At 43.9% G+C, this 72089-nt stretch overlaps 1 protein-coding gene, 1 long non-coding RNA gene and 1 other non-coding gene across 3 annotated transcripts; 1 reads left to right on the forward strand and 2 right to left on the reverse strand.

Moving 5' to 3' along the window:
* Positions 1–28091: 28091 nt before the first annotated feature.
* LOC123395803 lies at positions 28092–29515 on the reverse strand. Its single transcript, XR_006609832.1, has 2 exons — positions 29005–29515; positions 28092–28903 (listed from the first exon to the last, which is right to left on the reverse strand). It is a non-coding gene; the product is annotated as an uncharacterized LOC123395803 (long non-coding RNA).
* A 16862-nt stretch (positions 29516–46377) lies between these two features.
* Positions 46378–52359, forward strand: LOC123395717 (ubiquitin-activating enzyme E1 2). The gene is made up of 7 exons (XM_045090746.1): positions 46378–46486; positions 46567–46927; positions 47690–47907; positions 48786–49580; positions 49665–50533; positions 50810–51245; positions 51478–52359. Exons 2-7 carry the CDS (start codon positions 46687–46689, stop codon positions 52072–52074), a joined length of 3156 nt encoding a protein of 1051 aa, XP_044946681.1. The 5' UTR covers positions 46378–46486; positions 46567–46686; the 3' UTR covers positions 52075–52359.
* Positions 52360–52963: 604 nt separating this feature from the next.
* On the reverse strand, positions 52964–53035 carry TRNAP-CGG. The gene has a single exon. It is a non-coding gene; the product is annotated as a tRNA-Pro (tRNA).
* Positions 53036–72089: the final 19054 nt, after the last annotated feature.

Raw genomic sequence — 72089 nt, forward strand, 5'->3', positions numbered from 1 at the left:
TCTCTTGCGATTCGAGAAGGTTTTGTCATGAGGACTTGATCAACCCCATTGATGGATTTCTTTCGATGACCATGAAACGGATGAATCAAAGAGTCACATACCTCTGTTTTAAGCTTTCATTTTCTTTTGCTTAGAAGAGAAACGATAGAATTAGTTTAGTTTTTCCTTTTTTCTGTTTTAGCGTCCCGGAGAAAAATACCTCGAAAATAAAAGTTCTCCGATGGTCCTGAAAATTTAGTATGATTTTTTCTGGAATTTTTGAAAATTACTGGGCCTGAGAGCTGGCCTGGGGGCCAAACCAGTGGGCCACAAGCCGTGCCACCGCCACCCCCCTGGTGGCGGAGGGCAAGCTTGTGGGGCCCACAAGGACCCCCTCCACTCATTCCAGCTCCCAGCCTCTTCTTCCACCTCCAGAAAAATTGTTTCGCAGCTCAAATCCGTGTTCTTGCTCATTTGGCTGTGATTTTCGATCTCCTTGCTCAAAGCACCATTCTCCAAACCGTTTTGGGGAAATTACTCCTTGGTAAGTGACTCCTCCATTGGTCCAATTAGTTTTTGCTCTAGTGCTTTATCCTTCGCGTATTCTTGCTACCTTGGTGACCCTGTTCTTGAGCTTGAAAGGTTGATTTTAGCTGGTCCCAAGTAGTTTTAGCGCGTGATACGGTCTCTAGGCACTAGTAGGAGTAGTTGCTACAAGGTATAGATGGTTTTCATTCACTTTTCTCTTGAACTTCAAAAATTTCAGCAAAAGGAAATTATGTTCAGGAGGAAGTTTCATGGTGGTTCCTCAAGTAAGAAGGGTCCTCGTCTCTCTTTTCGGGAGCCCGAACCTTTTCAACTAAGTGACGCACCGGTACAACCATGTGAATTGCCTTCCGATGAGTTCATGATCGAAGCAGGTTTCAAGGATGAGTTTGATACACTTGTCCGCAATGCCGGGTTAGAAGAATTCCTCTCAGATAAATGTGAACAGTATGCTATGCTCAGTGCCTCTTTCGTGCGTAGATTTAAATTTTCAGTTGGCCGTGACTCATCCATACTGTTTGATCTGTACGATAAATCCTATACCGTGGATTTGGAGGATTTAAATAGGATTTGCAAGATACTCGATGGGGGTAGTATTAATGATCCTTCTAAGTCTTCGGTCAGAGACTTTGTCTCCAGTATAACTGTTGGAGAAACCAAAGATATCACGCAAGCCACCATAGGAAGCATCCATTTCCCTGCCTTGCACTACCTTGCCCTCTTCATAGGTAGGTGCATTAACGGCAAGGGTGCACATTGTCACCTATGCGCTTCCGACCTTAGTATCCTTAAGAGCGCAGTAACAGGTGACAGGAGCTTCAATATGGAGCTATAATAGCAAGGAGGCTGAATAAAAATGCCAGTGAGGGGGATTTCTTTGGTGGAGTTTATGCTACACGCTTAGCAAATTTTCTTGGAGTATCCATCCGTCCAGAAGACCCTCCTCTCCGTACAGCCTACCTTGACCGTGTCGCTCTAACACGCTACCAGTTCCTTGAGAGAGATCATGGATCCCTCCTATACCGCTTGATATTTAACCGGCAGCGTGTTTTCGATATTACCCTTCCTGCTCCTGCTTTCTTTGACTTTCAGGTAAAACGAAGATACTACATAACCATAGGAGAGGCAGAGGAGTATGAGAGGGAGGCGACTGCTGCTCGACTTCGTGAGGCAGCTATTCAGGCAGTGGCTGCAGCACTCCCGTATAACACCCATTATGACTTTGGGTTTCGCCACGATCACCCATGGGAGTAGACCAAGCTAGGCCAAAAGCCTAAGCTTGGGGGAGTACGTGTTCTCACCTACTTTACATTCATGCTTATGCTTTCACTTTGTTAGCCGGTGTTCACACTTTGCCACTCTATTATCCATGCTAGTTTATTTTCGTTTTCTTGTTTTCTTGTTTTGTGTCCTTTTGAGAAAACCCAAAAAGATTTTTCTTTCTTCTTTTGCTTGTTGGGAGCTTTCCTGTGTAAATAGTTTTCTTTTTCTTTGGGTCAAGGTAGAAGATATTGGTTACAATGTTTAGAGGTTCTTGCATGCTTACCTGTTTAGCTTTCAAAGATCCATATTACTTTGTATTTTCCTTTGTGTTTGCCTGCAGATTCAGCTTAGTCCAATGCGCTTATCATTGTTCACATCGTTCGATCGTGCAAATGAAAGGCAATAATGATGATATATGATGAAGTGAGTGAGACTGAAAAGCTGATATGAACTCTGTCTATTTTGTTTTTGTAAATATGACTAGCTTATCGACCTAGATTTAGCTTTGTTGTGAGAGAACCATGTTTGCAATGACAACTTAGAGATCATAGTTTCTGATACCATGCTTATTTAGCTGAGAGCTTATAATGGTTTGTCTTGAATGCCAACATAGATTTTGAGATGACTATGATGTAGTATGATAGGATGGTATTCTCCTTTGAATGTTTCAAGTGGCTTGACTTGGCGCATGTTCATGCATGTAGTTGAAACAAAATCAACATAGCCTCTATGATGTTCGTGTTCATTGTGATTTATATCCTGTTCATGCTTGCATTCAATGTTAGCCAAACTCATTGCATCTTGATGACTGTTGTCGCTCTCTAGTTGGTCGCTTCCTAGTGTTTTGCTAGCCTTCACTTGTACTAAGCGGAATACTGCTTGTGCATCCACTTCCATTAAACCCAAAAGTTTTTCCATGAGAGTCCACCATACCTACCTATTTGCGGTATCTACCTGTCGTTCCAAGTAAATTTGCATGTGCCACTCTCTAAACCTTCAAGAAATAATCTGTTTTGCATACCCGAATCGCTCATGTGGTGACAGGGGGCTATTGGTATCTTCCATGCTAGGAGTGTTATCCTCTACATGTGTTTATTCACTGTCATTCACGAGAAAGGGGCCGGTAATTGGAATGCCCAGTTCCACGCTTAAATCGAAAACATAACTGTAAAACAAGACTCCCCCCGGATTGATGTTAGTATGGACGGTACCCGAGGATTCGGCTAGCCGTGGAGTGTGATTGATTGGTGGTGGGGGAGTTAAAACTTTACTTTTCTGTTTGGGAACCGCCTATAGAATGAGTAGCATGGAAGATATTGAGAACTCTTGGTCATTGCATTGACAATGAAAGCATGCCACCCAAAATTATTATCTTTGTTTTCAAAGCTTGATCTCTGGCACCTGTGCAAATCAATGCTTCCTCTGCGAAGGGCCTGTCTATTCATTTTCTTGTTGAGTCATCCTCCTCTTATATAAGCACCAATTAGAGAGCACCCCTGTCATTTTTATGCTTTGCTTTTGATTGATATTGAGTATGACTATGACTGGATCTTCGTTGCTATGAATTACAATGTTTAGTCAGCCCTTGATCTTTGAAAGTGCTCTCCATTTATGTTTTGCGGTCCCAGAAAGAGCTAGCGAGATACCACCTATTCATATTGCTTCATGCTTGTTTTGATTGAAGTGTTGGTATTTGAAACTCATTATTATTTGCTCGTTAGCTGATTATGCCATTGATATTAGTTTACCGTGAGACCTTTGTGTCATTTGCTTATGTGGTTAACTTGAGATCTTGCTGAAATTCTGGTTATGAGTTAGACATAGTTGCGACAACAAGATCAAACAAAGTTTGTCAAAGTTTTTCTTTCTCTCTCAGTTTTCAACTGAGTTGCTTGAGGACAAGCAAGGTTTTAAGCTTGGGGGAGTTGATACGTCTCCATCGTATCTACTTTTCCAAACTCTTTTGCCCTTGTTTTGGACTCTAATTTGCATGATTTGAATGGAACTAACCTGGACTGACGTTGTTTTCAGCAGAATTGCCTTGGTGTTATTTTTGTGCAGAAATCAGAGTTCTGCTAACATCCTGAAAATTTACGAAGATCATTTTTGGAAAATATGAAAAATATCTGCGCCAAGTTCCACCTGAGGGGGTGGGCCAGTAGGCCAGAAGCCCTGGCTCCGCCACCACCTCACCTGGTGGCGGTGGGCAGGCTTGTGGGGCCCGCATGGCTCTACCGCCCCCAATTCTAGCTCTATAAGTTCCCTTTCATCCCAGAAAAAAATAAAAAGAGAAGATTTCGTCGCGTTTGCGATACGGAGGCACCGCCACAACCTGTTCTTCATCTCGATGGCAGATCTGGAGTCCGTTTTGGGCTCCGGAGAGGCGAAATCTTCGCCATCGTCATCATCAACCTTCTTCCCTCTCCAATTCCATGAAGCTCTTCGTCGTTCGTGAGTAATCTATCCGTAGGCTCGCTGGGCGGTGATGAGTAGGATGAGATCTGTCATGTAATCGAGTTAGTTTTGATGGGGATTGATCCCTAGTATCCACTATGTTCTGAGATTGATGTTGCTACTACTTTGCCATGCTTAATGCTTGTCACTAGGGCCCGAGTGCCATGATTTCAGATCTGAAATTATTATGTTGTCACCAATATATGTGTGTTTTAGATCCGATCTTGCAAGTTGTAGTTACCTACTATGTGTTATGATCCGGCAACCCCGGAGTGACAATAACCGGAACCACTCCCGGTGATGACCATAGTTTGAGGAGTTCATGTGTTCACCAAGTGCTAATGCATTGATCCGGTTCTTTATTAAAAGGAGAACCTTAATATCCCGTAGTTTCCTTTTGGACCCCTCTGCCGCGGGAGGGATGGACAATAGATGTCATGCAAGTTCTTTTCCCTAAGCACGTATGACGACACACGGAATGCATGCCTACATCACATTGACGAACGGGAGTTAGCCACATATCTCTCTGTGTTATAACTGTTGCATAATGAATACAAACCAAACAAATCACCGACCCATTGCCTACGAGTTTGTCCTACTGCTGCTGTTACTTGTCTTGCTCTGCTGCTGTTACTACTGTTGCTGCTGTTGTTACTTGTCTTGCTCTCCTGTTACTACTGTTGCTGCTGTTGTTACTTGTCTTGCTCTCCTGTTACTACTGTTGCTACTGCTGTTACTTGTCTTGCTCTGCTGCTATTATTTGTCTTGCTATGTTGCTACTGTTGCTACTACTGTCGTTTGCTACTGTTGCTACTTGCTACTGCTGTCACTACTGCTATTCCTCGCCACTTCCGTTACTCGCTACTTTGTTGTTACTACTTTGCTTGCAGGTACTAATCTTTCAGGTGTGGTTGAATCTGATAAATTCAACTGCTAATACTCGAGAGTGTTCTCTCACCTCCTGTTTTGGCGATCAACAAATTTGGGTCGAATACACTACCCTCGAAAACTGCTACGATCCCACGCGCTGGTGGGCCGTCAACAACATTCTTCTAGTTTCGATTGCCAGAGAGTGCTAGCAGCATTCATCTCGTGCCGTTGCAAGGGGAAGAACAGTTGACATCATGAGCCAACTTGTTGGTTATAGTTAGTGAGATTATTCATGCGCATCAACGACAACGCTCCCTTAGGTCGTATTTGGTTGAGCTACACATTTTGTAAAAGCTGATGTGAGCCGTGAGTTGTGAAAAAGTTGTTGTGAACTTTTAGCTGTGGAAAAGCTAGAAGCTGTTTGGCTGAAATAGGAGTGAAACTGTAGATTTGTCTGTGAATTATGTGTAACGACCCCGTGCAATGATTCAATACTTTTATGTGCAACTTGACCGTAAAATAGTGTCAAGAACATTGGTACGCAATAGAATAACCGTTTTGCAAAGGAAAATTATGACAATTTAGACGATTAAGAGCTAACACATATGAAATCACAAACATATCTATCTATTCTATTATTTCTTTCTATCTATTCTACTCTACACTTCTTCTTCGGTACAACCCCCCCCCCCAAGCACAAGGACGGCTGAGATTAAACGATACCCCTTCATAAGAAAGGCCAGGATGGTCTTGTCCCCCCGTCCTGACGTACGCGCGTCAGCCCGACGGGCGCCAGCTGACGAACTAGCGCCGTACCGGAGCCCGAATACGCGTCGTACCCGCATCCACCCGGCGTGACGTGGCGTCTTCACGTCGGCCTGACCGCGGTCAATCCGTCGGTTCCTGAGGCCGCTCCATTAATCGTGCGTTGCGTCGCCAGTTTGTCGTGTCGGTTCCCAAAGCCGCCGCCATTGACCACCGCGTCAACGCCCCGTCGCCAGTTTATCGCGTCGGTTTCCAAAGCCCCCGCCATTAATCGCCGCATCAGCGCCCCATTGCCAGATCGTCGCATCACTTTCCGATGCCGTCGATAGCCCGTTGGTTCGCCGGCTCCCGAGGCGCCATTAATGGCGGCCGCGTCGTCAGAGCCCCGTTGCACCGGTTTCTGACGCTGTCGCCGCTGGCCCGCTGGTTGGACGGCTCCTGAGGCGACGCACATTCACTCCCGGGGAGTAACGCCGGCCAACTACCCCGTTGCCCCCCCTTCTGTCACTGTGCTATATATACCCGGCGTCCCGCGGCACGTCGGCACACCCGTCGCTCTCTCCTTCTCTCCCCTGCTCTCCGTCATCTCGCCGCTGCTCCCGACGTTCTCTCCCCCTCTCCCCTGCTCTCCGTCGTCCGGCCGTTCCTCCCGACGATGGCTCACGCCGGCGGCAGCACCTTCGGCTGTTGCGGCGCATCGGAGAGCAACTGGTCCCAAAGCCTCGAGAAGCCGTTGACGGAGAGCTCCACGCCTACGGCCTCATCGTCCCGCCGGGGTGCTGCCTCGCGAAACCGTGGAGGATTTGCAAGGACGGCTACCCGACGCTGGACGACCCCGCGACGCCGGAGCAGCTCCGGATCCATCCCGGCGTCCGCCACAACATCCGCACCCGCCACACGTATTGGGATGGAAAAAGTTACTACGACGTCAACAACCGTCACCGGCAGGCGGCGGCGACGGCGGGCAACACTGGCGGCATCCAGCGTCGCCGTCGGGCGGCAATCCCCCACCCACCGTTGGCGTTCCCGACGATGGCCCCGACGGTGGCCCCGACGGAGTACGAAGTGCCGCCGGAACAGTTCGTCCTCCGCGAGGACGGCGACCCCGGCGACTCGCCGGGGCTACTCGTCGTCATGCGGGCGGCTGGTAGAGCATATATCTCCATATGTGGTTTTGGTAATTGATGATAATTCCTATGGACTAATGGTTGCCTTAAGTTACATTTATAGGATTTGTCCATAGGCACTTCTTGAAGTCCATCTGTTGGGTTCAAGGAGTTTATATGATGACCAAGATGGTATTCAAGGTATTATCCAAAGAATGGTCATAGAGACACATGGTTGATCAAGATCTCAGACAAAGAGTAAATCAAGATGATCAACACACAAAGCGTACAAGATGTACCGAGAGGGATCAAGTGATCCCATGGTATGGTAAGCATTGTCTATTACGTATTTGTGTACTAACTCATGGTCTTCGTGAGAGTTCTTTGTGGGGGTTAGGTGTGTTTCCATGGGCTTGCGTCAAAGGGAAGATCTCATACAACCCATGAGCAAATCAAGATGATCAACACACAAAGCGTACAAGATGTACCGAGAGGGATCAAGTGATCCCATGGTATGGTAAGCATTGTCCATTACGTATTTGTGTACTAACCCATGGTCTTCGTGAGAGTTCTATGTGGGGGTTAGGTGTGTTTCCATGGGCTTGCGTCAAAGGGAAGATCTCATATAACCCATAAAGTATGACGTCAAGTTGTGATCGTCATCAAGATTGCGATGTGCAAGTTCAAGTGGATCAGCACGAAGATATCATGCTTGAAGCTTGTCGTCCATTGTGGTGGCAATGGACTTGTGAAGATATGCTGAAGAGTGGCTCACCCATAGTGAGTATGGGGGAGCAATCAACTAGTCTTCATCAAGCCAACACAATCAAGAAAGGTGGTCCATCTTGAGGAAGCCAAGATCATCATCATCTAGCTCAAGAGGAGGAGGTGCAAGGTATAGGTTTGCCCTTGATAGGTTTTCTGTTTAGGATAGATTGCTGTACTATCAAGGGGGATCTCAAGTGAGTAGCTTGATCGTATCATTCGTTGAGAGCTCAAACCATTTGCATCCTTGCATCATACTTCTTGGTTCTTGTTTGGTGTTTCTCTTTGTGAGTTTTAGAGCTTATGGTCCTCTTCATGACAAGTTCGAGTTCATCGAAAGCGGAGTCCATATGCAACTACTATGATGTTTTCGATGTTGGAGTTTTTGCCGGATCTTCATTCATAGAGGTCTCACATCTCTAGATCATTGGCATTTTCATATCAGCATGGTCTTAAGGTCGCTGTTTGGATTGCTCTTGTCGTCCTGAATCCAACAAGCTTGGGTTTGCTCGATTCGGAGCTCGTATGCGAAAGTTATGGCTGTTTCAGTGGCGAGCGGTAGTACCGCTGGACCTAGCGGTAGTACCGCTGGACCTAGCGGTAGTACCGCTCGAGTTCGCGGTAGTACCACTAGCCCTAGCAGTAGTACCGCTGGCTGGCGGTACTACCGCCCCTGGTCAGCGGTAGTACCGCTCCAGGAGCTTAGTACCGCCTGCCTAGCGGTTGTTCGTGGACGGACCTTTTTGCGAAGACTTTCTTGGCGGTGGTAGTGCCGTTGCACTACCAGGGGCCCAGCGGTAGTACCGCTGGAGTGCCAGCGGTAGTACCGCTGCAGCCAGCGGTAGTACCGCTGGAGCTCGGGCAGAAAGTGGGGGTAACGGTCTGATTCCTTCCCCCACTATATAAAGGGGGTCTTCTTCCCCCTTGGTCTTATCTATCCGTTGAGCTCTTGTTCTACCTCCATTGTTGACATTCTTAGAGCTTGCTTACTCTCAATCCCTCCAATGATTCTTGCTTGTTCTTGAGGGAAAAGAGAGAGGAGATCTAGATCCACATCTCCACCAATCACTTTCTCCTCTATGTGAGGGGAACCCCTTGGATCTTGATCTTGGAGTTCTTTGTGAGCTCCTTGTTCTTCCTCTCATATTTCTCCATAGCTTTTATTGTTGTGGAGGGATTTGAGTGTGAGGGACTTGACCACTTCGTGTGTTCTTGCCATTGCATTTGTTGCATCGGTTTGAGTTCTCCACGGTGATACGTGGAAGTGAAGTTTGAGAAGCTTATTACCTTTGGTACTTAGTACCCTAGATATTGTTCTTCGTGGATGCTTTGGCGTCCTAGAAGCTTGGTGGTGTCTCGGAGCTCAATCATTGTGGTGTGAAGCTCCGGGCAAGCGTCGGGGTCTCCAATTAGGTTGTGGAGATTGCCCCGAGCAATTTGTACGGGTACCGGTAACCGCCCCCAAGGGTTGCCACGTGTACGGGTTCGGTGACCGCCCCCAAGGGTTGCCATTTGTACGGGTTCGGTGACCGCCCTCAAGGGTCCCTTAGTGGAATCACGACATCTTGCATTGTGCGAGGGCGTGAGGAGATTACAGTGGCCTTAGTGGCATCTTGGGGAGCATTGTGCCTCCACACCGCTCTAACGGAGATTAGCATCCGCAAGGGTGTGAACTTCGGGATACATCATCGTCTCCCCGTGCCTCGGTTATCTCTCACCCGAACCCTTTACTTATGCACTTTACTTTGTGATAGAGATATTGTTTATTGTAATATATCTTGCTATCACTTAGTTGTTTATCTTGCTTAGCATAAGTTGTTGGTGCATATAGGTGAGCCTAGTTGTTTGTAGGTTTTGTGCTTGACATATTAAACGTTAGTTTTATTCCGCATTTGTTCAAGCCTAAACCTTAATTATTTTAAAGCGCCTATTCACCCCCCTCTAGGCGACATCCACGTCCTTTTCAGCGTCTCAGGCGACGGCGGTAGCGGCGGCGGCGACGGCGAGGGAAGAGTTAGAGATCGCGGCGGCGATCCAGGCGGCGTCGGCATTGGCGGCCAACCTGGCACCCGTCGGCGATGACGACGACGAAGTCGACTCGGATGGCCTCGCCAACAGCTCCGACGACGACGACGGCGCGGTGGACGGGCCCGCCGTCATCTACGTGGACTTCGATTAGATTATGGTTTAATTAGAATTTAGTAATGTTTATTTAAATTTTATTTTTAGTTTTTTAATTATGTTTGAATGTAATCGGTAATGAACTATGAAATTTTATCTAAGTTTATTATGAATCTAAATTTAGTGTTATTGTTATTATTTATTCAAAATATTTAAATTGTTTACATAAGTTATATATATATATATAAAGTTTACAAAAATAAAAAAAATAAAAAAATAACATATAATTTTTCTTAAACGATATAAACATTCTATAAAAACGCAAAACATTTACATTGCGTTCATGAAATTTATCCAACTTTTGCCGGCATCTGAGAATACACATGCAATGATGGCACGAAAAAGTTCGACCAAATCGGAGACCAAACGCAAGTTGCGTCACGTCCGGCGTGTATTTTTGCCTGTTCTTGAATGGAAATTAAAAAAACACGGATTGTCAGAAAATTCTAAAATTTGACGTGCAGCCTTCTGACGTTCATTATGAAGCGCGAAAAAAATGATTTTTTTCATGAAGGAGACTTGCAAGATCGCGTTGTAACACCCCTTCCGTCCATACCGACACTGATGGGTTACACATGAAGTACATGGATGTATTCATAAAATTTACCCAACTTTTGCCGACACCTGAGAATGCACATGCAATAATGCCAGGCAAAAGTTCGACGAAATCGGAGACCAAACGCACGTTGCGTCACGTCCGGCATGTGTTTTTGTCTGTTTTTGAATGGAAATTAGAAAAACACGAATTGTCAGAAAATTCTAGAATTTGACTTGCCGCCTTGTTACGTTCATTATGAAGCGTGGAAAAAACTGAAATTTTTTCATGAAGGAGACTTGCAAGATCGCGTTGTAACACCCCTTCCGTTCATACCGACACTGACGGGTTGCACATTAAGCACATGGATGCATTCATGAAATTTACCCTACATTTGCCGGCACCTGAGAATGCATATGCAATGATGCCACGCAAAAGTTCGACGAAATCGAAGACCAAACGCACGTTGTGTCACGTCCGGCATGTGTTTTTGCCTGTTTTTGAATGGAAATTCAAAAAAAACACGGATTGTTAGAAAATTATAGAATTTGACGTGCCGCCTTGTTACGTTCATTATGAAGCATGGAAAAAATGAAATTTTTTCATGAAGGAGACTTGCAAGATCGCGTTGTAACACCCTTTCCGTCCGTACCGACACCGATGGGTTGCACATGAAGTACATGGATACATTAATGAAATTTACCCAACTTTTGCCGGCACCTGAGAATGCACATTCAATGATGTCATGCAAAATTTCGACGAAATCGGAGACCAAACGCACGTTGCGTCATGTCCGACATGTGTTTTTGCGTGTTTTTGAATGGAAATTCAAAAAAAAACACGGATTGTCAAAAAATTCTAAAATTTGACGTGCCGCCTTGTTACGTTCATTATGAAGCGTGGAAAAAATGAATTTTTTTCAAGAAGGAGACGTGCAAGATCGCGTTGTAACATCCTTTCCGTCCATACCGACACCGATGGGTTGCACATGAAGTGCATGGATACATTCATGAAATTTACCCAACTTTTGTCGGCACCTGAGAATGCACATGCAATGATGCCACACAAAAGTTCGACGAAATCGGAGACCAAACGCACGTTGCGTCACGTCCGGCATGTGTTTTTGAATGGAAATTAAAAAAAACGGATTCTCAGAAAATTCTAAAATTTGACGTGCCGCCTTGTTACGTTCATTATGGAGCGTGGAAAAAAAGAAATTTTGTCATGAAGGAGACTTGCAAGATCGCGTTGTAACACCCCTTCCGTCCATACCGACAATGATGGGTTGCACATGAAGTACATGGATGCATTCATGAAATTTACCCAACTTTTGCTCGCACCTGAGAATGCACAAGCAATGATGCCACGCAAAAGTTCGACGAAATCAGAGACCAAATGCACGTTGCGTCACTTCCGGCATGTGTTTTTGCCTGTTTTTGAATGGAAATTAAAAAAACATGGATTGTCAGAAAATTCTAAAATTTGACGTGCCGCCTTGTTACGTTCATTATGAAGCGTGAAAAAAATGAAATTTTTTCATGAAGGAGACTTGCAAGATCGCGTTGTAACACCCCTTCCGTCCATACCGACACCGATGGGTTGCACATCAAGTACATGGATGCATTCATGAAATTTACCCAACTTTTGCCGGCACCTGAGAATGCACATGCAATGATGCCAGACAAAAGTTCAACGAAATCGGAGACCAAACGCACGTTGCGTCACGTCACGTCTGACATGTGTTTTTGCTTGTTTTTGAATGGAAATTCAAAAAAAACACGGATTCTCAGAAAATTCGAAAATATGACATGCCGCCTTGTTACGTTCATTATGAAGCGTGGAAAAAATGAAAAAAAAATTCATGAAGGAGTCTTGTAAGATCGCGTTGTAACACCCCTTCCGTCCATATCAACAACGATGGGTTGCACATGAAGTATATGGATGGATTCATGAAATTTACCCAACTTTTGCCGGCACCTGAGAATGCACATGCAATGAGGGCACGCAAAAGTTCGACGAAATCGGAGACTAAACGCACGTTGCGTCACGTCCGGCATGTGTTTTTGCCTGTTTTTGAATGGAAATAAAAAAAACACGGTTTGTCAGAAAATTCTAAAATTTGACGTGCCGCCTTGTTACGTTCATTATGAAGCGTGAAAAAATGAATTTTTTTCATGAAAGAGACTTGCAAGATCGCGTTGTAACACCCCTTCCGTCCATACCGACACCGATGGGTTGCACATGAAGTACATCGATGCATTTATGAAGTTTACTCAACTTTTGCCGGCACGTGAGAATGCACATGCAACGATGCCACGCAAAAATTCAACGAAATCGGAGACCAAATGCACGTTGCGTCACGTCCGGCATGTGTTTTTGCCTGTTTTTGAATGGAAATTAAAAAACTCGGATTGTGAGAAAATTCTAAAATTTGACGTGCCGCCTTGTGACGTTCATTATGAAGCGTGAAAAAAATGAAATTTTTTCATGAAGGAGACTTGCAAGATCGCGTTGTAACACCCCTTCCGTCCGTACCGACACCGATGGGTTGCACGTGAAGTACATTGATGGATTCATGAAATTTACCCAACTATTGTCGACACGTGAGAATGCACATGCAATGATGCCACGCAAAAGTTAGACGAAATCGGAGACCAAACGCACGTGGCGTCACGTCCGGCATGTGTTTTTGCCTGTTTTTGAATGGAAATTCAAAAAAACACGGATTGTCAGAAAATTCAAAAATTTGACGTGCCGCCTTGTTACGTTCATTATGAAGCGTGGAAAAAAATGAAATTTTTTCATGAAGCAGACTTGCAAGATCGCGTTGTGACACCCCTTCCGTCCATACCTACACTGATGGGTTGCACATGAAGTACATGGATGCATTCATGAAATTTACCCTACTTTTGCCGGCACCTGAGAATGCATATGCAATGATGCCACGCAAAATTTCGACGAAATCGAAGACCAAACGCACGTTGTGTCACGTCCGACATGTGTTTTTGCCTGTTTTTGAATGGAAATTCAAAAAAAGACGGATTTTTAGAAAATTATAGAATTTGACGTGCCGCCTTGTTACGTTCATTATGAAGCATGGAAAAAATGAAATTTTTTCATGAAGGAGACTTGCAAGATCGCGTTGTAACACCCTTTCCGTCCATATCGACACCGATGGGTTGCACATGAAGTACATGGATACATTCATGAAATTTACCCAACTTTTGTCGGCACCTGAGAATGCACATGCAATGATGCCATGCAAAATTTCGATGAAATCGGAGACCAAACGCACGTTGCGTCATGTTCGGCATGTGTTTTGCGTGTTTTTGAATGGAAATTCAAAAAAAACACGGATTGTCAAAAAATTCTAAAATTTGACGTGCCGCCTTGTTACCTTCATTATGAAGCATGGAAAAAATAAAAAAAATTCAAGAAGGAGACGTGCAAGATCGCGTTGTAACATCCTTTCCGTCCGTACCGACACATGAAGTGCATGGATACATTCATGAAATTTACTCAACTTTTTTCGGCACCTGAGAATGCACATGCAATGATGCCACGCAAAAGTTTGATGAAATCGGAGACCAAACGCACATTGCGTCACGTCCGGCATGTGTTTTTGAATGGAAATTAAAAAAACGGATTCTCAGAAAATTCTAAAATTTGACGTGCCACCTTGTTACGTTCATTATGGAGCGTGGAAAAAAAATGAAATTTTTTCAGGAAGGAGACTTGCAAGATCGCGTTGTAACACCCCCTCCGTCCATACCGACAACGATGGGTTGCACATGAAGTACATGGATGCATTCATGAAATTACCCAACTTTTGCTGGCACCTGAGAATGCACAAGCAATGATGCCACGCAAAAGCTCGACGAAATCGGAGACCAAATGCACGTTGCGTCACTTCCGGCATGTGTTTTTGCCTGTTTTTGAATGGAAATTAAAAAAACATGGATTGTCAGAAAATTCTAAAATTTGACGTGCCGCCTTGTTACGTTCATTATGAAGCGTGAAAAAATGAATTTTTTTCATGAAGGAGACTTGCAAGATCGCGTTGTAACACCTCTTCCATCCATACCGACACCGATGGGTTGCACATCAAGTACATGGAAGCATTCATGAAATTTACCCAACTTTTGCCGACACCTGACAATGCACATGCAATGATGCCACACAAAAGTTCAACGAAATCGGAGACCAAACGCACGTTGCGTCACGTCTGACATGTGTTTTTGCCTGTTTTTGAATGGAAATTCAAAAAAAACATGGATTCTCAGAAAATTCGAAAATATGACGTGCCGCCTTGTTACCTTCATTATGAAGCATGGAAAAAATGAATTTTTTTCATGAAGGAATCTTGTAAGATCGCGTTGTAACACCCCTTCCGTCCATATCAACAATGATGGGTTGCACATGAAGTACATGGATACATTCATGAAATTTACCCAACTTTTGCCGGTACCTGAGAATGCACATGCAATGATGTCACACAAAAGTTCGACGAAATCGGAGACTAAACGCACGTTACGTCACGTCCGGCATGTGTTTTAGCCTCTTTTTGAATGGAAATAAAAAAACACGGTTTGTCAGAAAATTCTAAAATTTCACGTGCCGCCTTGTTATGTTCATTATGAAGCGTGAAGAAAATGAAATTTTTTCATGAAGAAGAATTGCAAGATCGCGTTGTAACACCCCTTCCGTCCATACCAACACCCATGGTTTCACATGAAGTACATCGATGCATTTATGAAGTTTACTCAACTTTTGTCGGCACGTGAGAATGCACATGCAATGATGCCACGCAAAAATTCAACGAAATCGGAGACCAAACGCACGTTGCGTCACGTCCGGCATGTGATTTTGCCTGTTTTTGAATGGAAATTCAAAAAAACTCGGATTGTCAGAAAATTCTAAAATTTGACGTGTCGCCTTGTTACGTTCATTATGAAGCGTGGAAAATAATGAAAAAATTTCATGAAGGAGACTTGCAAGATCGCGTTGTAACACCCCTTCCGTCCATGCCGACACCGATGGGCTGCACATGAAGTACATTGATGGATTCATGAAATTTACCCAACTTTTGTCGACACGTGAGAATGCACATGCAATGATGCCATGCAAAAGTTCGACGAAATCGGAGACCAGACGCACGTTGCCTCACGCCCGGCATGTGTTTTTGCCTGTTTTTGAAGGGAAATTAAAAAAACACGGATTGTCAGAAAATTCTAAAATTTGATGTGACGCCTTGTTACGTTCATTATGAAACGTGGAAAAAATGAAAAAAATTCATGAAGGAGACTTGCAAGATCGCGTTGGAAAACCCCTTCCGTCCATACCGACACCGATGGGTTGCACATGAAGTACATGAATGCATTCATGAAATTTACCCAACTTTTGCCGGCACCTGAGAATGCACATGCAATGATGCCACGTAAAAGTTCAACGAAATCGGAGACCAAATGCACGTTGCATCACGTCCGGCATGTGTTTTTGCTTGTTTTTTGAATGGAAATTAAAAAAAACACGGATTGTTAGAAAATTCTAAAATTTGACGTACCGCCTTCTTACGTTCATTATGAAGTGTGGAAAAAAATAAAAATAAAAATCATGAAAGAGACTTGCAAGATCGCGTTGTAACAGCCCTTCCGTCTATACCGACATCGATGGGTTGCACATGAAGTACATGGATGCATTCCTGAAATTCATCCAACTTTCGCCGGCACCTGAGAATGCACATGCAATGATGCCACGCAAAAGTTTGACGAAATCGGAGACCAAACGCACGTTACGTCACGTCTCGCATGTGTTTTTGCCTGTTTTTGAATGGAAATTCAAAAAAAACACGGATTGTCAGAAAATTCTAAAATTTGACATGTCGCCTTCTTGCGTTCATTATGAAGCGTGGAAAAAAATGAAAAAATTTCATGAAGGAGACTTGCAAATTGATATGGAAAGATTTGTTTTCCCACACACACAGATTTTGTTTTTAATATGAAAAAAATACAGCCGACGTCGTCTTATTGTTTTCCCACGACGGCGGGATTAGCGATGTTGCATACCCTAGCCCTACATCGACGTGATCTCACCGTCGCCGCGCCCCCGACGCCTCGCTCTACACCCCCTCCCCCGACGCCTAGCCCTACACCGACGTGATCTCGCCGCCGTCCAGCCCCGCCGCCCTCCATCCATCCCGATGCCGCGCCCATCACAACTTCGACACCGCGACCGTCACCGTCCGCCTGCGCATCATCGCGACCGTCACCGTCACCGTCCGTCCGCCGTCGGCCTTCACCGTACGTCAGTGCATCGCCGCGGCCTTCACCGTCCGTCCGCCGTCGGCCTTCACCGTCCATCCTTCCGTCCTTCATCGGCATTCTAATTGGGTAACTATGTTTATAATGTTTTCATGTTATTATTGAAATATCAAATAAGTTGCATCGTACGTGACAAATTGTTTACATTATGAAGGATGGATATCGACGGTGTGATTCCATGTTCTCTTGATAAGTGGGTTAGTCTTGTTGATAAACTTTCAGCAAGTCAAAAATTTACGCTTTATGAACCGGATTTGCAAGGCATGTTACCAATGTCGTCCGTTAAGATGCGTGGATTTTTACTTCACTTTTTGATCCAAGGCTACAATCGCCATAACAAAAAATTCATGGTTCAAGAGTCAGCTTGTAGTAAAGGCCTTATTTCAATAGGGCATGATGATGTGTTATCTATTTTTGGGTTGAAAAATCAAGGAGTTGATGTAGTTGGTTTTCTTAGAACAGAAGGACAAAAAAATATGAAAAGAATACCAACTAATTTTGTGGACACAAAAAGGGTAAGATCATGATTGATGATCTTATCAATAAAATTGTGAAGAATGAAAACACGGATGATGACTTTGTCCGGATGACGTTTCTAGTTTTGTCGGAAACAGTCATCGCACCAGTCTTCCATGAATATATTCCGAAGGAATATTATGCCTTAGTTAAGGACAAAAGGATGATAAGTAAGTTCAACTGAAACGATTTTACTTTGAAGTTCTTTCTTTTGGAGATTGGAAAGGTTCTAGAGGATGGCCGTGTTAGGGAATGGCCACATGGAAACCTTGCCCTTTTGCAGGTATGTATTATTCGAATTATTACTCACGTATTGTTAATCAAATATATATTATTTAAATTTATTTGGTGTATTTCAGTATGCATATTGGGAGAAAGTACAACCAATTATATGTCCAAAATATGATCCGTTGTCACTTATGAGCCCCTTGATGAGGAACTAGATGGAACCTCTCGCGGAGAAAAGAGACAAATACGACTATGATTATGGTCGTGGTGTTGGAATGGTAATCCATATTCTCTAAATTTAGTTTTTAATGTTACATTTCCATGGTTTGACTTATTGTCTAAATTTGATGTATAATTATCGCTCTCTAATTATTGTTTTTGTAGATTGATGACAATATTACATATGAGTATAGGGTGAAAAAAATTGCTCAAGAACAAGCTGAAAAAATAAAAAAACAAGTACTAAAAAATCTAGTGTTAGTGGAAAGAAGAAAGAGAGCAACACATCATAGGCTTTCGCGAGCAATGTTATGGGCCGCATTTGGCAAGAGCTGAAGGAACTAAGCAAGGAAATGCGTCGCTTGCCAGAGTTATGCGCACGGGTAACGACGCAACACATTTTTACTATCGTGCATAATTTATTTCATTGACTTACATAACTCTTGTTAATAAAAAATTTAAAGCATGATTGAGAAAATGAACAAAACCGGTGTGTTCTATAGAACCGGTAACATCGAGGAAGAAGAAGAGAATCTATATGGTGACATTAATGAATTTACAAATGATGGTGCATTTGGTCATAAGGAGTTTGTTTATCAGTCTTATAAGGACTACTATCACACACCTTCTCAAGGTAAAATTAATAAGCAAAAGGACGATGACGAAGGTAAGGTACCTTATTATTGCACTTCAAAATATCTGAATAGTTTCAAGGGTGATTGGGGTGATCCTATCAAAGTACCTGAGGTATCAGGTGAGAGGGCGGTCACGTCTTTAGATACAAACGGAATTTCATCACACGGCTCGGGTCATTATAATGGAGTAGATGAGCAAGTGGAAAAGGGGATTGGCAAACGTAAATGTACTGCATCAAGAGCCATAAAGTCTCCTTTTGTTGTTGTTAAACCCATCAAGCGTACAAAACGTTCTGCCAAAGCGAGTAAGATTGTTATGAATCAATATTATTTTCATAAAACAAAGTTTATTGTAGAGTTATGCTTACTAATTTTAATTTGTGATTTGCAGAATTGTTTAATAAAGTAGATGGTAAGAAAACTAGTGCCGACGTTGATATGATAAAAGCGAGTGTTATGTTCTTACGCGCATGTGAGCGCTCAAAGAAACATAAAGCTACATAAATTTTCAATATGGTGTGACCGACGCTTTGACTGCAATGAGAGCTTGTCAGATTCTGAACCGCCAATGGATAAGCGGCGATGTAAGTTATTTATATTTTTAACATTATATTTGACAACAAAGTACAATCATTACATTTCTTATATTATTTTCAGGTTATGAATGCGTACTCATCTTTTTTGTTGGGGGAAGCTAAAGACGAACGTTACATAATACCTACTTGGAGGGTGAAGTGGCTGCTTGAATATAGAAAGGATAAGAATTTAAACGGTAATGAGTATGAAAAAGTGTCAAATTCTATTGAACCCGTAAATAGGTGTCTCAACGAATATTTCAAAGCATTTAAGGTATGTTCTTGTGGTTGTAATATATACAAATAATGCACTAGTATAACAAATGTTGCATTGATCTAGTTAATATTTTATTTTTTTTCTTTATGCAGGCTTATATGGATCTCAACAAGGATAACAATCATTGGGTTACGGTCGTCATGCATAAGGAAAAGGAAGAGTTCCAGGTTCTAGACTCGTTGATGGGAAAAGAACTTGACAGTACAACTAGAAAACTCGTTGAGGACTTGGTAAGTTTTAATACATATTTGCATTGCGGAACCATCGTGTGTTTACATTATTTATTGAAAGTTTCTTGCGTTTTATTGCTATTTTTAGAGAAGAGAAATTGAAGCAGATATTGCAGAAGCAAATGCAACCGGATCTGTGCAGTATCCAGATGTATCCACATGGCCTATTAAAACCTACGACATGCCTCAACAAGAAGATGGGTGAGTATGTAGTTGAATATAACGTTGATGTATTATATGTGTGTGATGCATAATTATTTATTGTTAATTACATGTATCACGAACTCATGTGGATTATTTGTTCTTCATTGCTTTAAAAATTGAAATGACGATACATGGGATCGATCTTTTTCACAGGTACAAAACTAATATTAGTACTCTTTACTATGAACACTTATAGTGGACTAAAATGATTTGAGTGTTGTTTTGCAAAGATCAATTGATAATGCGAGCGTGCTAATGATAGTGCAAATAATTTTTTCTTTGAAGAACATACTTGGGGAAATTAAAGAGAAGGTTATTAGGATTGCAAGGAGAAAGAAATAGATGACATCATATGAGATTCATGCGTGTTTAAGTTTACTACGGGACTAGATTATTTTATCATATTTTGTGTTTAAAGATTTTATACGTAATAGTAATTATGTAGTTTTAGTAATATATAAATATTACGTTGTTGTTGAAAATTCTATCAACTTTAATGTGTTGTCGGCGCATGGGCGCGACGTCGGCGCATGCTGTCGGCGCGACGTTTTTTGAACGAACGAACGGAAGGGGTCAACTGCGTCCGCGTGGCGTCGGGACATGCAGTCGGCGCGACGTATTTTGCACGAAAAAAAAACGTCGGAGGTCAACTGCGTCCATGTGGCGTCGGGGCATGCAATCGGCGCGACATTTTTTGCACAAAAAAACCGGCGGGGCATCTGCGTTCGCGTGGCTTCGGGGGATGCAGTCGGCACGACGTTTTTTGCCCAGAAAACGACGGGGTCAACTGCTCCCGCGTGACGTCGGCGCATGCAGTCGATGCGACGGGATTTTACCCCGAACACACAGCGCCGTCATGGTGTCGGTACATGCATTTTGCATTAAAAAATAGCACAATCGATGTCGGCTGAAGTTCACATAGTATTGTCTTATATACAATGAACAACATATAACATGAAAAACATATACATATTGTCTTAAATAACATGAAAAACATATACATATTGTCTTATGTAACACAATATTATTGCACATATAAAAATCTCAAGATTACAATAACACCGTTTCTGTCTTCAACCCCAGTTACTGCATGAAATAAATTATAGGTTACAAGAAAATAATTACCGAAACGAAACAACATAAGTAAAATAACAAAACAACATACGTACTCTGGATTTTGGTTGCAAGTGGCCTAGTTATGACCTGGAAGTCTGCATAGTCTACATAGACGTCCGCTTTTCTCATCAAATGCTTTTGATCTTCCATTTTTTGTCACCTCAGGACCATTCTTATCCTGACCTCTAATATTGTGTTTAGGTGCCCCTTTGGTGGACACCTTCACTGGATCACGAATAAGAATATGATTCTGCTTAGGCTGAAATTCATCATTACTCACAAAGCTTTGCTGACTGGGTTCTTCATTATTGAAGATGTCCTTATTCGCTATAATTTCTTCCATTGCTGCCAGCATCTTGTCCAATAAGAATGGGTTATGACATGCGATATGAGAAGCTTCTGCAGATACACTGCTCAACTTACTATATCTAGCTCTGGCCTCCGTACCCGTCCAACCCCATGAAAACAGATCGCTGGTGCGTTTCACGGGCAATCCAGATCTTGCTTTCTTCGTGAACCGTCGCAGGATACAACACTTAGGTATTGCAGGTAAGTTGAGTGCATTCAAAACATGAAGAATATGCTTGCAAGGAAGGCCTTTGCGAGTCATACTTCGACAACTACACTTTATAGTTTCTGCAGAGTTACCTGGTGCGTAGTCCACATTAAACCTATGATCCTTGTTATTTTTCCAAGCAACCACGAATCTGTGATTGTCTACTCCTCTTAATCTATCAATTACCTCAAGCTGATGTACCTTTTTTAAATCTTCCTGCAAGATGTAAAAGTTTACCTTCGTGAATGCTTTGGCAGCAAACACCTCAATGGTCTTACACTCAGTCACTGCTACTGGTAGAGTCCGTGAGGCCACGCAATCGTCATGCGATTCATTCTCGTGCACACGCATGATGCAATTCTCATAGTGTACAATCATATCAACAATTTTCATACCGTAGTCCAGATGTAGGTGCAGCCATGAGTTCAGGTTCTCGCTCCTCTGATTACTACGCATACCAAGAAATAACCCACCAGACAAATATGATGCAGCCCAAAGCTTCTTCTTCCTGTACATCCTATGGAGCCATGTTTTTGTTTTCTTCGTTTGCCATTTCTGAACAAACACGGCCCATCTCTCCTCGAAAATTGTATGTGTGGTGGCCTAGTACGAGAGTGACCTGAATTCCTTCAATGACTTGTGGTGGAGGTGTTTCTCCATGTCTTTTTTCAATATGCCATGAACATAGACGATGCCACACGTCAGGAAGCACCTTCCTGATAGCCCTTATCACCGCTGCATCTCCATCAGTAATTACAGACCAGGGCTTCTTCTGACAGTGAGCTTTCAAAAACGTCTCTAGCAGCCAAACATACGTACCTTCAGTCTGATCTGAAACAATGGCGCATGCAAAAACCGTAGTGCAACGGTGATTGTTGAGACCAACATAAGGGATAAATGGCATTCCATACATATTCATCTTGTACGTACTGTCGAACACAGTGACATCACCATAGTCAAGATAATCCCGACGTGATTGCGAATCACACCAGAATAGGTTGTTCAACCTAGCTTCAGCGTCAACAGTATGCTCAAAGAAGAAATCCGGATCCCTGTCCTTTGTAGCCAACATGATTCCTATAGCAGTGTCAGCATCACCTTGGACAAGCAGTTTCATCTTCTCCCTGTAGCACATATTATACGATTTCCTCCTTCCAAACCCTGTCTTAGCGTACGAACCGTACCTGCTGACAAAGTTATCAAAAATGATATGCTTTCTTATCCCAGCTCCTGCCATAGCTAAAATCTCTGCCTTTTGGAAATCTTTGATCACATTGTGAGACCGGAGGAAAGGGACTTCGTCCGGTTTTGCAAGAACATGGATGTGATCATCGAAGAAACTGCTGACATACCAAAGTCCACTCTTTCTATCAAGCTTCACTTTCAAATGGGCTTCACAGAAACATCGACTCTCCGGTCTCAGTCTACGGGTCCGGCCTTCCATGGTTAAAAATTTTGCCTGTCGTTTTCCTGCCCTGGAATAGAGATACCTCCTCATGCGTAAAACTTTTTGGGAACCTTTTCCAAATCTTTTCAAGTCCCTCCTGATACTGAATCAACGATCTTTCGCGTACTGGTTATAGAACATGTACGCCTCTCCTTCTGACCTGAATGTCTTGGCCATGACTTCACAATGCCTATCCAATGTCTCTTGCTGATATTCATCATAGCCGATGTCAAGGTCAAAATAAAGATCGCCAACATGCTCATCGTTCCCATTAGAACCATCAACACCCCCTGCAAAATAAGACATATCACCATGTTCGTCATTCTTTTGATTTGTTTTCAGTTTTCATGAGTAATTTGAACATGTAACGTAACTTACTTCGCTCATATTTCCTTCATTAGATGCATTGTCATCATCCTCATCATTATCATCATCCTCATCATTATCAATATCCTCATCATTATCACCATCCTCATCATTGTTATCATCCTCATTATTGTCATCATCCTCATCATTGTCATCATGTAAGGTTCTCGCCTCAGTGTCACCATCAGTATTTATCTGTGCAGATTCAAAAGTGTAAGTGGTAATACAATTTGTATGTTAGTAATAATACAACTACATATTTGTAACATACATGGGTTCCACTTTCAGCATAAGATTGATCATCTATATCATAATTGTCATTGTCATCATTGGCATGCACCTATTTAAATTCAATAGCAATTGTAAGTGTTAATGTAATAGCTTATATTTTCATTATTTATAGTCAACGTACACAACACTTACATTACCACTATATGATTCATCCTGACTCATATAATTGTGTCCGAGTGATTTATTTGCATTCAATGACGAAGATTTATCCTCACTACTAGAGTCATCGCCAGCATATCCGGTGCTGTCTTGCTCTATTAATAAACCTTTCAATATGTGTTGTATCAATGTCACAATAAACACTCATACAATGAAATCATGAAAAATTGTATGGATTAAATGAAAAAACTTACTGTCCGTCGTCGAAGGGTTGATCGACATCGTTCGACGTCGATACCACGTCGGTCACTGCAACCGCCGGCGTCGAAGCGGAGGGAGAGGGTCACGTCGCCGGTGGAGACGTGTGCGGTGGCGTACCGGCGGCGTCGGAGAAGACGTCGCGTGATGGACTCGCGGCGGCGGAGACGAGACGGTGGGGGGAGTCCTGTCGGCGGTGGAGGCGACGCGTGCTGGACTCGCAGCGTCGGTGGAGACGTGCGGGTGGTGGAGCCACGTCGGCGCCGGAGACGGCGATGGAGACGTCGCGTGGTGGAGTCGCGGCGGCGGAGGCGGGTGTGATGAAGATAGGTTTTTTTTTCAACCAAACCGCCGACGCGTGGGCTGACGGGGCATACGTACGACGGGCGGGCGGACGGGGCGACGGATACTGTACAGAACGTGCAATGACCATACTGCACTTATACGTTTAGTGAGGGGGTTGTACCGAAGTGCTTCTCTCTATTCTATTATATACTACTAGAAAAAAGCCCGTGCGTTGCAACGGAAGAGAAAATAACACACGCTTTGAACGTAATATATTTTCACACGCATCACATTTGTGTTGTCGACGATGGCCTCAGTGCTCACACAACGAAAACGCGTTTGAATGTACAATCACTCGAAATAAGATAAGAAATATATTGTTTCTCCCCACGAGATTTTCCAAAGGTGTGCATGTGTGGTTAACGATGTTTTCTTTCCGCTCAATTTGGTTTTAATTTAATGGATATTTATTGCAATTCGTATGGTCGTTTGAAAGAGAGAAAAAAAAAGACCGTGCGCTACAGATTAAGTTTGCACAAAAAATAATATTTAAGAAGTATTCAACAGCTAAAAATAACATCTTATTTAGATTTTAAACATTTTTTCAATCAAATTTCATATATAACATGTTAAAATCGGAGTTACGGTTTAAGAGATATGGATAATTTTGTTTTAGATAAAATATGGATTGATTAACTAAAAAGTCAGGTTTTTTTTATTAAAAGAAACGTTTGGCTGACTTAAATAGGGACGGCGGGTTGATTACCTGAAACATCAGGGAGTTTTCTGTAAAATGCAAAAAAGGTTCGGTTCTGACTAAAAGATGGACCGCGGGTTGATTATCTAAAACTGTGAGGACTTTTCTGTAAAACGACAGAAAACGGTTCGTTCTGACCAACAACGGACGACAACGCGCTTTATTATTAGGGAAGTAAAGGAAAATAAAGAGGAAAATAGAGAGATTTGTTAGAAAATCCCACGTTAATCAGAAAATATCAGCCCTTCATCTGATGGACTATTATATATTGAAGTTTGATCTTTGTAACGTGTAAAGTTAAAGGAAAATTACCAACCTCTGCCATCAAGCGTGAAACACATCGGACATATGGGTCGGTCTTCTCGGGTCAAGGGCTCTAAACCTGACAGAGGTAGCGAACCCACCCGCGGACGGGCGGAGGGCAAAAAGAGCACCAATACCTACGTGCCTAGATCTGTGGGAAACAAACTTGAGGAGGCCCTCAGCCAATGCTAATCGAATCAGCTATCGTCCAAAGTAAGCCTCATGTATGCTAATGGATTCTGCTCTTATGCAAAGCTAGCTAGCTGAATGATCGGCTGGCCGCCAAACGTAATGGATTCTGTTCTGATGCAAAGCTAGCTAGCTGTCGGCCAAACGTACAACACACACGCGGCACGTGAGAAACGATCGGGAATTTAGTAGGCAGCCGAGGTTGTCGTACATGTACGTGCATGTTCAGGTCAGTGCAGCTAGCTATATGTGATATAGGGTCGATCAGGAGGTTGGCTACGTGCATGTTGTTGCTGTACAATGTATCCACAAGTAGCAATCCACCATTGGAAATCCATTTTGATTCATCACTTGATCAACAATATGGACGGGGCCGGTGTACACGCTTGCTATTTTTACTGTTATTGAATACATATTAGAATGGTACACAATGCTACGCCCTTGCTACTCATCACTTGGTCAGCAATATGAACATATACGTTTGAAGTTCTTTTTTTCTTTTGAGGGGATACGTTTGTAGTTCTATCCCTCACAATTAGAAGTACTTTTTTAGGTTTCTGTTATTTTTGGGACTCGGGAAAATAAAGAGCACAACTAAGGTTCAATTCCCAACAATACTCTTAGTTATCTTTACCTAATAATAAAGAGGCTATCGCTTCCGTCGAAAAACCCATTGAGGTGATTTTACAAAAAAAACCTTACTGTTTATGACATTAAACTCGTAGTATATATTAAATGTTTTTGAAAATACTCATATCTTTTAAACCGTAACTCCAAATTTAACATATTATATATGGAATTTGATTAGAAAAATATGCAGAATTTAAATATGATATTATTTTATGTGTTAAACGTTTAATAAAAATACTATCTAGGGTGCAATCTTAATAAATAAGTCATTATTCGTCTTTCTTTCATACCCGTACTCATCCGGGTTGGGGATGAACACGTCAACGAAATCAGGATTAGAGATGAAACTGAAGGTCACTTGACTGATTCTTTATACGTATTAAATCTACATGCAAGCCGTGTTAAAATAGAAGACCTGTGAAATTTTGAACTGCATTTTTGTAGGATAAGACCATCTTTATTTGTGTCGTAACTACAAATTCTCAGATTATAGACCATTTTTTATAAATTAAGAGCGTGTGGTATTTCTTTCTCCCGTTGCAACGCATGGGCCCTTTTGCTAGTTGTTTAAAATATATTTTCATATACATGTCAATATTGAAGCTTTAATTAGAAAATACTGCCCCTTGATCCCGTGTATCGATCTATTAAAACTATTAATCTGTAACCATACAATACACGTAACATAACAAATGTATTTTACAAGACCCCCACCACCAATAGGTAACAAATGCAACATATCGACAGAGTAATACGATGTAACTTTGGACATGGGGCAGGTGTAAAAAACAATTATTTGAGAAAGTAAAAGAGGAATTACACAACTAACTATAAATTTGCGGGTGAATGATTATAGGATTCAACATTCAACTTATTTTATTGGTCAAAATCAAATTCTTGGATAGTCCAGATTGGCGGGGTCGAACGAACTCATATTTTTTTGTTAGTTTAGGAAGGAGTTGCTAAACAAGCTTTAAGAATTCTATATTATTCTTGATAGTATATACTTCCTCCGTCTCAAAATAAGTGTCTTAAGCTTAGTATAACTTTGTACTAGAGCTAGTACAAAGTTGAGACATTTATTTTAAGACGGAGAGGAGTAGTAAATATTTTATCATATCAAGATATAATTTATACTTTATACAGTAGATTCAAGATCCTGCCCGCACATTGGTGCATGCCACTATGTTTAGTTTTTTTGGTTTATAAACCATAGGCACTTTTTCTATATATCACGATAAATCTCAAACAAATTTATTTTTGGGATTAATACCTTTTGAATTGTATTTTTTTGGAAAAAATGACCATGGTTCATGCGTCCGCGCCTCTTCTACAACATCATGAACTACACAATTTCTTTGCAAAGGTGTACTATTTAAGATTTGCTTTAAGTAAATCTTTGTTGATCATATTAATCATGCAATTGTAAGTATACATGTTGTACCAGAAGGCCGTAAGCAGTGTTGATGACCGACTATGGAGCATATATTCATGATGCCATATTGATTTGAAAATATTACGAGGGTGAAGCCACAATGTAAAATCAGCAATGGGTTAAAATCAGCAATGACTCTACCATCCCAAGCCAATATAGGCACGTTACATCGGGGAAAAACATCCTATCGAGAGTTGGACGACTAAATTTTAAAAGTAGGAAATAACTAGGACAAAGCGAGTGAAAATAGATTTAAGAAATGTGGCATCCATTTCAACAATAAATAAGCATATCCCTGAAACTATTCTAAAGAAAGAAATATCATTTATTTTGTTCAAGGAATACCCTTTTTTGCGAATATAAACTAATAGTCAATTAGCATATACATATACAAACAAATAGTCTTAAAACTCAAGTGTATGAAATCGAGGAAGAATGTCATACATTTCAAAACAAGTGGAGTAAACGAGGTTGAGGAGTAAACAAGTGAAATATTAAAATGAAATCATCACTAATTTCTCGTGATATGTGTCCTTGACGATAATTTTGATTTACATTACATGATCTTTCCGAAGAATAAGACACCCAACATATCCACCCTATGTGAGAATGAACAGTCTTACTCTTACCATTAGCCTACAAACTAATTTGTTTCTAATTTTATGATGAGAGTATCTAGTGAAAAGAATCATGATTGAAGCACTTCACATTTTAATTACACGGAGAAGATGATGCCCTCGCATTTGCGAGAGCCACCTTGCTAGTTACATATAAATAGATATTGACCCATAATAATTTTACAAAATGCATGCATCATGGAATGTACATATGGTTCACATGATGATGACCTCCATCAAGATAGCTAACCTAGGTTGCTATCGCAAGACAACCATCGGCTATCCTACTACGAATAGCATCCATGGTATCTTCGTTCTCCTCCTCTTCAATGTGATCCGCTTGCGTTGGTGGTACTACTTGTCGTAGCACTGGGGTACATACTCATCATCTGCATCACATTTATCAGAAATTTAGTCACTCAATTTGCTACCACGAATGAAGTTGTGCAATGTCATGCAAGCAATGATGATATGCTTTCGCGTACGAGGTGAGAAACTAGGGACCCCTTTCAATATGTGTCGTTTCTTCTTGAGCACCACAAAAGCATGCTCAACGACATTGTGAAGGGACAAATGTGAAAAGTTTAATAACTCATACTTCCCTTGAGGTGGACGGTGACGCCGAATATGAACTTTTGGTAGATGGTACGTACTCCCCTTAAAAGGAGCAAGATATCATGTTCAGTTTGCATATCGAGAGTCCACATGATAGCAAAGTCGCATATTGCAAGCACATTCTGAGATTTAAAATCATGCCGACATCTAAGGTTAACCGCGTCATGTGCAGGGACCGTCACTGGGACATGTGATCCATCTATGGATTCAATAGCAAGAAGTTTCATTCCCCCTTGTCCCTTTCTAGACACTCCTCCATCCTTGCATCCATCTACACAAGAATATAATAGATAGAGCATAAAAATTCATCCTATTTCAACTTGTACAAGAGGTGGGAGAGGAATGGGAGTGGGAGGAATGGCTTGCAACTACCTTGGAGAATGGAGGGAGGAGGTCACGATGGGGAGTGAGAGGCGCTGCTGACGTCAATGCGAGCGGCGACCCTTGTTTTTCACTGGTTCGTCAAGCAGAGGAGGGAGGAGGTTGCTGCGGGGAGGCCGATGGAGATGGTCTGGCGACCAGTGGAGGAGGTAGGAGGTCGCGGCAGGGCAGAGGGAGGTGTCACCGTCGTCAGCGCGAGCGGCGACCCTTGCTGGTCACTGCTCCGGCGAGCGGTCGATGAGGGATGAGGTCACGGTTGGGAGGCGGATGCAGGGGGTCCGGTGAGCAATGGATGAAGGAGGATGTCGCGGTAGGGAGGCGGACGCGGGAGTCGACGCCGACGGCTTGGCACACAACGATGGAGGGCGGTGATGGCGCTGGCGACGGCTAGGAACCCTAGCTGTCGCTGGGGCAGATGGGGATCGAGCAGGTGGTTCTTTGTGGACGAGGCCATCTCTCGTGCGGCCTTCCCTTAACCATCGATCGAACCGTTTCCCACTTACGAGTGGCAAAGGTAGGTAAATGTTATCAAACTTTTAGAAGACAGCTAAAAAGGCATTGCTGAAGTTGAGTGTTCACGTGCTTCGAAAATTACACTACTAAAAAGGTAATGATTTTTCCAGATTCTACTTCTGCTTTTCCTTTTTTATTAGCTTATAGCTTTCAAAAAGCCAGAAGTTGGCTTTAAAAGCTCAATAAAACACAACCTTTGTGACGTGAACACAAACGCGTGCATTCATCGCCAAAAAAAAAACATAAACGTGTGCATGCTAGAGAAACGAACTGAAATTTTAATCCAACGATCAAGCCAAGCCTAATCCTGCGGCTGGCCAGGCGGCTGATCCCACGCCGGGATCAACCGGCTGAGGCCTAGCAGGCGCCGTGAGGCCTAGCAGGCGCCGTATTTCATTCGCGTACAATTCCAAACTTTTGCTCAGTTTTCTTTTCAAACAACGGAAGCCAGGCGGCAATCTCAAAATTTGAAATTTTGCTTTCTTCCGAACAGCCAGCAGCCAACGTCATAAAAACCAGAGGGAGTTCCACGTCGGCCTCCAGAACCCTCCGCCAACCCCACCCATGGCGCGGAAGAACAGAAGCAAGAAGACCAAATCCAGAAAAACCCCGCCTTCCTCCACCTCCGTTCTTCCCCCACCGCCGATGGAGCCACAGGCTAATGCGGCGAAGGTTTCGATCGACGTCCTCGCCGACTTCGACATCTGCAACATTCTCCGCCGTCTCTCCCTCGCCGACCTCCTTCGTGCCGCCCTCGCCTGCCACCGCTGGCGCCGCCTAGCCGCCGGCTGCCTGCCTCGCGCCCCTCCTCTCCTCGGCCACTTCTTCCACCCGACTAAAACCCCTCCGCCGCCCCCCCTCCGGTATACCAAGAACGTCGACACCCCCGCCGTGTTCTACTCCTTCGATATGGACACCGGCAAGATGGAACGCCTGTCGACGAAAGGTGGCAAGGAATATGGGCACCCCATGTTCGCCTACTTCCTGGCATGGCCACCTGCGTTCCTCGCTCCAGAGAACTGACTTGGGTAATTTACACATTCAGGCCCACTCCTGTTAATGATGCTATTTTTTTTTCAATGATTCTGCTTGCTCTTTTGGACACTCAGATCATTTTTTTTCATCTGTTTGCTTGGAGTAGTTTATTCTATGTGCATAATACCATTAGTTATAGGTTAGTACAACTTGGAGGCACAAATGTTCATCCTTTCTAGGATTGTCAGGTTATAAGGAGTTCTTGCAAGATAGGTAGGATACTGTGAAGTAATTGTGCTCAAAATGACAAGGATGGGAGACCATCGTTCCAATATTTAAGTCTGTTTTAGAAGTTATTATGATCACAAGTCTTGTTGGATGTAGACTATACATTGACTTGAAAACGTAAGAAAAAATTAGACTTGAGGTAATATTACACTCTTGAGGAAGGAAGTTTCTCTTTCGCCGTATGAAAAGATGTGAGGTAATTTTACAACATGCGTGATGTAAAGTTACATTCTGCATGTGTGAAAAAATATGATGCGATGATATAACACTAAAAGTTGTTTGATAATTTTATATTAGAAGTGAGGTAATTTTACATCATGCATGTTAAAAATTTACGCTGTGCATGTGAGAATAAATGTGGCTCGCTGAAATGGCTAGGGTGAGGAATAAGTTATTCTTCACCCTGGGTGCCTAATAGAGTGTCTATGGTCACGCTATTCGTCATCCTGGGTGAGAAATAGTTATTCTTCACCCCCCTCTGTTTTAATATCAATACACCGTAATTTTACGTTTCGTAAAATTCTGTCTTATTTTATACGTAAAATGAGACTGTAAAAAAATATAACCAATATAAAAATATTTTATATCACGTAAAATTACGAACATACAAAAACAGTGCAAAAAATACAAAAAATTCAATTTTTTCTGGTATTATGACCTATATTTTTATTTTTTTGTCACATTTTACGTAGTTATTCGATATAAATGTAAATATTTGTATTTAAAATTTAATTTATTTGTAAATTGATCGTAAGATTATCTCGGATGAAGAATAAACTATTCTGCACCCTGGTGATGAATAGAGTTTCTATATATACATATATATGCTAGTAATAGATATATGACACACTTGATCCCTCCCTAACTCCTGCTGTATAGTCTCTAGTCTATACACATGTTCATTATCCTATCATGTCATTGTATTTCATATTCTGAAAGTTTTCAGTTACAGCTTCTGAATTATTCTTACACATTAAATTCTTAATACGCTCGGAATGAATTTTAGCGTCGTGTATTACATGTTACAGTATATGTAGATTGCACTAGCCATTTTCATTAGTTTAGACTTTTGGTTGCGTTGGCTAGTGCATGAAGCTTAACATTAAGTCCCTTCATGTGACTTCCTAGAACCAGTTTTATTTACTACACACTACATGGTAGGTAATTTTGGCATGAGGACTAACAGAATATTTATCTCGCTAACTATGTTGCTTATGGATTGTAATGTTTATTTTGGCATTGCAGTTTTGTACGTTAGGTTTGCACCGCCCGCTCACTCTGGTTTGCCTTGCTCATTTTGATTCGATATAAAACAGCTTTTATGTTACCTTCAGATTTCCAAAATTCAGATTGTTTTTTATGTTGTAAGTTTCAGTGAACTTCTTTTGTAGGCCTGTTGCAAGTTTGAGACTGGATCTTTTAGCTTCTGTTTATGAATTGTATACCTGAGAAACCGGTATAATGTGTTTTTCTCTTCGAGACATTAGTCTCGTGGTACTGGGTTGGGAGATGGTCCTTATTTTTCACATAAAATTCCTAGTTGTCATGTCACCTTTACATTGTCTCATCTTTACAATCGATAAGGATACAATCTTGCTTGCCTATTTTCTGGTATTTGGCCATTTAAAAGATCAAACAAATCTAGAAAGGATATTATAACATGCATATATGATTATGGACGTGTCGTTTACTCCGACTAGTTAAGTACTCCCTCTCTAAACTAATATAAGAGTGTTTAGATTACTAAAGTAGTGTTCTAAATGCTTTTATATTAATTTACGGAGGGAGTACTTGGGAAACGTTCAAAATCAGGCGGCTGATTACAGCGACGCCTAAGCCTCCTCCCACGCGCGACACGCGTCTCGGTGGGGGCAGCCCACCGTCGAGCATTCAGCCACACAAAGCCTTCCCGCACCTCTGACCCGCTCTCCCCTTCGTGACCGGTGCTCTTCCCATTCCCCTTGCTCCATCTTTTATTCTCCGACGAAAATCCATGCGCTGCAGTGTCCACGACGGCATTGAAGCTCCACGAGCGGCTGCAGGTGCTGCGTTGCAGCGGGAGATGCGAGCTACACCGTTGGCCGGCATGCCTGGAGGTGCAATGCAGCGTTGGCTGGCATGCGTGGAGGTGTGCAGCGCTTGGTGATGTACCGGAACGCGCTGCCGTCGTCTGGTGCTGCGATGGAGTGGTTTTGTCGGCGTCGGGTGCTGCGATTCATCCCCGCCGTGCAGGGGGTTGGTACTGCAGTGTAGCATCATCGATGTCCGTCGGTGAACATCGATGCTGCACTGGAGCTTCGCCGCCGGCTTTTGATGCTGCGATGAAGCGCTCGTCGGCAGCCCCGGAGTTGTGATGCAGCACCTGGTGTCGCAATGGAGCTTCGCCGCCGGCTTTCGATGCTGCGATGAAGCGCTCGTCGGCGGCCCCGGAGCTGTGATGCAGCACCCGGTGTCGTAATGGAGCTTCGCCGCCGGCTTTCGATGCTGCGATGAAGCGCTCGTCGGCGGCCCCGGAGCTGTGATGCAACACCCGGTGTCGTAATGGAGCTTCGCCGGCGGCTCACGGTGCTGCAATGCAGCTCTTTGTCGGTGACGGACGTCATGCTTGCAGCGATGTGCAGTGCTGCTGGCAGCCGTGTGCGGGCCGCGGATGGTGCTACGGCCAGAGAAGATCGAAGCGGATGTCCTGGCGATGCGAAGAAATACATACGACATACATTGACCAAATCCAACGGCTTACGAGTATTGAATCTAACGTCTCAGGACCCGGCTGATTTATCAAAGAAATCAGCCGGATGATCTGTAGCAGCGCCCTAAGTACTTTGTAATCCTCGCTGCATGGGACCAATTGATGATATTGTTTTGGGACTTTTATTCTCTTATTAAGTTTTCTTTTTTCAATGGAACGGTGATTGTGAGTTTGTCTGAATTGGTGCAGTCTTTTCCGCAGCTCATAATACAGTAAGAGAAAATCTTTCGGAATTTTAAACAGTAAATAGCGCATACAAATGAGCTTGATGCTCTGGTTATGAGTCAGTCCGATCTTTTACTACTTGCTCATCTTGTTTGCTCGTGAATTATATTGGTTTGTCTCAGTACAAATTTGGTAGCTGATACATCTGTCATTTCTATGATTCAGGCCGTGTGGTGACTTGTTTTGGGCGCATCTTTGTTTCAATTCAGCTCTTCTGTGACAGCCCGATGCCGACGTTTCAGAAAATTTTCCTCTCTTTTCGTTTTCGTCGTGCGTCTATCTTTATTTGTCGCATCATCATCGTATCATGCGCATCATCTGCATTGCATCGGCTTCTCCGTTGCCGCCCGTTTTCAAAACTTGCATCCGTTGTTAGTTGCCGGTTATCGTCGTCGTTCGTTTCGAGCCTGACCGCACACGCACGCGCCCGCGGCACCGTCGAAACCCTGTTTTTTAAGTGCGTTTAAAACTTTCTCTGATCGGGTTGGGATTTGACGTGCGGTCTTACTTTAATATAGCCAGGCCGCCTGTCGAATTTCGTCGCGATCGGAGACCGGCTGGTACCCGAACGGTCGACCGTAGCGCCACCGTATTTGGTCTACCGTAGCGCCCTAACCCTAACCCTAGCCGCAGCACTCTCTGTCCCGCAGCCGCCGCCGGCCCGCGAGGCCCGCACCAGGCCCGGATCCAGCGCCGCCGCCTCGAGGCCGAGCCTCTTCCCGCAGCTCCTCCCGAGCGAGCTCCAAGCGCCGTCCGGCCGGCCGCCGGAGTGCCGCACCGCCAGTAGGCCCGGCTGACCCATCCCCCGCCTGCTCGCCGGCGCCCCGTCGCCCTCGGGCCGCGCCGTCCCCGCGCCGCCCCGGGCTCCCCGAGCCGCTGCCGCCTTCCCCGCGCAGCCCGCCGCCGCGCCAGATCCCGCCGGGAGTCTCCCGCGCCTCGGATCCGCCGTGGACCGGCCAGATCCGGTCGTCCCCGCAGTTCGCCGGCCGCCTGCAACGCCCTCCGGCCGAGAGCCGCCGCCGGCGTGCTCCTCGATCCAACGGGATCGGGGGAGCCTGGAGGAGATGCTCGCTCCGAGCCGGCCTCCCGTGGCTCCCGAGCGCCAGCGCTCCTGCGTGTGGGCCTCGCCCGCATGGGCCGTGTCCCTTCCCTGAGCCGGCCCAGATCGAGGCCTCCTGCACGTCAGTCGGCCAGGCCGGCCCAACCGAGGTGAGCAGCTCCTTCCCTCGCCTCCAGCGCGTTTTAATGTGTTGCGCTTAACCTGTTCGGCCCGATAGATTTTCTTAGGCTTTTCGGAATTTTAAATTCCAGAAAAATATCCGTATATTAGATCGCGCGTAGTTTAAAATCCGTGTGTCGGATCGGGGCGAGTAATATATGCTTTTCGTGTAGTTTCTCGAGTAGAACCCGTTTATAAAACTTGCATAATTATTTGAGCTAGTTTAACGCGCCAAATGCCTAGTATTACGTGCTGTCTCGATAGGTTTATTGCCCGTAGTTATTTTTCGCGCATGTCCGGGTTGTTCGTATGCCATAGAATAAATGTCCATGTTTTAGGGACCATTTTTCTATGTTTTTTTAGAGCGGTCATTTGTATTTTTGCGCGTAGTGTTTTGCGGTAGTTTATTTTCTCGCATATAGGTTATTCTCTCGCATTAATGTGTGGCTTTATTTCGTGTTGCAAACCTCACATATTCTATATGTTTTCGGGGTAGAAAAATCCCATGGATTTTTCTGTGCAATTATTTTTAGCTTTTGAGTAAGTTAGTTCGCGCGATATATTGCCGTGATGCCCTTTTGTTTAATTCGTAGTATTTATTCCGTGCGTCGGTTGACGGAGTTGTCAACTAGTGATTTGATCTTGGATGTTTTGTTTAGCCCCTGATATTTTTGGTTGCATTAGAAACGCATGTTAGGGTGTTGTTTGCTTGCTCTCAAGTTGCTATAAATAGTGCTGTTTTAGAGGAGCTGAAATATTTCTAAGTCTGGAATCTGTTATTTTTTTTGTTGTTGTCTTGTCTTGCTTGCATCTTGTGATCTGTAGCTCTTTTGAGGTTGGTCCAATGAAGTTAGTTGTACCCCTTGTGTTTCTCTAGCATGCTGGAAAGTTTCATGCCATTTGGAGACCTGTAGCTATAGATTTTGCTGCTGTCAATATGCCTTCAGGCTGAAAACTGCACTTTCACGAGGTGTAATTTTCACTAAGCCTGGAATAGTGTTTGAGATGCCATGTTGTGTCTTCTTTTCCTAGCGATCCATGATGCCATGCTAGTTGCTGTTAGATGTTCGTGGTAGTGCTTTTTGCCCTCTTCCGTGCCATGCCTTGCTTGAGCGTATCGGAGTTGTGTAGCCGAAGTTGTGAGGCGTAGAATATGCTATGTGGCTGATTTTGGACAGATTGTAGGGATTTCTTGTTTTGTTCGTAGTTTGTGAACCGTAGCTCCGTTTTGATCGAGTCCTACATGAAACTTGCTTAGAATGTCGTGTAGTTTCATTTTCCCTTGCTGTTTGTATGTTTTGAAGTACTCGTAGCCGTTGTTGCACACATTTTGCATTCATGTCATCATATCTTGCGGTGCTTGTATCTTTTGAACCGTAGCTCCGTTGGAGATGTTCTTTATGTGTAGATTGCTTGCCTTGACGCGTAGAATCACGTGAACCTATTTGTTTTGCTATTTAATAACTAATTAAAGGTGTTAATTCAGATCTGGACAGAATTGTAAATTAACATGTGAGGTCATTTCGGAGGTGCTATATGTCATTTCCGACCTCACTTAAAATGCCTAGATAGGTAGTTTAATTTCCGCTCCACCTCTTGCATGTTTGACAACATTAATATTTCCGTGTAGATAACCGGGAGTGAACCAAATAAATAACGTGGAGTTTCGTCAATATGCAACTCGTGCATATTGAACTTCACTTAATGTGTAGGTGTGATTGTGTGATTTGTCATGCCGTGACTTGCATGTTTTCAGTAGCTCATGCATCATATGTGTTGTGCATCGTGTGGTGAATATCGTGTGTTGATGCTTGTTTCCGTTTCCCTCTGTCTCGATAGAGTTCCGTAAGCGTGTCGGATGTGAGGACCCGTTCGACTACGTCGGTTCGTCTGCTTCACAGAGGAATTTTTCTTCCAAGCGGGATCTCAGGCAAGATGATCATTTCCCCAGATACCATTACTATCATTGCCATGCTAGTTTGTCGCTTCTATCGTTATGTCTCGTTGCCTACCACCTGTTAAATATCAACCTCTCACCAATGCCATGATTACCTTCAACCTGTTCGACCTAGCAAACCACTGATTGGCTATGTTACTGCTACCCTGTGTTAGCGTTGCTAGTTGCAGGTGCAGACGCTTCCATGTGAAAACATGGGTTCCTTGTTATATCACCATATTAATGATATTTAATTTAATGGACCTATATACTTGGTAAAAGGTGAAAGGCTCGGCCTTTCTAGCCTGGTGTTTTGTTCCACCTTTGCCCCCTTTAGTTACCGGCTACCGGTGTTATGTTCCATAAATGAGAGCTCCTAACACGATCGGGGTCGTTATGGGGACCCCCTTGATAATTCGTTTTAGATTAAAGCTGGTCTGGCAAGGCCCAACATTGGTACTACATTTGCCTAAACACCTAATAAAATTGTATAGGGACTTTCCGGACCCCGAGGATAATTTAATCAACCCCCGGGCCAGTGCTCCTCATGAGTGTTGGTCCAAAACAGAGCAGCTTATTAACGCTATCCGGGGCAACTCGGCGTTTGGCGTGGTAACCATCGCTCATCCGTCGTGTCCTGAGAACGAGGTACGCGACTCCTATCGGGATCGTCGACACGTCGGGCGGCCTTGCTGGATTAGTTTTACCTTTGACGAGATATCTTGTGCATCGGGATTCCGATGATGTTTTGGGTAATCTCAGAGTTGAGGTTTTCCACTAGGAAATCTGACGAGATCGCGAGCTTCGTGATTGAGGATTTCTATGCGGCTTGTGGTAATTTGTGATGGACTAGTTGGAGCACCCCTGCAGGGTTAAATCTTTCGGAAAGCCGTGCCCGCGGTTATGTGGCAACGTGGAAACTTTGTTTAACACTGGTTCTAGATAACTTGAAGTTAACTTAAATAAAATATGCCAACTGTGTGCGTAACCGTGACTGTCTCTTTCGTGAGTTCCTTCTCCGATCGAGGACACGGTGGGGTTATGTCTGACGTAGGTAGGTGTTCAGGATCATTCGTTTGATCATCTGCAGTTCACGTCTGCTATGCGTAGATCTTCCCCCTCTTATTTCTGGTACTCGTAAGTTAGCCACCAAATATATGCTTAGCCGCTGCTGCAACCTCACCACTTAACCTTACCTCACCCATTAAGCTTTGCTAGTCTTGATACCTTTGGAAATGAGATTGTTGAGTTCCCTGTGGCTCACAGATTACTACAACACTAGTTGCAGGTACAGGTAAAGGGTACTTGACGCGAGCGCGTTGATTGTTCATTTGGAGTTGCTTCTTCTTCTTCTTCTTCTTCTTCTTCTTCTTCATCGATCTAGGATGGGTTCCAGGCCGGCAGCCTGGGATAGCAAGGATGGACGTCGTTCTTCTTTTGTCGTTTGTTTTCGTCCGTAGTCGGACCCTGCTCTTACTCTTGATGTTTATGTAATGTACTGATGTGACTCTGATGTAGCTTGTGGCGAGTGTAAGCCAACCTTTATATATCTCATCTTTTCAGTACATGTACTTGTAACGATATCCATTCTTGCGACACGACGAGATGCGCTTCTATCCCTGACGAGGCCCTCGTGCCAAATTGAGGATATGGTCGCATCTTGGACGTGACATCTTCATCTTCATTTCTGGGTCACTCCTTACCTACTGCTATCCCGAACCTCAGATTACCCTGCCTTGGATGAGACTAATTCTATGTTTCCAAGCGTCATTTGGACTTGATGATATTCAGCGAAGTCTACTGTTAAAATTGTAATGTACTTACTTTGGGCGATCCATCATTTTGGTCATATTCAGTAATAATCGTTGCATTTCTACTTTCACATTGCTTGCCTTGGTAATTTCCAGGTCCTGCCGCTGACCGATCATTGAACATCTTGAACTTGAATGGTACAGGTGTACACAAACATCTGATTTTTTTATCTCATTAAGCACATCTTTTGCAGGCAACTGGATACACACAATGTTAGAATTGTAAACCACTTGTGTAGGTAACAGAAGCATGTTCAAATTGGAGACTATTTGTAGCATGAACCAGTTTTTTTTGGACCTCCATAGCCGGCGAACATTCACTGTGAAGGGTGGCATTTGTGAACTTTTTGCTGGCAGTTTTTTAAGAGACGCTTGACATTTTCTTCAGATACGTATGGCATTTTCTTTAGAGACGCATTGTAGTTTCTGGGTAGAAAGAAATTTTGAGTTAAAATGGAGCAGAAACTGCATCGCTTGATCTCACGTGGTAACTAAAACTACCAGCAAATTGCGTTTGTTTGCCATCCTCTTTCCAGGGAACTTGACCAAATAGCATTACCTTTTTTGTGGCCTTTTTTCTTCCTAGTTCAAATTGAAGGCTTTTTTTTGGTTTCACGTTCTGCTTTGAATTGTTGAAGGGCTTTCAAACTTCAAATCAAACTTGACAGTTTCAAGGCCCACACCACTATACTACTTGTGGCCTCTGGATTTCTCAAGATGCGGCACACCGGAAAGGAAGTGACGATGGTGATTGAGTGTGCTTGGAAGTAATGGTGCAGCTTGCGTGAGGCCGTGGGAAGACCGAAAATCAATTTCTGCATTCCAAAGTACCTTAGACCTAGCTGCCAGTAACAGAGAACTGACAAAGTAAACGGGGTGTTGCATCATCTTCTTCTTTGGCACATCTTATTGTTGTTCTTGCTCATTTGCTTGTGCTCATTAAGCCTTGTCGGCACCCAGTGCTGTCGGAGAAGATTCGGACTTGTCGTGAGTACTAGAAGCCAACATCATTGGATCTTCTGAAAATGAAAGGTGAATAAATGTGGGAAGTGGTGTGCCCATGCAGTTTTGTTAGAGCAACTCTAGCAGATTCGTTACATTGCGTCGGATCACCATAACTTATGAAGAGCGCCCCAAATCTAGCTGACGAGTCTTCATTTTTTTGATAACGGAAACATTAATACCAGTGTGATACTAGTTACACCCAACCTCTACAATAACATAATATACCAAGACATAGTCTAAACATTAAGGATGCATATAGCCAAAAAGATGAAGAAAAAGAAAACGGGAAAATGACCTCGTCGAAGCGACCAGAGACTCACAGCAACATGATCACACCGCCACCAAAGGAGACACCTAGAATCCACGAATGGTTCTCCAAAGAGATACCTCCAGGAAGGTAACAACGCACATGCTTCGTTGTCACCCGGTCTAACCACATAGTCAGAACTAGGGTTTTCACCCTAGAGAACATCCAATCTCTCCGAACAATGACTTCAACAAGGAAAAGACTAAGGGGCCAACATTGCCGGTACAATTAATAAAGGCCAGACCTAGGGTTTTCATCTCAGAAATCGAGAACGATGCTCTATGAGATCCACCAGAAGCCACCCTATGTCGCCGCCCCCACTTGCCGGGAACACCGCTACAACTCCAAATGCCCGGCTCACCATCATCACGCACATGGTTTTAACATGGACATCACGCGGTTGAGAGTCGCCAAAGCTCTCAAGCTTGGGTTCTTCTACAGTGTTGGTGATGCATCGAAAACCACATCAGAGGCAGGCTTCATGGAAGATCAGTAAGAGTTGGCGTCCAGGGAGGTGTGAGCCACCAAGGATTTATGGTGGCAGCCATTGGAGGCATCGCCTTCCGGCCATAGGCAACTAGTAGGGCTGGCATGAACGAGCTATACATCGGGAACCGGTCAAGATCCATGGATGAAGCCATCTGTTCAACCTTGGAGAATCTAAGATGAAGGTGCAATCGAGGGTCGATTTGCTCGACCGGGCCAGGAAGGACACAAGACCACTGATGATGTCTGTCGTAGGCAGACGCCACCACTTGCACTCAGGTCACATCATTCCATGGGAGAGTTACAAGGCCACCTCCCTAGATCCTTAACCCTAGCAGGCCAGTCCCCGTGCATTGCTCCCCCCCCCCCCGCGGACACCCTACTACCCCTCAATAGTGGGCCCGTTACAACCACGACCCAGGTAAAAGAGCATGGTGCTCCCATGTTTGGTTTTGGTAATTGATGACATTCTCTATGGACTAATGGTTGCCTTGAGTTATGTTCGAAGATTTGTCCATATGCATTGCTTAAAGATCATTCGTTGGTTTCAAGGTGACAAGAAGGAGATTATGTGTGACTAAGATGCCATTCAAGGACTTATCCAAAGCTTGGTCATGTGAGATTTGAGCCTATTGCAAGTATATCTTGAAGAGGAAGATTGTGGGAACATTTATGTTTACCTTCAAGACATCATCTTTATGAAGAAAGAAGTCAATATACAAGGTTAATCAAGACTAAGACAAAGAGTGTTTCAAAGCTGATCAACACACAAAACATAAACTATGTACCGTGTGGGACCATGTGATCTCACGGTATGGTAAGCATTGTTCATTATACTTTTTTGTAATAACCCATGGTCTATGTGATAGTTTGTTGTGGGGTTAGGTTTGCTTCCATAGCCGTACATCAAAAGGACGATCTCATATATCCCATGGAGGATGGCATCAAGTGGTGATCGTCATCGAGGTTGCCTATGCAAGTTCAAGTGGAGAATCACAAAGATCTATCATGCCTAAAGTTTGCCATCCATTATGAAGATAATGGACATGTGAAGACGTGACGAAGAGAGGCTCACCCATAGTGGAGTCTGGGGGCAATCTACTAGTCTTCATTGATCCGGCACAATCAAGAAAGGTGGTACAACTTAAGGAGGTCAAGATTGTCATCATCTAGCTCAAGTGGATTTTGCGGAAATCAAAGGTTTGTCATTGATATGTTTCCTATTTTATCGGCCCCTTGGTGTTAGTTGGGAGATCGTGTTATAGGATCGATAGCCGTACTATCAATGGCAACTCTCGAGCGAGTAGCTCAATCATATTGTTTGTAGAGAGCTCAAATCATTGCATTCTTGGCATCAACGTCTTTCCTTGTTCTTGTTTCATGATACGTATTCGTCGTATCTAATTTTTTTTATTGTTCCATGTCAATATTCTACAACTTTCGTATACTTTTGGCAACATTTTATATTATTTTAGGGACTAACTTACGTATCTAGTGCCTAGTGTGAGTTCCTGATTTTTTGTGTGTTTTTTGTTTTGCCGAAAATCCATATGAAACAAAGTCCAAACACAATAAAAATTTACGGAGTTTTTTTGAATATATGTAAATTTTGGGAAGAAGAATCAAAGCAACACGATGCCCGAGGGGCCCACAAGCCAACATGGCGCGACGAGGGGGGGGGGGGGGTCGCACCCTGATAGCTTGTGGCTACCCTTTAAGTCGGTTGGGGCCCTACTTTCGCAGCAAGAAAGGTAATTTCTTGATAAAAAATCTCTCAAAGTTTCAGCCCAATCGGAGTTACGAATCTTCGTAAATTTAAGAAACGGTGAAGGGGTCAGAAAACAGTCGCGAAAACAGGAGAAAAATAGAGGTAGATCCAATCTCGGAGGAGCTCTTGCCCTCGGGAGCCATGGCAGCCACGAGCCAGAGGGGAAGCTTTCCTCCCATCTAGGGGGGGCAAGGAAGAGGAAGAAGGAGGGGGCTCTCTCCCCTCTCTTCTGGTGGCGCCACAGCGCCACTGGGGCAACCATCATGATGGCGATCTAAACCAACAACTCCACCGCCAACACCACCAACTCTCACCCCCTCTATACAACGATGTAAAACCTCTCTTCCTCGCTGTAATATCTACTTAAACATGGTACTTAATGCTATGTACTAATATCCAATGATGTGTGGCTATCCTATGGTGTTTCAGTAGATTTCTTTTGTCCTATGGGTTGATTGATGATCGCGATTGGTTTGAGTTGTATGTTTTATTTCAGTGTTGTCCTAAGGTGTCTCCCGTGCCGCACACCTGTGGATAATTCCCACTACAGGGTGTTGCAATACGTTCATGACTTGCTTATAGTCGGTGGCTAGAGTGAGAGAAGCTTACACTCGAGTAAGGTGGTTGTTGCATATGGGAGTAAAGGGGACTTGAAGTGTTAATGCTATGGTTGGGTTTACCTTAATGATTTTTAATAGTTGCAGATGCTTGCTAGAGATCCGGTCATAAGTTCATACGATCCAAGTACGGAAAGTATGTTAGCGTATGTCTCTCCCTCATATAAAACTACAATAATGATTATTGATCTAGTTAACGATTGCCTAGGGACAAATCTTTCTCTTGCGTTACAAAAAGCTTTCTACTAAACAATTAACTTAATTAGAATTTCTCTAAAACATTGCCTAACTTTTATTTTCGTGTTCTTCATTATGTTGTAAAGCTATCTATTACACCTATTAAGTAATACTAGTTTTATTCTCGCAAAATAGTTTCATACTCGTTCTAGCGTTGTGGTATTTCCGTGGCAGATACCCCATTGCAGTCATGTGATTGTATGTAAACATATCGTTACGAGTCTATGACAATATCACAAGCATGTTATGGCATGGACTACAAGTAGTGCTCACTTTGAAATATGGATACCATTTTGACTCGTGTGAATCTTGTTAAGAGTTTGCCTAGTCGGTGCCTTGATCATCTTTTCTCTAAGCTTCTCAACTTGAAATATACGAAAATGGTCTCTATAGATTTTCTCAGTGTGTTGTGAATAACCCCCAACTAACCTACAACACGAAGGAACTTGGCAACTTCCTCTTCCACAAAATTTTGAATGTTATCTTCGAGGAGCCACTGTCCCTAAACGTCTACACAAACTTGGTAAAAAGTGTTCTGTGCACTCTAAGAATGTTCACAACTTCCGCATAGTTGTTGTTGTAGATGTAATTCAGATTTGACCATAACACATGCCATGCTTATCACTTAGAGGAGCAATTCTCTTGTGGACCAACATGGTCGAGACCTGATGTTGACTAGACAACCAACTACATCCGTTCATCCATATCGACATTGATGTTGCGATAAGAATGACAAAATCGATCCTACATTGTACCCAACGACAATGGCGGAGCTTCATGAAATAATAATAGTTAGGCGGACCAAAGAGCACAAACTCTTTTATTCTAAACAATATATACCAGTATGTGTCTAGTACCAACGGACTATACGAGGCTAATGCGTGCTGTATTTCTGTATGCCTCTGTGTTGCCATGGGCCATGCTATCTATAAAAACAATTTTTCTCCAGTCCTACGTGGCCCATAGCCCACTTGGCCTTGCCGAAGCTCCGCCAATGTCTAACGACCTAACATAGGAGGGGGGGTGTATGTTGCTTACCCCCTTTGGAGCTGGCGACTTGTCCATGACAAAGATGAGGAGGATGAGACGGAGTCGAAGATGAAGGGGAGAAACATGTCGCACTGCTGGAGATTGAAGTCTTCGCTTCATCATATCTGAATCGTCGCTCAGTACCAAGAATAAGGCTAAGTTTGTCTTAGCACTAGAGGCGTGCAAGTATGTGTGTGTGCGTGTGTGTGTGTGGAGGGGGGGAAGGGTAAGGGTTGATGCTAGATTTTGCGTCATGTCCGCCGACAATCCTTCCTGCATCGACGTCTATGTCATGCCACTTTTACGCTCAACTTAATCTAACTCGATGCAAACAATCATTGAAATGTTTATAGAAAACCAGACTTCAAGTTGCCCATCCGAACCCAATCTCATCGTGTATAATATAAAGTACTCCTTCCGTTTCAAAATATGTATCACAAATTTAGTATTAAATTAGTACAAATCTTTACCTATTAATAAAGCAATTAGTGCTTATGTCGTCCGTCATTAACATTGCCCCTAAAGTTTATCTAAATTACCCACTATGCCATCCATAAGTAAAGAAAACTTTTCAGACCAAAGTCGTCGTGTGCTTTGTTATTATAGAGTACTGATAGAAACATAGAACATGTACACTCGTCAGCTATAGTGGCTACTGCATTGCGGTTTTACCAAGGTGACCGGGGTTCAAACCCCACTCTGTACAATTTTTCCTTTCATTTTTCTCATGCAGTGTTCTCCTTTCACGAGCTGTACGGGGTTGGACTCTTCTATTTTTTCTTTCGTTTTTTCTTTCTTCTTTTCTCATTCTGTTCTCATCCTTCTATAAATTAATTTGGCATTTCGAAATTTCAAAAGTGGTGAATTGTAAAAACTGTTCGCAAAATTATAAAATGTATGTGAATTCAATTTTTTTAGGAAATCATAAAAGTTTTGTGGATTCAAACAATACTTGTGTATTTGTAAAATAATCACGATTTGAAAAAATAGTCGGGAAATGATCATGCTCATGATTTTGAAAAAATGATCGTGCGTTCAAAACATATTTGGGATCTGAAATAAGTGTCCATCTAATTTAGAAAATGTACACAAAAAGAGAAAACACATTTTTTAAAATTTGTTCCCTGACTTTTAAAGGTTGAGTGATATAAAAAAATGTTTGCTGAGTCAAAAAATGCTCATAAACTTGAGAAAAATTTATGCATTTCAGAAAATCTTCGTAAACAAAACTGATGTTCGTGATTTTTTTTGTGAAAATCCAAAATTTCAAAAAATGACGATTTAAAAGCTACTCCCTCCATCCCAATTTTTTTTCCTTAGATTTGTCTAGAAATGATTGTATCAAAATACTAAAACATGACTAGATACATTCATATTTAGAAAAATGTAAGACGAGAATTTTGGGACGGAGGGAGTATTAACCAATTCAAAGTCTTCTATGTCTAGGATTTGATTAGATTTTCTAAAGTCTTTATATGTATAGACGTGGGAGTAGTTCGTGGTCGATGAGATTTGTTTTTAAACTTTTAAATATTTGCTTACGCAACATAATGACAAGTGTGACATGTAGTGGCAAGCTCATTACCTTAGAATTTAGCATGTTGGATGTATTGTGATCACGTAAACATCGTGACCATCATCAATGAGGGTGGGAGAGAAAGTTAAGTGGCAACATGATGAGCCACCATGTTAAAAGAGCGGATGTTCATACGTGAGGATATTGAATCAATCCTAAAAAACGCTTATATGGCTATAGCACATAATATTTTTTGTCTCCGTTGCAACGCACGGGCATATTTGCTAGTTTTATACTAAATCAATAACATTTATTTTGGGACAAGTGAGTACAATTTTTTTTTGCATCCAGTAGCTTGTTTGAGGCCCCTCCGTATATGCTTTGCCGTGGTCATCCAAAACTGGCGTGAACCTCGAAATCCCAGGACACCTCAACGCGTTTTACGACACGGTAGTTCGTTGTAGAAACATTAATTAAAGTACAAAGTGCGGGTCCGACCTTGAGAACAATTGGGGCCACTTGTAAGTTGACCTTTCGGCCCACCTCGCAGCCTCCTCGTTCTTTCCAGAGAGGACAGGTGCTCCTTCGTTTCCCCGCCAGCAAGAAAAGCACACGCGCAATCCCGTCCGACCGACACGTGGGACCCACCCGTCACCCCATCAACATATTAGCTAGCCGCCTCCAGCAACAACCGCCGAGATTTTGCAATCCGGTCCTCCAGTCCCAGCCCAGAAACCCTAGACGGACCGTCCCTCGCCTGCTTCCTTCCCCGACGCGACAGGCGAATCCAAGGTGAGTTCCGCCGGATCCGCCCTGCCTTACCCGCCCGCTTCCCCGCCCTCCCCGCCTCACGACGTGCCCGGCCGGTGCAGGTTTCGCGGCGGTCGCACGCGCTGGATCTGACGCGGCAGCTCCCGGCGGCCGTCTACTACTGCCTGCTCTTCGCTGCGTCGGCGGCCGTCCTCGGGCTCCTCGGCGGCGTCGCGCGCTATATGCTTCCCCGGAAGCGGGAGATCGTCGCCGGCGAGGTCGAGGACTTGCAGAAGAAAACCCGCGCCGGGGAGGGGGAGACGGCCAGGGAGGAAGGAGACGCAGCCATGGCACGGAGGGGGAACGAGATCGACGAGGACCTGCACAGTCGCCAGCTCGCCGTCTATGGCCGCGAGACCATGAAGCGCCTCTTCGGCTCCAACGTCCTCGTCTCTGGACTTCAGGGTCTCGGTGCCGAGATCGGTACGTGCAGCCCAGGCGCTCTTCTAATAGAGCTGCTTTTTTACTCTTTTTTTATAATAATAATCTCTTTCCTTGATTTGATACCTTGTATACGTGGGAAGTATGTTAGCTTCAAAAAAGGAAATTAGTAATTCCTTTTCACCCATTGCTCGATCTCATGTAGCTCAGCGACCTAGGGATTCCTATTATGCTTCTCGTAAACAAATTTGCTGCTCGTCATTGCTATCTTGAGCTGTTGGTTCTGCTCTGGCTCAGCTGATGTTGTTGCTAGACCAAACACACTGATCGGGATTGCCCTCTTAGCTAGATGGGCTCTTATTATCATGTCTTGTATGATTTGAGCTCAAACCACCAAGCCAGAACTTATCTGTACCTAGTTTTGTAACTAGTGCTGTTTATCACAAGGTAGATGCACTGGCAAGTACTCCCTCTGTAAACTAATGTAAGATCTTTTAGATCACTAAATTACAGATCTAAAACATATTATATTAGTTTACATAGGGAGTACTACCTAAACCATCATACCAAAACTTTTATGCGTGTGTTGAAATGAGCGTCTTTTGTGTTACCCTATCAGTGCCCCTTTAATCCTTAATTACACAATGCCATTATGATGGGAGAACTTCTGCACTGCACCGCACTGCACATAGTTAGGATCTTGGCAGTCGGTAAGAACTGAACTTTTAAAACTTGAGGAGGTTTTGACAGACTGAAATTAAGCTTTAGGCTTACAATTGATTTAATACCCATGTATTCCTGCAGCAAAGAACCTTGTCCTCGCGGGTGTCAAGTCTGTAACCTTGCACGATGATGGTAATGTGGAGCTGTGGGACTTATCAGGCAACTTCTTCCTCTCGGAGAATGATGTTGGGCAAAACCGAGCTCAAGCTTGTGTACAGAAGCTACAAGAGCTTAACAATGCTGTCCTCGTCTCTGCCTTAACCGGTGATTTGACCAAGGAGCACCTTTCTAAATTCCAGGTGCACCAGCATGAAATTGATCTCTGATTTTCTACCTCACTATTTCATTTTTTTGTACACCTATGTGTCTTCCATTTAAGGTTTTACATTATCCTGCTACTTTCTGTCCATGTGAGTTGTATAACAAGCAGGCTATCCATCTTTCTATTTGATTTTGGTATAGAAATTTCACACCAGTTTTATGGAGAACTAACATTTCAAAAGAAGGGATGTACCACAATTTTAGCATATGCAGAACATCACCTTTAACAAATAATAAAGTAATGTAGTCAAGTACTTGAAATATTTAGCCATGACCTCATCATAATCAGTGTGTGCTGTAAAATTGTATGACGTATAAGATAAACCCTGCATATCGTGGATTGTTTGTGAGATTCTGAAAAGGCTTCATCTGCTTGACTGTTTGGACTAGGTTAGGTTTGTACAGTCTATCTGTGCTTCATTCATTGCCTGATTTCTTTGTGATTTTGGACCCAAAGTCCAATTTTATTTTAAACTGCGGATTTTGTGTCTGGCAACGTGTATTCTGTTAAGTAAGTGTTGGCCTTAGTAATATTATTGCCAATGTGTATTCTGTTAACCGTGTTGTGCAAACTGGTGAGAAGATAAATTGACTATAAAACTGCAAAAACATCCTTGGCATCTTTATAGCGACACATAATTTGTCCACTATAATTTTTTTCACATATGCTCTGTCGTGCCAGTCCCACAAACAAATCTGTTTGTCAGATACAACTGAAATTTCAAATTCATTTTCTTCCGTTTGCAGTATATGAGTTTTTAGCAGGTTTAGATGACTCCTTTGTATGCTTCTAGATTTACACTGGTTAAATTTGGTCATTTATCATTCTCAGAATAACTTTCATATGTACTTGCAGGCTGTTGTCTTTACTGATATCAGCTTAGATAAAGCAATTGAGTTTGATGATTACTGCCACAGCCACCAGCCACCCATTGCTTTTATCAAGTCTGAAGTTCGTGGTCTTTTTGGCAGTGTGTTTTGTGACTTTGGTCCTGAATTTACTGTTTTGGATGTGGATGGAGAGGAACCACATACAGGAATTGTTGCATCAATCAGCAATGACAATCCAGCACTTGTATCTTGTGTGGATGATGAGCGCCTGGAGTTCCAGGATGGTGATCTAGTTGTTTTCTCTGAAGTCCATGGAATGACTGAGCTGAATGATGGAAAACCAAGGAAAGTTAAGAATGCAAGGCCTTACTCTTTCTTTTTGGAAGAAGACACTTCCTCATTTGGTGCATATGTTAGAGGTGGTATTGTCACACAGGTCAAGCCACCAAAGGTTATTAAATTCAAACCCTTGAAAGAGGCCATGTCAGAGCCGGGAGAATTTCTCATGAGTGATTTCTCCAAATTTGAGCGGCCACCTCTTCTGCATTTGGCATTCCAAGCTTTGGACAAGTTTAGGACTGAGTTGAGTAGATTCCCTGTTGCTGGGTCTACTGATGATGTGCAAAGGGTGATAGAGTATGCTATTAGCATTAATGATACTCTGGGAGATAGGAAAGTTGAAGAAATTGACAAAAAGCTCCTGCACCATTTTGCCAGTGGTTCCAGGTCTGTTCTGAATCCTATGGCTGCGATGTTTGGTGGTATTGTGGGTCAGGAGGTAGTGAAAGCTTGTTCAGGGAAATTTCATCCACTTTATCAGGTTAGGATCTGTTGTCTCTTGTCGTAAGTTTATAATTACATTTATTTGCAGTAATTTTTAACATTAGTTGTTTTGTTTTTGTAGTTCTTCTATTTTGATTCTGTCGAGTCTCTCCCTGTTGACCCCTTGGAGCCTGGTGATTTAAAGCCGAAGAACAGTAGATATGATGCTCAAATCAGCGTATTTGGATCTAAGCTTCAAAACAAACTGGAGGAAGCAAAAATCTTTATGGTCGGTTCTGGGGCGCTTGGATGCGAGTTCTTGAAGAACTTGGCACTAATGGGTATTTCTTGCAGCCAGAAAGGAAATCTGACTGTGACTGATGATGATGTTATTGAAAAGAGCAATCTGAGCCGCCAATTTCTTTTCCGTGACTGGAACATTGGGCAACCAAAGTCCACAGTTGCTGCTACAGCCGCTATGGTAATTAATCCTAAACTTCATGTTGAGGCGCTTCAGAACAGAGCAAGTCCTGAGACTGAAAATGTGTTTAATGATGCCTTCTGGGAGAACCTTGATGCTGTTGTCAATGCCCTTGACAATGTGACTGCAAGAATGTACATAGACTCCAGATGTGTATATTTCCAGAAGCCACTCTTGGAATCTGGGACTCTGGGTGCTAAATGCAATACACAGATGGTCATACCTCACCTAACAGAGAACTATGGGGCTTCAAGGGATCCACCTGAAAAGCAGGCACCTATGTGCACTGTACATTCATTTCCTCATAACATTGATCATTGCCTAACCTGGGCTAGGTCTGAGTTTGAGGGTTTACTTGAGAAGACTCCCACTGAAGTAAATGCTTTCCTGTCAAATCCTACTACATACATAAATGCAGCAAGAACTGCTGGTGATGCACAGGCTAGAGATCAGCTTGAACGTGTTATTGAGTGTCTTGACAGAGACAAGTGTGAGACGTTCCAGGATTCTATTACCTGGGCCCGGCTTAAGTAAGTTTAGCCCCTCTCTCCCCTGCCTTCAGTCCCATTGCCCTCTTCACAATTAGGTTAATATCCTTGGTTCATGAGCTGTGTTACTGTATGTGTACATGCTTTGTTTACATTTACGCCACTTGCTTTACACAGTGGGCAAGAAAGTCATGAAATTTGGAATACTGCAGCTAGAGCTTTTCTGTTGTGACGAGTCATGACCATATTGACTCTGAAGGACTCTGAATCTTATTTCTATTGTTACTCACCCTACTGTTTTTTCCTGGTATGTCTTAGGTTTGAGGATTACTTCTCCAACCGTGTGAAGCAGCTGACGTTCACTTTCCCAGAAGACTCGATGACCAGCTCTGGTGCTCCTTTCTGGTCTGCTCCAAAGCGGTTCCCACGACCTGTGGAGTTCTCGTCCAGTGATCCAAGTCAGCTAAGCTTTATTTTGGCTGCTGCAATATTGAGGGCAGAGACTTTTGGGATACCCATACCTGAGTGGGCCAAAACCCCAAACAAGCTGTCTGCTGAAGCTGTCGACAGGGTGATTGTCCCTGATTTCCAACCAAAGCAGGGGGTTAAGATAGTTACAGATGAGAAGGCCACTAGTCTATCCTCTGCATCTGTTGATGATGCTGCAGTTATTGAAGAGCTTATTGCCAAGTTAGAAGAGATTTCCAAAACACTGCCATCAGGGTTCCACATGAACCCGATACAGTTTGAGAAGGTCAGCATTTTTTACACTAACTTGATTTGCTCTGAATTTTTCCTGTGACTTATATATGGTACCTTTCCTGCGAAATGCTTACTTCCATTTGGAACACATACCTACTTTCCTTTCTATCCCCCCCTTGGGCATATGCAGCCTTGCATCTCTAGAAACACAATACTTGTATAACTTGTAAGCCTCCTGAAGTTTCATAAATGAAGAATTGCTGAGCCGCTTTCTGTATTTGCAGGATGATGACACCAACTTCCATATGGATGTGATAGCTGGTTTTGCCAACATGAGGGCAAGGAACTACAGCATTCCGGAAGTGGACAAGCTAAAGGCCAAGTTTATAGCCGGCAGGATCATCCCAGCTATCGCCACCTCGACTGCGATGGCCACTGGCCTCGTGTGCCTCGAGCTTTACAAAGCCCTTGCTGGTGGACACAAGGTCGAAGACTACCGCAACACGTTTGCAAACCTCGCGATCCCACTGTTCTCCATTGCTGAACCGGTTCCACCCAAGACCATCAAGCACCAGGAGCTGTCGTGGACGGTCTGGGACCGGTGGACTGTAACGGGCAACATCACGCTGAGGGAGCTCCTGGAGTGGCTCAAGGAGAAGGGTCTGAACGCTTACAGCATATCCTGTGGCACCTCGCTGCTCTACAACTCTATGTTCCCCAGGCACAAGGAACGGCTTGACAGGAAGGTAGTTGATGTTGCCAGGGAGGTGGCCAAGATGGAGGTGCCCTCTTACCGGCGTCATCTCGACGTCGTGGTGGCCTGTGAGGATGACGATGACAACGATGTCGACATCCCGCTTGTGTCTGTCTACTTCCGCTGAAGAAGCGCTTCATCTGTGTTCACATGATCTTGTGGTTGGTCATGCCTGACCGACTGACAAGTCATGAGTTGCATTAGTGACTGTAAGCTGAGTGGGGGCTTAAGCCACATTACTGACTGATTTTCCTTTCTACCATCTCGATGTCGATTGGATCATTGGGGGCTGATCTGGAGTTGTTACCAGACATCACGATTCACAAGACACGCACAACATCATCTGTTGCATGATGCGTTTACAACTAAAATTGGTCATCGTGGGATTGAATGCATGTTTTATGTTTGTTCACTTTTCTGTGTGCCACGGTGCACTATTCGTACCGTATGCGTGTGTTGTCAAGTGCGATCACCTTCGTTGCCTTTACTCAATTCAATGATTCAATCTCAATCTCGTAAATTGGGCGCATCTAAAAACTTATATGCCTTCATGATTGCTGCTTGCACGCCTAATCAGATCAAGGTGTTCATGTTCGGCACATGAATGAGATTGACAACTTTATTGACGATGCTACCCGTTCAATACGAGGGTAACATACACGGTTTGGCGTATGCATTGCCAACCACACACGACAGACGTGACCTTGTCTACACACTGATGTTGTATCCGGTTCTGCGCGGGAGGCTGACGCCAGTGGTGCCAATGCTTGAAAGTTAAGAGAGGCAAGTGCCAAAATGGAATGGAATGGAATTTTTTGAACGAAGCTACTCCCTCCGTTTTTTATATACAAGACACCATGTTTTTTGTGTTAAACTTTGATTCATAATTTTGATCAATAAATTATGGGTTATACATCATCAAATATATATGGAACAGGGATCTAGTTGTAAAAATGTGGCGAAGAGGGATGGGAAAAATATATTTGTTATTAGTTGTTAAATAAAAATGAAAAAGAGGGGTGTTCCGAGAATCGAACTCGGGACCTCTCGCACCCGAAGCGAGAATCATACCACTAGACCAAACACCCGCTGTGTGACTTGCAACAAGAAGAACTTTATACTATCTTATCTTCATCAATTCGAGTTGGCGCCTCCTAGTTAATTCTTTTTTTTTTCCGTATAAACGACTAAATAGCTATGCAGTTTTTTTTTTTGCGGGGGAAATAGCTATACAGTTGGCATCATGAAGGCACTCTTAACATGGGATACTGAAAAAAGCTGAAATGATTTACCAGGTTCGTAGTAACCATTTGGTACTCCTCGACAACAAACCGCCCAGAGTTTAGTTCCAAAAAATTCTTGACGCGCTGAATATTATCCGGACACGTCACACGTCAATCTCCTTCACACTCGAGCAGAGCAGCTGTCGCTTTGCAGCATGCGGCGGCGTTGGGTCAGGTTACCGGGGATCCCCCGCCTTGTTGGCGACGATCCACTTGTTCGGCGAATACGTTTTTTTTTTTTTTTGAAACGAAGCGAATACGTCCATCATTTCAAGAGAGAAAGCAATACGGTAAATTAATCTGTGACTGGATGGTTAGATGGACAATGATATGATGAATCCATCAGGATTCAAGTCCTGATACTTGTATTATTTTTAAAATTTATGTTGAAATTTTCGGCGATACATTTTTAGTGAAAGGAGATGTTTTCGTCGATGACGAGACATCTACAGTGATTTCGTAAATCTCGAGATGATATGCCGGCTCATTTTTTCGAACGTACTTATAGAGATAAGATGTACGTGTGTACGTTCATGAAAATAAATGTATGCATATGTATAAAAATACTTGCGTCTGTATTGTTGTTTAAAAAAAAAGCAATGCACGGCCTCGGGGGACCGGTGTGCTGTCCACTTGTTGGGCGAAGCGAAGAAAGAATGTTGTATGGCTCGAGGCATCCCTTGGCTAAAAGACCAGGTGATGGTCGTCCAATTACCAGTAGTACTAACTGCTTCCTTCGAACGCCCAGCATGCTAGACTACCAGCCACGCATATTTTTATTTCTAGGAATGACATTCTTGTGAGAAGCAGTTCTCTACTAGGAGTCATGACTAGAACGGGCCACCGTACATGAGGTGACGAAAGCTACGCCAACTCCTTTCCTGCTACCTACGTACTCCATTTGTTTCTAAATATAAGTCTTTTAAGATATTTTATTAAGAGTCTACATACGAAACAAAATGAGTGAATCTATACTCTAAAGTATGTCTATATACATCCGTATGTAGTCAACTGATGAAACCTTTTTAAAGACTTATACTCCCTCCGTCTCAAAATAAGTGTCTCAACTTTATACTAGCTCTAATATAAAGTTGTATTAAACTTGAGACATTTATTTTAGAACGGATGGAGTATTTATGAACGAGGGAGTAGATGCTAGACTGGAAGCTTGGTCTCCCCCACTGTGTCGTACAAGTGGGCCGATCGAGGCGGGAGAAGCCATCGGCCGGAAGAGTTCAAAGGCAACGCAACGCAACGCAATGGAAGAGCGTACGTACAGGTGCACGTGTGCACGCGTGCCCAGTCCATCCATCCACGCCCACCCACATGCGACCCACGCCCGGATGCTATGAATCCCACGTGCTCTGTCTTCCCGTACCCGTTCCTTGTGCCACTGGGATACACTCACCATGCATCAAACACCCACGTTCTAGACCAAGCATACACGCATCTAACCACAAATCATCCTTGAAATCTCGCAAACTTAACAAGTGTGTCTCTGTGTGTGTATGTGTGTGTGAAGCTTGATCGCTGGGATTTGAATTCCGGCCGATGAAATGTCACACGTCCGTGACTTCACCACTCCTAATTGTTTTGTTTTCGCAAGTCGTGTGGTAAACTACGAAACGGTCTCATCCGATACACCTGTCACCGTTGTAGTTGTTGGCACCATATACTGTACGTTGCAGGACAAGGGCAAGTCACCAAAGGGAAGTAGTATAATCAAACAAAAAAACAAACAAGCGACAGCCAAACACGCACGCCACTAGCTGGATTGAACTCGACACGACACGAGACCTCCCCCTCGTCCTGTAGCAGGACGGCCCTTTGATGCCGATGCTCCATAAATTTCTTCCAACCACTACCAATACACGTAGTAGTACATGACCAGACGTGATATATATAGTTAGACCTTGATTGTCTGGGTTTTTGCAGCAACGTCTTCTGTTAAACTATGGCAAAGCCGCTTTCGCAAAAAGAAAGAAAGAAAAGAAACCAAAGGCAATACCTAAATAAAAAGGGATCTTAGACCCGCTATAAGGCTGGTCATAGTGGGAAGTATCATATAATAGTATCATGCATATGATACTATTGTATGATACTACATTCATAATACATTGTATCATAAATTAGTAACATAGACGACCTCATTTATTGACATGTATGACACATAGTAGCATAACATTTAACATGTTATGGTATCTACCTATGTTACTCTAACCTTCTATTTCTTCTTTAATTATCTACCACATCAGCATGTTTGCTAGTTCCAAGTATATGATATCACCTAAGTTACTCTCACTATGGCCAGTCTAAGGCCATAACGAGAAGCGGCTTTTTTCTTTTCAAAAACACTCAAATCTAGTACTCCCTCCATCTCAAAATTTTTGTCTTAAATTTGTCTAGGAATAGATGTATGTAAATACTAAAATATGATTAGATATATACATATAGACAAATTTAAAACAAAAAATTTAAGACAAAGGGAGTGTTAACCAACCAGCTATACAAATACCTCTTAGAAATATATGAAAATACATGTATTTGTAGCTTAACTGCGTCCTCGTATGCGTATTAGAGCAACTATAGTAATTTTCTTATAACACACCGAACCGTCAATTTAGGGCTTCACGCTGAAAAAATAGTCCAAAAAGACCCACAAACGGTTTGATCCTAATTTTTTTGAAGGGGCGTTGTTAATTGGCTCCTCCGACCCACGAATACACAGTCCCCTCGCCCCGTAGGTGCACTATATCTCGCGAAAGCGGTTGTCGGGAAAGACATTTCAACCCGCTTTTGTTCCCCTCCCCATCCCGTAGCCACCCAACACCGTCGCCGCCTGACGCGCCGCCTTGGTTTTCGGCCATACCCGACGACGAAATCATGCCATCGAGGCGCTCTAGACCCCGTTCCACTACACCACCCTCGATCCGCCTAGCTACGCCGCCCCCGGGTGGCCCCCCGCCCTGGATCGACCGTCACCGAGCCACCGCTGCCCCGAATTCGTCGAGTCGCCACCGCTTCCGACCTGCGCTCGCCCCGGATTCGCCTAGTCGCCGCCGCCCCCGACCCTTCACCGGCGAGTCCATTTGTTCCCTCTTCTAGTTCGACCGAGCAATCAATTTGAAGAAGAAAATACGTTAGTGCGAGCCCGGGTGCCATTTTGTAGATGGATTTGAGCCCTTGCGAGCAATTTTTGCTTGACGATTTGTCCTTGTCCGACGACTCGGACATAGAGTCACCGCTCGAAAGCCATCGACAACAGATGGTGGTGGTGGTGCTCGTCTAAAGGAGCACGAAGACCGGAATCGAAAGAAACGATGAGGATCGACTGTCGGCCGTCTATGCATCCCTCGCAAACGCCAACTCGGGAATGAGATACTCATGCAAGACTACATCGTGACATATGAGTCAAATTCAGCAAATACCATTTCTTATGAGTCAAATTCAGCAAATACCATTTCTTTTGCGGGCTGGCGCGGGACGCAGTCGAACATACCCTCCATTGCAAAACTGTAATACAGAATAACAAACCCCGCATCATGAAAATGTAAAATAAAATATTTACAAAATATTCTGTTTTAAAGTTCCGCGATGCGAGGTCTCTTCGGCCACGTCCCGTACCAATCTGTAAAACGTGTTTTATACAAACTGTAAGCATACGATAAGGTTCCGCGATATAAGAGGAGGTTCCGCTATATAAGAGGACTGCTAGAGTCAAGGATCACCACTCTATATTTTTTGCCCCCTATCAATCAAATAATATGCAACATGTGTATTAAAAGAACAATGATAACACGTAACATGTGTATTAAAAGGAAGAAAAAATACATCAAAATCCATAGAGCTGTCTCTTTTTCCTCCCAACGGACGTTTCGGTGGCAATGCCTCACAGCTTGAACTTGACACAAGACCTCGATCCATAACTATATGTATTCGGTTTATTCGGTTACATAGTTCGTTTTACACAACTTTTGTTTTGTATGGTATTAATACTTAGGTAAATATGATATGAATTAAGAATGATTCGGTTTTGCTATATATCAAATTATTTTGGTATGACAACGGTATATATCATAATAATCAAAGTTGATGCGAATTTAAAATGACATAATAGTAAGTTATAAATTTATGTTTCCGCAAAAAAAAAGTTATAAATTTATGACTCAAAACACATTTTTATTTTGTAAAAACAATATATAACTATATATAACGTATTTATACATTTATGGATTCATGCCTTAATGGTTATGGATGTGCTTAGTAGCGAATGTGGATCCTGTACAAGAAACATAACTATTTTTATGATTTCCCCCCTCAAGAAATGGAAATACATTTTTTACTTTGGTTTATTCGGTTAACAACTAGATTTTATCATCGCAAGAAAAAACTAGATTTTATCATACAAACCAAAGTTCAAATGGTTGGAGAATTCATACCATATCAAGACTATAAGCCATAAAAGCCGTACAATTAGTTCCGTTTGATTTATTTTTGGTGTACTTTTTTCAGTTTGGCTTAAAAATACACACAATTATCTGTACAGTACATCATTGCGAGACAGAACGACCTTTGATGGTGATACTTTGTAAATTTTTTCAAATTCCTTACCTACTTTAATCATCGCTTTTGCACCGCACCAACCTAAGATTCGTTTGCCGATCATATTGAATAAGCTACCTAGAGACTCCTTTTCGTGATCCATTGATCAGGGTTTTCTCTCTCTTGCCGACAAATTGATCGATATTTTTCTTGAATTTCTGATCTAAAATCGATTTCTTGTTGCTCATCAACCCTACACGTGCCTTTACCCCGATATCGACATTGGATTTTCGATCTAAAATTGATTTGTAACGTCCACCTTGACGTTCGTCGCTCCGCTTCCCAAGGTGCATGATCGACACACATGTTCTTCGTCATGCTATTGGCCCCTTCCTCACCTACTTCGCGCTCCGCCATCACACTTTTACAGACAACCGACGTTGACTCTTTAGGCTACTTCTCGTTTCACAAACCATGCCTTCGTCTTCGTCCAACACATGCTCATCGCCAGCGTTGTTGCCTCTTCCTCGTCTAGTTCATCTACTCCGCCAACCATGTGCAATATGAGCACCTTCTACCCCCATGCCATTTGTACCGCAACTCTTCTAGACGTATCCTTTGCTGGCCCCTTCGACATGGTGTATAGTTCGTGCTGGTCCTCGTCTACACATGCATGGTGTTGGCAACACCGATGTGTAGCTTCATCCCCGACATTTCCTCGGGCTTGGTCAACTCGGTGCGTCGCCACGGCTACAATTGCTTGAACAACATCATTTTCGGCATCAATACCCTCATGACAACTGCCTCGCCCGCGTCCCCATTTTCTTCTGGGCGCATCGCTGCTTCCCCGACTGCATGATGCTTCGTTGCATCCGCGACTCTACATGCAACCGTGGTATGTCTCAGATGTATCTATAATTTATGAAGTATTCATGCTATATTTACATCAAAATTTATGTTTTGGCACAATATTTATTTGGACTAACATAATAATCCAATGCTAGAGACCAATTCATGTTCTTTACTGATTTGGGGTGTTTAGGTAAAAAATTTAACGGAGCCGGAACGAGTATCAAAATTTTAGGCGAAGCAATCATCGCAAGGTGGTTTCTGAGGGCCCCACATGGCCTCATGGCACGGGTAATCCCCTGCCCGCGTGGCTGCTCCTTAAGTCGGTACTTTACTTTGGCCGCAAGAAAGATAATTTTATCTACATCCCGTTAAAATTTCAACCCGAGGGAAGTTACTGATCTTCGAATATTTAAAAAACTATGTGATACGTCCCAAACGTATCTATAATTTCTGTTTGTTCCATGCTCTTTTGGGTGACATTGTTATATGTTTTGCTATACTTTCGTACCTTTTTACACATATTTGGACTAACCTACTAACTCAATGCACCCAGTGCCAGTTTCTGTCTGCTGATGTCTTTTGTGTAGGGACTTTTACCCCAATTTACAAAGCCCCAAAAATTCTGAGAAAAATATATAAAAATCAGCGTGACAGAAGCTTCACGAGGCATCAAGTGGGGCAAGAGGGGAGCCAGGGCTCGCCCAGGCGGCCACGCTGCGCGGGCCACCCCCTGGCCGCACCACCAGGCCGCCTGGGTGGGCCCACCCCCTCTGGTGCCCTCCTTCGGCTCATATTTACCGCTCCGATAGAAAACCTTATAAACAGATCCAGAATCGCGAATTACTCCATCGTTCCGCCGCCGCAGCGCTTTCGAGATCGGGAGCGCCAGAAGACCTCTTCCGGGCACCCTGCCGGAGGGAGGATTGACCTTCGGGAGCATCTCCACCACCATGGACGCTTCCCGGACGTGCCGTGAGTAGCCCTCCTTGGACCATAAGTCGATGACCAGTAGCTATGTGATGTCTTATCTCCAATCTTGTGCTTCAATGCTTAGCCCTTGTGAGCTGCCCTACATGATCAAGGCATCTATGTAATTTACCTGCTGTTGCTATGCTGAGTTTGCTGGGATCCGATGGATTATGAGATTATGTTCAGATTGTGATGAGTTATATATTTGGTTCTCCTTTTATATTATGTTCTTGAGTAATTCATGCATGTTCTCCGTTGCTTTTTATTGCTTTGGTCGAGTAGTAGATTGTAACTCCAAGTGGGAGCGCTATGCATGATTGTGGGTTCATGCCCCCTGATGTCTAGCTTGAGTGACAGAAACATGAGACTAGGGGATGTGTTGTTGCCACCAGGTGGTAATGGCTCTGGTTCAGGACCATCACAAGGATCTCAATCATCATGGTGGCTCCAAGCGTTACGGCACATCAGAGGATCCGAGTGCCATTCGTAGTGCCCAGGCTATGCCGAGGACTAAGAAAGTTGCGAGCAAGCAAACGAAAGGCCAGTCTATGAGTGAATTGTCTAGCAAGGAGTTATGTATGGTTCGCCACCGCAACCTGTATCACAACTTGCAAGATCCAACTCTTGTACATCGTCCCTTTTAGACCAAGCTGCAAGGCTCCATATATCATGATGTGCTCGAAAGAAAGAAGAATTTGTTTGTACCCAATGTCAAGTCCATTGATCTGGACCGTATGCAGAAGGATCCAAACTACTTTGGTGAAGCTCTTGCACTATGTGAAAAACTCGATATCATCAAGTGTCAGGGCTCTAGGACCGGGGGTACCCAGGCCCACGTGCCTGCATCCTAGGGCCCAGTGCACGTTGTGGGCCCCGTGATGCTCCCCTTTAAGGCCAGGGGTTCAGCCCTCCTGAGGGCCCCTCCTCGCGAGGGGACAATCATGGAGTTCTTCCCATGCCGTTTCCCGCGAGGCTCATGGGAAGGAGGCGCCTCCTGGCGATCCTCCCCGAGGGGCGGATTCACCGAGGGTGGCCTATCGAGGTCGCAGTGTCCAACCCCCTCATGAGGATGACGTGAGCTATGCTGTGCGGCGCTAGGATCGATGCCAGTAGGCACAGACAGAGAAGCTTTCCCTTTTGGTGCTAAGGGAGCCGAGCCAGCTGCGTGATCCCAAAGCAACCCCCAAATGTTTCACGATCGATGCAAGAGGACTAAGGCTGGGGGTTCGGCAGGACGGAGGTCACCCCCGAGCCCACAAGCGCGTCATTGAGAAGGGCTTTTGCAGGCGAAGACCACGTTTGTTAGGCGGGACACATTCTTGTCCCCTTTCAATATGACCCTTATGGTAGCCCTTCCCGCCAATTGTGTTTTCGGCGAAGAGGATCAAGGCCGGTATAAAAGAGAGGCACAACCTCCATAGAAGGGACTGGCTCCTCATTGTTTGGGACTCACACAAGAACCCGCCTTTGTACTCGTCTTCCGCCTCAAGCAATCTATACAAGCACGAGTAGGGTTGTACACCACAAGGTGGCCCGAACCTGGGTAAACTGCTCGCGTGCTCTAGTTCACTTCCCTTAGCTCGAGCCAGCAGAGAGTTGCCGTGAAGTCGAGAGGTAGAACAGGGTAGGAGGGCGAGCGCACCCCACAATTCAAACCTTTTGGGTCCGCGGAGCCCTGATTCCGACATTTGGCGCGCCAGGTAGGGGTGCGCAGCCGCTCTTCAGCTCCAGTTTTGCTTCCGACTTCACTAGCTTCATGGCCGACGCTCCTCGTATGCGCGATGAGGGCACACATGCGCGGGTTGTGGTGACCGTGCCCGCAGGCCCTGGACTCCGCCAGGGCCGAGGCCGCGTTCATCGACCCTGTGGCATGCGAGCAGAAGGCCTCGTTCGTGCATCCTTCCGTGAAGCGGGAAAGCCGCACCACCATGGCTTCATCTTCCCACGACCGTCTTGAGCAGGTGAATGCACAAGCTGCGATGCTCACAGCGCGCGATCTGCTTCGCTACCACTCGGCAGACGCGGGCTACAATGCATGGCTGGCCCGCATCACCGAGCTCGTCACCGCCGCGGGAGAGGCCCAGGAGACCTCTTGCTCACATTGACCTCCTCCATCCCGCGATGAAGAGGAAGTTCAGGGAGCGTTGCTGCCTCCCCCCCGCGCATGGCGACCAGGCAGAGCCCTGGTGTGGCGTGCGCATGGGAACCTGCCTCGCGAACCACCACCACACTCCCAAGAAGGAGACATGTGCCAGATCATCTAGCGAGACTCCTCTAGATGCGCGCGCGGTCCTCAAGCAGCAGTGTCAGTGCCTCGATCGGGTCGTCCAGGATGTTGCAGCGGCCGGGTGCCAGAACCGGGTCGCCCTCGCGCCTGGCAGCCACTCAAGCACAGTGGGTTGTCGGGCCTTCACCTGCGGACTGCGTAGGGTGGTTTGGCCAGCTAAGTTCAAGCTCGATGTGCCCCTGCACTACGACGCCTCCCTCAACCCCGCGGAGTTCCAACAAACTCTATGCTGTGAGGGTCAAAGCGGCGGGCAGCGACGACAAGGTCATGGCAAACTAGCTTCCGATGGCGCTCAAGGACGACGCGCAGTCCTGACTCCCAAACTTGCCCGGGATCTCGATCTCTTCGTGGAGCGACATTTGCGAGCTGTTCGTCTCCAACTTCAACGACACGCACGACCGCCCACTCTCTGCAAACGAACTGCACCACGTGAAGTAGTGCCATGGCAAGACCCTCCGCAAGTACATCCAACGGTTCAGCCACATGCACAAAAAGATCCCGCGTGCCAAAGACGAGGAAGTCATCATGGAGTTCACCAATGCCGTCAAGGACCTCAAGATGTGCGAAAAGCTCGCCATCAACGACACCCTGAGCACAGCCATGGAGCTGTTCAACCTGGCTGACAAGTGCACCAAGGCTGTAGAAGGCCGCTTGTTCGCCCGCGACAACCCTCTCGACGCACACGAGGACGCCAAGGGCAAGGCCAAGGAGGTCAAGCGCAAGGTACTCGCCGTGCTTTCGGCTGAACCCAAGCAGAAGCGCGACCGCGAGCAAAGCGTGCCCGAGAAGGAATTCCACTCGTTCTGTATCTACCATGGCGTGCACACCCACAACACCAAAGATTGCCAGGAGCTCAGGGTCCTCCGGGATGAGCGGCTTGGCCGATGCCCGGAGTACAAAGACCGTGATGCTGGCCGTGGCGGCGGCCGCGACAACGGCAGGTGGGACAGCCGCAACGGCAACCCTTGCTGGGGCTGGTACAAGCAGCCTTGCGATAACGGCTAGCGCGGCTAGCCTCGCGAGATGCGCCCTTGGGACAACACGCTGCTCCCTCCTCTCCCTCCGCTGCCACCAAGGAGGAACGAGGACAACCAACATGACGAGGAGGTCGGGGCCTACCAGGAGCCTCGCACGCTGGCCTGCATTCTCGGTGGTGCCCACCCCCCCTCATCGAACCACTAGTTCAAGCAGCTCTCTCACGAGGTGAACGCAGTCCTCCCGAGGTCGGGGGCTGAGAAGCCCCTCAAGTGGTCCCAATCCGCCATCACCTTCGATGCGAAGGACAACGTGAAGTCCGTGGACGTCAAGGGCACGCTCCCCATGATGTGCACTCCCATCATTAACAACGTGGGAGTCACCAAAACCCTCATTGATGGAGGCGCGAGCATCAACATGCTCTCTGTCGAAACCTTTGATGCACTCTAGGTGCCCTACGACTAGCTGATGCCGACCATGCCGTTCTCGGGGGTGACCAATGGCTCCACCACCCCGACGGGGCAGGTCTGCCTTCCGGTCACATTCGACACGCGCGGCAACTATCACACCGAGCACATTGACTTTGACGTAGCGCACATTGGCCTCTTGTACAATGCCATCTTGGGCTACCCGGCGCTAACCAAGTTCATGGCGGCGACCCACCATGGATACAACGTCCTCAAGATGACGGGTTGCACTGGCATCATCACCGTCGCCTGCGACGCGAGGGAAGCGGTCTGCTCCCTTGAGCATGCTTACAGGGCTGCTTCCGCAGAGCGCCCACACAATGCTGGAAGCGATGTGCCTCACGAGGCCGCACCTCCGAGAAAGAAGCAGTCGTTGCTCGGCTCTGGCTCTGCCAAACGAAGGGTCCCGCGGCCGAGTCCAAGGTCGCAAGCGCCGCACGTGCTGCGAGTGCTTTCCCCTTCAAGCATAGGAAGGTGCGCCCAGCGCCTCCCTCGGGTCGGGCTCGAGGGCTTCCACCTGGAAGGCATCCGACCTGGTTGCTACACCGAGAGAGGTGCTCGAGCACCACCTGGAGGAGTGCCTCAATACGCACCCTCACGAGCAAGGAGTACAACGTTGGGCACCGGGGGCTCAGGAGTTCATCGCCCAGGAGATCGACAAACTGCAGGAGGCGCGCCATGCGTGGCGGGCACCGCACGGAGCACTTCATTAGGAGGCTCGTCACTCCCGAGGGGACCATGGTAGCGCACATGTGCGTTGACATCGCGGGCCTCAATGGGGTCGCTTCCCGGAGCTCACTCTGGCTTGCGCGCGCGGGGCTAGGCTGAGGCGCCCACACTGGCCGTGTTCGCATGCCTTTTGGCCTGGAGAACGCCACGACCACCTTCCAAAGGCTCGCACAACTCTCACTGGTGCCTCATGTGGCACGAGGGCCTCGCAAGCCCCCAGGGCTCTTGGAGGCAGCAGACCCTGAGAAGATTGGCCTTCACGACGCGCCTCATCGAGGGACCCGGAGCTCCCACGACAACGCGGTCGCCCGGTGAAGTCCTGATGACCCACAAGTATAGGGAGTCAATCGTAGCCCTTTCAATAAGTAAGAGTGTTGAACCCAACGAGGAGCACACGGAAATGACAAGCGGTTTCAAACAAGATAATTTTTGCAAGCCCTAAAATAGCGGTAACAAGTTGTTTGATAGCAAGATAATTGTAACAAGTGACAAATAGCAATAGTAACAATAGGTCCAACAAGGTATCCCAATCCTTTTGTGGTAAACGACAAGCCAAAACAATTTCGTATTATATGCAAAGTGTTCTCGAGGGCACACTGGAAATTCATGTAGTCACTTTCGTCATATTGGGTTAATTTGCGTTTGGTATTTTGATAATTTGATATGTGGGTAGACCGATGCTTGGGAGTTGTTCTTACTTGGAAAAATGCCCCACTTATGATTAACCCTCCTGCAAGCATCTGCAACTATGATAAAAGTATTAATAATAAATTCTAACGCTAACATTAAACATAGGGATCCAAATCGGCCCCTTATGAAGTAGTGCATAGACTGGGGGTTAAGTTTCTGTCACTCTCGCAACCCACCGTGTAATTAAAACTCCACAATGAGTTCTCTTAGGCCCAAAATATGGTGAAGTGTTATGTAGTCGACGTTCACATAACACCACTAAAGGAATCACAACATTCATATCATCAAAATATCGAACGAATATCAACTTCACATGACTACTTGCAACATGATTTCTCTCGTGACCTCAAGAACAAAAGTAACTACTCACAAGTGATAAACATGTTCATGATCAGACATGTATTGAATAGCATAATGGATCTGAACATACGATCTTCCACCAAATAAATCACCAATCTGAGGTTCTCGTACAAGATTGAGTACAAGAGATGAACTAGGGTTTTGAGAGGAGATGGTTTTGGTGAAGATGTTGATGAAGTTTGGCCTCCCGAAGATGAGAGGGTTGTTGTTAATGATGATGGCCTTGATTTCCCCCTCCGGGAGGGAATTTCCTCGGGCGGAATTGCTCTGCCGGAGGGAAAAGTGCTCCTGCCTAGTTCCGCCTCGAGACGGCGGTGCTTCTCCTGAAAGTTCTCTCCTTAATTTTTTAGGACAAAGGAGAATATATATACTAGAAGATGGGCACCAAAGGTGGGCGAGGTTGCCCACAAGACATCAGGCCATACCAGGGGTGCCTAGCGTGCCCTGGTGTCTAGTGGCCACCCGATGGCTCCCCTCCGGCACTTCTTCGTTCCAGTATTTTTTATTTATTATAAAACAAACCTTCGTAAATTTTCAGCTCAATTGGAGATGTGCAAAATAGGTATCTATGATGTAGCTTTTTTAGGTCTATAATTCCATCTGCCGGTATTCTCCCACTTGATGTAAACCTTGCATATTATGAGAGAAAAGGCATTAGAATTACTCCACCAAGTGTCAAAATGCATAAAAACACTATAAATAATAGTAATAAAACATGAAGCAAAATGGACGTATGAACTCCCCCAAGCTTAGACTTCGCGTGTCCTCAAGCGAAAGCCGATAACGAAAAGAGGTGTCGATAAAAACAAAATATGGACATAGCAGCATCTGCTCATTATTATAACACCAAATAAAACTTTATAAAATACTTCATCACATCATTTTCATTATATAACATTTACCATAAAGGCTTCTTATAAACAAGTAGCAATTCATCACAACATTGAAGTATGAAGCATAAACTCTATTGTCAACTAACAAACTATGTTCTGAGTCAACTTTGCAACACAGTTCATCATATTTTCAGGAAGGGTCACATATTGAAGCTTTTAAGCAACTTTACATACTCAACCATCATTTGGACTTCTATGATTTCTAACACTCACCGCATACATATGAGCAAAAGGTTTCAACCGTACACAGAGAAAAGTAGGGGCTTATAGTGTTGCCTCCCAACGTATTCACCTCAAAGGGTGGTGTCGACAATAATAATTCATGGCCACCCACATTCAGTTGGATATATATGTTTAGATCTTTCCCCACCACATTATGCTTGCCAAAGAAAAGAATGGGGAAGTAGAGGAAAATACTTTGACTCTAACATAAAAGTAAAAGACATAAATGTATAACATAGGCCCATCGCAGACGGAAGCACAAGTTGTCCTGTGCTTTTTGGCTGTATGATAAATCTGTTAGTGCAAAGGAACGTTATGTTATAGTGCCCCTTGTGATGGCAACCTTTATTATGCAGTCCTTCGCTTTTATTATCACCATCCCTAATTTGTAAAATTCTTAATTTTCCTTACTCTAGATGATCAAACATATTTAGAAGCAATTTTTATTGCTTTGTGCACCGATGACAACTTACTTGAAGGATCTTACTCAATCCATAGCTAGGTATGGTGTACTCTTGAAACATATGTTTGGGTTTGAGGTTTTGGATGCACAAGTAGTATCTACACTTAGTGCGGAGTTTTTGGCTAGCAAAGGTATTGGGCAAGCACCACATGTTAGAGGATCTATATCAATGTAACTTCTATGTGAATCTGAACAAGCATAAGTCATTACATTGTCAACCTTGTCCAATGTCAACAATTTTGGCATATTATAACTAATGGGGGCGCATAATCATGAAAGATACCAAGGATAGTGTATTTTCATGTAAATCTTCTCTTGCCTTATTAATTCTTTCAAGTGTTGCATCACCGACCAATGATTTGTTTGTCAACCTTCACCAAATTTTACCACTTATACTTTTCCTTATGCGATGTCACTACTTACTATAAGATTGATACGATCTTTTTCATTATTTTCCTTTATTTTAGTTGCAGCAAGAAAGTAGAGAATCAAAAATCAAACTAAGCTTTATTATATATCTTTCATTCGATTACATTGATAGATAGATAGATCACGAAACTAGCACAAAAAAGAAAAGGATTGAACTAAATTTTTATTTGACTAGATATCCAAATAGCTAAAGATCAAACTAGGACGGATAAATAAAAGGAAGGGTGATGGTGACACGATACAGGGGCACCTCCCCCAAGCTTGGCACAAGACAAGGGGAGTGCCCATACCCGTGTATTCAAGTCTCCTTCTTTGGTGGTGAAGATGGAGGTGGTGGTGTAGATGATGAGGTAGCGTCATAGTGTAGCTTCAAGGGGTTCTCCATATGTTGAATAACGCTTCAGAGAATATTGACTTGGTCCTTTAACGAAATAACTTCACGAGTAAGATATTTAATCTGAACACAAACCATTTAGAAGGCTCAAAATGCTTCGATTTCGAGAGGGGTGAGATGCTCATAGTAGGGTTGGAGGTAATCTTCTTCTTCCTCTTCTTTTGGTGGCATGGCCCGCCCTTCTTCTGGAGCTTCATCCCCCTTGACCTCCTTGCCATTGCTCTCCTTGATAGCTCCTACTGGTTCCTCTTCCTTCAGTTCCATGTTCATCAGCCAAGCATCTTCTTCTATGTGGATGGAGGAGGGAGAAGACATGATGCATGGCTTGATAGTTCTGACAGAAAAACAACATGAAACAAGAACATAGGATTTCTTTGTGGTAGTGGGGTCAAATCCTTGGGAGATATATATAGAGAATTTTTATATAAGGAGATACGTGTTCCATAAGAAAACGGAGTCAGGAAGGTGCCCAAGGGGCCCACTAGACAAGACACCACACCAGGGGGGCCTGGCATGCCCTGGTGTCTAGTGGACACCTCGGTTGCCTTCCCGTGTGTTTATCGGTTTCCTAAATTTTCTAAAATTCCAAAACCGCCAAAAAATATATTTCCGGATTTCCTGAGCTTGCTCACTTACCGTATCACATACCTCTTCCTTTTAAGGATTCTGTAGTGTTCTGGAAGGTCTCCCTAATGTGCTCCTCCGGTGTGATGGTTCGGATAATATTTGTTTCAACATTAATTAGTGTACCTGAGATATAGTGCTTTGTTCTTTGTCCATTGACCATCTTCTGGTTAGTGCCTTCGGGATTATTGATCTTAATAGCTCCAGAGCAATAAACTTCTTCGATAATATATGGCCCTTCCCATTTGGATATAAATTTCCGTGCAAAGAATCTAAGATAAAATTGTACAATAGAACATATTCACCAACTTTGAATTCTCGCTTTTGGATTCTTTTGTCATGCCATCTTTTAACTTTTTTCTTTGAAAAGTTTTGCATTTTCATAAGCTTGGGTTCTCCATTCATCTAATGAGCTAATATCAAATAACTTCTTTTCACGAGCGAGTTTGAAATCATAGTTTAGTTCTTTAATTTGCCAATAAGCTTTATGTTCTAACTCAATAGGTAAATGACATGCTTTCCCATAAACCATTTTATAAGGAGACATACTCATAGGATTTTTATAAACTGTTCTATAGGCCCACAATGCATCATCTAATTTCTTGGACCAATTCTTCCGGAACCTATTGATAGTATTTTGCAATATTAATTTTATTTCTCCATTGGTTAATTCTACTTGACCACTTGGTTGAGGATGATAGGGATATGCAATTATATGGTTAACATCATATCTAGCAAGCAGCTTACAGAAAGCACCATGAATAAAATGTGAAGCACCATCAATCATTCAGTATCTAGGGACTCCAAAGCGTGGGAAAATAACTTCCTTAAGCATCTTAGTAGAGGTTTTATGATCAACACTATTAGTTGGAATAGCTTCTACCCATTTAGTGACATAATCAACACCAACCAAAATATGTGATACCCATTGGAGGAAGCAAAACGTCCCATATAATCAAATCCCCAAACATCAAATGGTTCAAAAACAAGTGAATAATTCATAGGCATTTCCTGACATCTACTAATGTTACAAAATGTTTGACATTCATCACACGAGAGGACAAACTTGCGAGCATATTTGAAAAGAGTAGGACAATAAAATCCAAACTGTAATACGTTATGTGAAGTTCTATCTCCCGCATAGTGTCCTCCGTAAGCCTCAGAGTGACACTTCCAAAGGATTTGTTCTTGTTCATGCTCAGGTATACAACGTATAATAATACCATGTACTCCCTCTTTATAGAGATGCGGGTCATTCCAAAAGTAATGTCTTAAATCAAAGAAGAATTTGTTTTCCTTTGTTGATAGGTGAAACTAGGTGGTATGTATTTAGCAACAATGTAATTAGCATAATCAGCAAACCACGGTGTACTATGAGAAACATTGACCACAACTAGTTGTTCATTCGGAAAGCTATCATCAATAGGTAGTGGGTCATCAAGAACATTTTCTAACCTAGACAAGTTATCAGCTACACGGTACTCAACTCCTTTCCTATCAATGATATGCAAATCAAATTCTTGTAGCAAGAGAAACCACCTAATAAGTCTAGGCTTAGCATCTTTATTTTCCATAAGGTATTTAATAGCAGCATGATCAGTGGGAACAATTACTTTAGAATCAACAATGTAAGATCTGAATTTATCACAAGCAAATGCAACTGCTAAGAATTCATTTTTAGTGGTAGCATAATTTCTCTTGGCACTATCTACAGTTTTACTAGCATAACGAATGACATTTAGTTTCTTATCAATTCTTTGTCCTAGAACAACACAAACAACATAATCACTAGCATCACACATAGTTTAAAAAGTCAAGTTCCAATCAGGTGGTTGAACAATAGTGCATAAGTTAAGGTTTTCTTAAGTGTTTCAAAGGCTTCTACACATTCATCATAAAAAACGAAAGGAACATCCTTTTGTAATAAATTAGTAAGAGACCTAGAAATTTTAGAGAAGTCTTTAATAAACCTCCTATAGAAACCAGCATCACCAAGGAAACTACAGATACCTTTGATATCTTTGGGGCATGGCATCTTCTCAATTGCATCAACTTTAGCCTTATCCAACTCAATACCCCATTCGGAAATTTTATGACCCAAGACAATACCTTCATTCACCATTAATTCTCCCAATTCAAGACAAGGTTAGTTTGCTCACATCTCTGCAAAACTTGATGAAGATTGCTTAAGCAACTATCAAAAGGAGTTCCGTAAACGAAAAAATCATCCATGAAGACTTCAAAAATCTTTTCAGAAAAATCAGAGAATATAGCAGTCATGTATCTTTGAAAGGTAGCAGGTGCATTGCATATTCTGAAACGCATACGTCTATAAGCATAGGTTCCAAAAGGACAAGTAAAGGTGGTTTTCTCTTGATCAGGTTGTAACACAGGTATTTGAGAGAAACCAGAATAAGCATCTAGAAAGCAAAAAATGTGCATGCTTTGATAATATCCCTAGAATTTGGTCTATGAACGGTAAATGATAATGATCTTTTCTAGTAGTTTTCTTTAATTTTCTAAAATCAATTACCATTCTATAGCCAGTCACAATTCTTTGTGGAATGAGTTCATTTTTATCATTAGGAACAACAGTGATACCTCCTTTCTTAGGGACACAATGAACGTGACTTACCCATCTACTATCAGCTATGGGATAAATTATAGCTACTTCGAGAAGTTTTTAATATTTTATTTCTCACCACTTCTTTCATTTTGGGATTCAGTCTTCGTTGGTGATCAACAATAGGCTTAGCATATGGTTGTTGGGGAACGTAGTAATAATTCAAATAAAATCCTACGTGTCACCAAGATCAATCAAGGAGATCCTAGAAATGAGAGAGAGGGAGTGCATCTTTGTACCCTTAAAGATCGCTAAGCGGAAGCATTGCAAAAAGCGCGGTTGATGGAGTCGTACTCGGAGCGATTCAAATCGCAGAAGATCCGATCCAAACGCCGAACGAACGGTGCCTCCGCGTTCAACACACGTACAGCCCGGGGATGTCTCCTCCTTCTTGATCCAACAATGGGGAGGGGAATTTGAGGGAGAGCTCCGACAGCATGACAGCGTGGTGGCGGTGGAGCTCGTGGTTCTCCGGCAGAGCTTCGCTAAGCACTACGGAGGAGGAGGAGGTGTAGGAGGGGGAAGGGCTGCGCAAGGGGCAAGGGGATCAGGGGTGACGCTACCCTCTCACCCCATCTATTTATAGGCTGAAGGGGAGAGGGGGCCGGCCACTTAGATGCATTTAGAGGGGGCGGCGGCGGCCAAGGGGGGAGGCTTGCCTCCCAAGTTGGTGGGAGGCGCCCCCACGCCCTAGGGTTCCCAAACCTAGGCGCCTTGGGCCCTTGGGCGGGCGCACCAGCCCACTAGGGGGCTTGTTTCCACCCATATCAGCCCACATTGTCCTCCGGGGCAGGTGGCCCCTCCCCGTAGACCCCCAGAACCCTTTCGGTGGTCCCAATACAATATTGATAAACCATGAAACTTTTCCGTTGACTGAAACTGGACTTCCCATATATAAATCTGCACCTCCGGACTATTCCGGAACTCCTCGTGACGTCCGGGATCTCATCCGGTACTCCAAACAACTTTGTGTAACCACATACAATTCCCATTACAACTCAAGCATCACTGAACCTTAAGTGTGTAGACCCTACGGGTTAGGAAATCATGCACACATGATCGAGACACCTCTCCGGCCAATAACCAATGGCAGGATCTGGATACCCATATTGGCTCCCACATGTTCCATGATGATCTCATCGGATGAACCACGATGTCGGGGATTCAATTAATCCCGTATACAATTCCCTTTGTCCATCGGTATGTTACTTTCCCAAGATTCGATCGTCAGTATCCCTATACCTTGTTCAATCTCATTACCGACAAGTCTCTTTACTCGTTCCCTAACACATGATCCCGTGACTAACTCCTTAGTCACATTGAGCTCATCGTGATGATGT

The sequence above is a fragment of the Hordeum vulgare genome, chromosome 5H (genome assembly GCF_904849725.1).
Source record: "Hordeum vulgare subsp. vulgare chromosome 5H, MorexV3_pseudomolecules_assembly, whole genome shotgun sequence".
Classification (NCBI taxonomy): domain Eukaryota; kingdom Viridiplantae; phylum Streptophyta; class Magnoliopsida; order Poales; family Poaceae; genus Hordeum; species Hordeum vulgare.

Bases quoted from the DNA above. Each gene is read 5' to 3' on its own strand.
- LOC123395717 (XM_045090746.1), top strand. From the start codon at position 46,687: ATGCTTCCCCGGAAGCGGGAGATCGTCGCCGGCGAGGTCGAGGACTTG. The intron at 50,534-50,809 runs GTAAGTTTAGCC...GGTATGTCTTAG, and splicing joins ATTACCTGGGCCCGGCTTAA to GTTTGAGGATTACTTCTCCA. The intron at 51,246-51,477 runs GTCAGCATTTTT...CTGTATTTGCAG, and splicing joins ACCCGATACAGTTTGAGAAG to GATGATGACACCAACTTCCA.